Source organism: Lissotriton vulgaris, chromosome 10 (genome assembly GCF_964263255.1).
Source record: "Lissotriton vulgaris chromosome 10, aLisVul1.2, whole genome shotgun sequence".
NCBI classification, from domain to species: Eukaryota; Metazoa; Chordata; class Amphibia; order Caudata; family Salamandridae; genus Lissotriton; species Lissotriton vulgaris.
This window is the reverse complement of record NC_141698.1, coordinates 619,438,811-619,510,899: the sequence shown is the minus strand read 5'-3', so window position 1 is coordinate 619,510,899 and position 72,089 is coordinate 619,438,811.

Below are 72,089 nucleotides of genomic sequence, written 5' to 3'. Positions count from 1 at the left end.
CTCACATCTGGCAGGAAACATGCCCCCACTAAGCTCCTGAAACAGGCCATTATGAATCCATTTTCCATTGAAAGCTAAATGTACAGCTTTGAAAGACATAGGAAGCCATGATTGGATTTTGGGAGACAAACTTGAGGTTTGTTGGGATGAAAGAGTCCCCTGCATGTTGACCCATGCCGAGACTGCATGAATATCTGGACCCCTTGATATTGACTTTTGGCCATGGGCGAACATGGATCATGTGTAGGTGCCAGTGCCTAGGCTTGTTTCACTGTAATGTAGTCTAGTTAGACCAGGAGGAATGCTGCAAGATGTACCTTCTATGCCCCTACCAGGATTTAAGTGACATAAGCATGGCGGGGAGCACAATACCCCTTTAGGTTTCAGTAATAATCAGTAGCGTGGGCAGACATTTTTGCATGTGTCACTAAAGTAGTGCTGCTGGCCCACTCATCTAAAGTTCTGTGGCTGTGTCCATAACTCATCTTTGGCCTGCATGGATTGTGTGTATCACAAGGCAGCGAGTGATACATGTGTGTGCGTACTGAAATACATGCTTGTGCGTGGTACATAACATGGAGGCCTTTGGTTCCATTTTGGAAGTCTATGGCTTGAAGAGGCTTGTGGAGATAGAGACGGCAACCTCCAGAAAGGAGATGTGGATCATTATCTGTGCACATCAAAAGCCCTCTTTGATTCTAGGAAGAGTTACTGGTTAGTGGGACCTGGGCTCATTACAGGTAGCTGGTTAGACATGTAAGGTGGACAGGAGAAATTTTGATGGAGAAGAAGGCGTAGTTCTTTGAACCTTTATGTGGCAAATTTCAGTGGAGGCTGACAGCCAGGTGTGGTACTGTTTACTCCCTTTGCCTGTATAGTGGGTCAATTGTCTGTCGACTTTGCCAGAGACAATGCAGTGGAGAGAGCACTTCAAAGGACCTCAAACCCACAAGCCGAATTTCAATGAAGCTAAGACACTAAATCATATATGTCTCTGGATCTGGACTATGAAGGTTGGAGTCTAAATCCCTGATGTGGTTCAACAGCACTGCCCAGGAACAGAAAGAAGGCTGCCAAGGCTGTGAGCTGCTGCAGCCAGGACTGGGGACCAAGAACTGCTAGTATCCCAGTTGGGTGCTTAATCCAGGAAGCCAAGAATAATTGCCTTGAGTCTGGAGCCCCAGCCTTCTGCATGCCTGTCAAGATGTGTGTACCCTGTGTAAAGGAGTGCAGAGACTGAAGGGATTGACACCCTGTGGGGACCTGGCCAATGGATCCCAGTAATCAGAGTGTTCAGTGCCCAGTCTAGTTGGGACTGGTATTGCGGGAGTCATTCACTGTCTTGCAGAAGCCGGTAACCCCTCTCAGGGCTGGCAATAAGTTGCAGACTATTGCATGGTGTTATTGATCTCATTGAGGCCATTGACCATGTCTGTAAACCAGTATGAGAGAAGGGAGCCACTGAGACTGATGGGGCCATCGCCCCGTTTCAAGTGAGATTATTGGGGCCATCACCCATGTCTGTAACCCCTGTATGCCAGGAGGGGGTTGCTGAGACTGTTTGGGCCAATTCCTAGAAGATCCAACCTCATTTGACTATTGCTTGGCCCTGTGTCCCTAAGATGCTGGGGGCTACTAGGACTACTTGGGCCATCTCGCGTGTCAGAGCCGTCCCTGCGACCAGTGGTGAGACTCTGGAACAAGACCAGAAGCCGCACTGACGCTGCTTCACCACCTTACTGGCAAGAATCGTTAAGAAGGAGCTGCTACACCTGGAAGCCATCTTTGACCTCCTCAGCACACCAACCCCACCTAACCCGGGAGGACAAGATGCACGTTTCTCATTGTTGAAGCACAGCATAGATGCCCCCGATTTCGGCACAATTGTGAAGATCACGGTTGGGTAAGACTGAAGCAGAGCTGCAGGCCTTTTTGAGAGTTGTCTCAGGTTAGAGGTTCCTGCCTGAGAGGCTGAACTTTTAAGGCCAAAGCCAGACTTTGATATGCAGGCCACACCTCGGGTCATCTCCCAAAATAGTGTTTAATGTGGGGGTGGAAAGGATGAGGGGAGAGGAACCGCAGAGGGTGATACAGCTCTGTTCTGCACTAAGGCACTAGCCTTGGAGATGACTGTGTGGGTTATTTAGTTTATGGTGTTTAAGTGCATATGAAATACTGCTTTATTACAGAAAGTAAGAACTGGACCAGACTATCGACTTATTTGGGTCACTGTGGGGATTTTCAGTTATGAGCTTACACATGCCATATGCCTATGTTCCCCTCGAACTGACAACCTCTGATAGTTAAGTGCTGAACGGAAAGTACTTGGCCTAGTTACTCAAGGCCCACAGTAAAAATGGGCTTCAGGATGGCAGGAGTAAAAGACGAAAACAGCCACAGTTGGGCCCAGTAATACGTGTTTGCCCATTGCCCTCCAGAAAGAGTCTTTGACCAGGGCCATGCGCCCGAGCGAGCACTCCAGTCCTGAGCAGTGATGTAAAGCTTAAACTGCTGCTGACTTGCAAAAAGATATGGGGCCTCATTTATGAAAAGTGACGCATCGCTGCGTGAAAACAGCGATGCGTCACTTTTCACTGCGCACTCCTTGCGACACCAATGATGCGTCATATTTAATGTATGACGCATCATGTCGCAAGGACTTACAGATACGTCAGTATTTCTGACGCATCTGTAAGCGCAAAAGTGACGCATTGCTGGAGTGTGTCACAAAAGTGACGCATCTCCAGCAATGCGTCCTTTCACATGGGGAAAGCCCCATGTGAAAGGGCTTGCGTCAGTCTTACGCCTGCTGTTAGGCAGGCGCAAGATTTTGACGCAACAGCATCCTAAAAGTGGCGCAGTGAAATCTCATAGATTTCACTGCGTCACTATTACGAGGCTTTTTGCGGGGGAACGCCCCCTCTGCATACATTATACCTGACGCAGGTATAATGTGGCGCAGGGGTTTAAGAAGTGACGCATCTACCTAGATGCGTCACTTTTTAAATATGGCGCAACAAGGCGCATGTTTTACGCCGCAGATGCGTCACAATAAGTGACGCATCCGCAGCGCAAAACTGACGCAAGGCCTCATAAATGAGGCCCATGGAGTGGGTTAACCAATTCTCCAGGTGGGAGTGAAACGAAAATCTTTCTGTCATTTTTGAACGAATGTGCATGTACACCTTTGCATTTAGGGAGTTAATTTGTGTATCCTTGTGCACAATGGCAGTGCCATTAACAAGACACATTTTGCCACCGATATTTAATGTGTATCTGTAAATTTGCATAGTGATATTTGTATAGTAACAACTTTGCACACCGCCGTTTTCACTAATTCTAATAGTTTCATTCATTTACTTGCAGCTATACAAGTTTTATGTTCACATTTAGTGATGCGATACACAATATAAAATAACAATATCGCTCATATTTTTAAAATGTAATATGACTTAAGAAATGTTTAAAATGGGGTGCAGTATATTTGGTCACCTGGTAGGATAAATCTGTTCCTGAACTAGAGGCAAGCATTGTAAAACCAGTGGTCAGACTGTGTTCGATTGCTTGACTAAAAACGTACATTCTGGCAAAGAGTATTTTGTTTTGATAAAAGCAAAAACTAACCTAATCTGGATCTGTCCACGGGTTACTCGGTGCCAGGGTACAGTACACGAACTGTCGTGATTAAGAAATATCAAGTAGCAAGAATTAAATCAATGTTAGTTAATACCTCACCATTTATGCAGTTATTTCGACCTGCCCATGTGTGCAAATAAACATGTGGGCTCACAGTGCGCATAAGGTACGAGGAAAAAAAGACTGACAGCAAGGGCAGGACCCTGGAGCCTCATTCTGACAGATTCAATTTCAAAAGCATTTTAATTATTAAACGCCTGTGTTTAATTAAGTAGGGAGCATTGATCAGAGTTTGTTTCCAAGGCTGTGTGTTTGAATCTCTGCATCGGAAAACACAGATCGTGCTCTTTTATGCAGTGAGCTAGTGATCCGCGTCCCGCGCATTGGTAATGAGACCCCGCAGTGACAGCTGATCACGCGGGAGATGAAAACCATGTAGTGCGAGGAAAACGATGGCTTTTCTTTCTTTCCTGCGCAATTACGACACTTCAGGAAAAATGCAGCCTTTTGTGAACCGTGCACCTTGCGGTGCGTAGAGGAAATTGCATAAATATATGCATCGCCTAACATATGGTAAGGACGTTAATTGCTGTCACTAGACAGGCAGTAAACCTACAAACATACCCACAGAGGCTAATTTAAAAGAGGATGCTCTTCTTTTGCTCGCTCAGATAAATAGTTTATGCTGTTCTCAATGTAGAGTGCCTTGTTAGTGATATGCCAGCTCTACAGGGTGACCTGCTGTGCCTATTTCGTATGTATGTATGCATATAACATGCTGAGCGAAAGCAGACCTACCTATGAAGCAACAAAGCCCTACAGATCATTGGGGTATCCCATTTCTGTAAAAGGTGGAGCGGCCACAAAAAGGGGGCGGACTAGTTTAGGAGGCGGGCAGAATGGTCCAAGTGGAAGACATTATTGACTACTTCCACCAAAATGCTTTGGTTAGCGAAAGTGACACCCCACAACCTTTGCCTCTATGATGACTATGTGACTCTGGGACCTTTGACCCTTATGACATTTGATCCAGAAACCATGACAACAAATGACGTCACATGACCTTTGATTAAGTATTTAGGCCCTCACTTACAGAGGATTTGGCGCAGGGCAGCGCCGGAGGTCACTTTGCTACGCTGCCCTACACCTAACTGAAAGGGCAGGAATGCCCTTTATTGATATAATATGGTGCCTTCCTGTCTTTTCCCCCTGCACTGGCGCCGTTCCGGCAGCCTAGCACCATGGTGCAAGGGTGCCTGTGTTGTTGACAAGATTGTTTTTTTTTTTTTACAGGAATGGGCACTTTCCTGCATAAAATCCATCCTAAGAGGCGTTTTCCTCTTTCTATGTATGCTGCATTAACCCCTTCCATGCTCATGACGGAACGGTTCCGTCATGAGCGTCGGTTGAGCTGTGCTCATGACGGAACGGTTCCGTCATGAGCCGATAGGCTCATTAGAACCTTCAGCACAGCGCGAAAATTCGCGCCACGCTGAAGGGGTTAAAAAAAGAGGAAAAAGCAAAGGGAAATAAAGGTATTTTCTCCTCATTACGCCTCATCTAAGAGGCGTAAGGATTTGGCGCTTCCCCAGGTTTACATGATCTTGTAAATCTGGGACAGCGTCAAAATCCATGAATGCTGCATGGGAAAACACACCATAACACCCATGGAACACCTCCAGAGTGCAGAGTAAAGCAACGCAGGGATTTGCCCTCCCTACATATCTATGAGGCCATCCAAGGCAACTCATAGTGGCTTTGAGTGTCCTCATAGATAGGATTTTGAAATCTGGACTTCCAGAGCATCACAAAAGTGACGGTTCAGCGACTCAGGGTGCTCGTAAATAAGTCCCTCAGTGAGGGTATCTTTGATGCAGGTACCGTTCTTGCAGATAACTAACATTGAGGGATTTGGTGGGGATGGATTTCTATTGGGACCATGGCCCACTCTGCACGTGGCCTTGGTCAATACATCCCTCTGTCTCAGGTTAGACAGTGCTTAAGACATTTGAATAAAATACAGGGCAAAAGAAAATTGTCTTTGAAAAGGATACTTATACAGACCTAGCCATGAATTGTGGAATTTGGTGGGAAATGTGAATTTGGACATGATTATGTGTAGAAAAAAGGGCAATTCAGAGCTTTGGCAGGATTTGGAAAAATACCTTGAATTGCAAATCGTATACATAAAGCCATGGATATTACCCAGGCACTCTGCAGCTGAAAGGTCATTCAGCACAATAAAACTGCCATTTACCACACCCACATGAGAGAAACAAGCATTGGAAAAGTTATGCATTTGAAAGACGCTACTTATCATTTGGCTTTGCCAAAGCCTATTGATGTTGTTGAACACCATCAGCAAAAGTTTAAAAATATGATTGCTGCCAATGCTGAACATCATCAGGAATAGACTTAAAAACGTAAACAGGAATACATCATGACTATGCGTGGTCACTAAGGACTTTTTTTAGTTTGCCATTCCAAGATGGTGCATTTCTTCGGGCGGTGAATTAAGAAAAATAGGAGGTGCACAAAAATGCATTAGAGCAAAAGCAGTGTCAAGGTGGCAACCTGCAGCTGCCAGGCCCTCTAAATCAGCCATGGGAACAGTGAGAGCAGTGATGCAGTAGGGGAGCAAGACAACAAGTGTACTTTGCCAAGAGTTACTATAGTAAGCTGGGCAATGTGAAAGAGCAACAGAGCGATTCATGGGTTGGATAAAAATCCAGGAACATAAGCAGAGACAGGCGGGTTAAGCAACAGACAAGCTGAGTGGGCATAAACATGGAGAGCACAGGGGGCAGGATGTGCTAGGGGTTGAGCAGACTTTGCAGACAGCAAGAAGACATGTGCACTCCCAGGTGTGCTGAAGGGAAAACGTAGTTTGCTGATGTAAACTGTAGCAGGATACAAGTCAATCAATCAAAAGTATGATAAGGAAGCTTTTCTCCAAGGGCGAGACCAACACAAAAAGAGGAAGGAACATCATCAAGTAAGAAACAAGAAAACAAGCTTGGTTTAATCCAATATTTGTGCATTTCCATGATAATTTGTTTCTAAACTTAGTATGTCATATACATGATACTTTTCTTTCTATTTAAAACACGATATACACCACAGTTCTACATTTTAAGCATTGTAACCAACTGGTGCTACCTTTTCAGAATTCAAAGTAGGAATTTCTCTACCTCAGAACACTTGGGGCTCAATGGGACTTGAGCATGGTATGTGAAAATCACCCCAATAAGATATTTCAAGAGCGACAGCTCAACTCACTGAGCCATCTTTCGAGCTAGATATTCAATGCAGCAAATCATTCCATGAATAATTTTAAAACTTTTGTACCCATGAGATGTTATGTTGTGGCTGTGAGGCATAATTGCTCACTTCATCACCCAATTCACTTTAAGTCGCTGATTAGGAACAATCAAATCTGCAGCCTTCACAATAAGGGCATGTGGCAGAGTAGAAAGAGCTGTCCTCAGATTGAGTAATCATGCAGCCCAGCCTCCAGTGTATCTGTGATCTTGTGCAGAACTTCAGTATTACTTACTTGAGCATTCTACATAAATATAGACCTTGATCTTGTGAATGTAACATAATATTTAGAATTAGAGATGAGTAACAATGAATTATGGGGATGGTTTCACCAGGCAGTTCTGAGCGACATCAGATTGGTAACAGGAGTGAGGCTTGAGTTGTTTACGATGTCACTCAGTACCCCGAGGTGAGAAACAGTCCTGCAATTCACTTTTTATCCATCTTTAGTTGTATTTTATGTATGACCCCCCAAAATCCTCTGCCCCTGCTTTTAACTGCTACCAGGGTCAGAGGAGTAATGGGGAGCCATACATAAAGTTCCAGGGATTCTGCTCATGCACAGAACTATACGCAGGAAACCAGGACCTCTGTGTATTGCAGTGCACCAAAAACCCACCTCTGTGCCCAGAACCCCTATCTGACAAGCATCAGTGTCTCAATCGTTCTCCATACTACAGCGAAGCTACCAATGATTAGACAACCCAGAACAAGCAACTTTAGGACCTCTCAGGAAGAGTGGTAATCAAGAACATTCTTTTGTTTTTATTCTCATAAATGTCCACAACATGAGTAATCAGAGACACAGTATAGTTTAAAATGTTTATTTCAACTACGTGCTCTGAGATGCAGTATCTTTGATAACATAAGTAAAATGATGCATAAAATCAATACAATCAGCATTGTTTCAATTCCATAAAATACAAAGGGAGAAATCATATTATAATGATATTGGAACCAGGTCTATAGTGCCTTGTGTACCACGCTCCCCTTGCTAGGAGCTAGGTATCATAATAATAGAAGCTCTCTAGGTTAAAATGGGGAACCCCCTACCTCCAAAGTCAGGTGAAGTGAATCACATCCCAGATCAGCACAGCTCTTTGTCGATGGAAAGGTTTCTTTCAAGTGCTGATCTCATGCATGCAATGCAATATTAAAAGCACCCGAAATTCAGAAGTGAGCAGATGAGTTGGAGGTGTGTCTAGAGCGTGAGCTGATCTACCTGCATCAACAGCATAAATTGTTATTTTAACCTTGAACACTTTGTGCAGACTTGAGGTCTCAGTGTGAGTCTAGAGATGTGAAAAATAGACCATTCTCATGTGAAATAAAGAAAGCTGTTTGTCTTAATAAAAACTGAGACATGTAGTGCTGTGTGCAAAAGCAGTAAAATGGTGTTTGAGCAACTAACCCACTTTTGCTAACATAGCAATGTGTTCAGGCAGAACAGTATCCTCACTACAATAACATATGTTCTCCAGAGTGGCCCAAATGTCAAAAAAGAATACCTTACCTGTCATCTGTAACCAACCCCACCACCTTCCCTGCCTTCCTTCCTCCTCCTACAGGTGTGCTCCTCCTTTCATTCAAAGCAGACAAGCAGCACTGCGCTGACAGGCTCTCACAGAGTTCTGCCAGCCTGACCTGAAATGCCTTTATAACGTAGTGACAGTGGATAACAAGTTATAAACTGTTGCTTGCTCATAGTAGCGAATTACAAGATTTAAGAATATGGTGTAAACAATAAAGGCTTCTTATGGGAGCCATTTCATAATAATGTTGTTAAATACCATAGTTTTATTCTCTGTGCTGTATCAAGATCATGGCAAAAAAAAGAGATCAACGCTTAACCCACCAAGCAACCATGTTGCTTACAGTCATGGGAACAGATTTGCTAAATCGAACAGTATATGCATCAGGTTTTACATTTGTAGATTTGAAAGTTTCAACCTTCAATAGCAACCGTATCACTGCTGCAGAAATATTACCCCTCTTAGATATCTTACCCTCCTTTATTGGGGTTCAGTCCAAGTCCCACACAAACATTGCACACACATCTGTGCATGAGTGAGATACTAACCAGGCACGCATGTATGCATCAGTCACATTTGTCCACATGTTGGTAGAGGCTTTATAGGTGGACTATCCGAGAAGTCCCAGCATTTTGTTCTTCTCGGGCTGATAAAATAAGTGCCAGTAATATGTCAAAATAGGGAGATTTCTTGATAGGCTGCAGCTGTAGAAAAAGTAGTTTGGGTGTGAAATATTAAGTCATATATTAGTCATATTAAATTCCTTATTCTATTATTATTCTTCTTCTTATTATTATATTTATTATTATTATTATTATTATTATTATTATTATTATTATATTTAATTTTATACAGCGCACAGCTACCCGGAGGTTTCCCGGCGCTAAACACAAAGAGAGAGGACAGGGAAGTTGCAAAAGGAAGGTCTCTAGAGAATCTAGAGGGTCTATAGGTTAAATAACCAGGTCTTGAGGTCTCTGCGGAACCTTAGATAGCAGGATTCAGAGCGTAAGGAAAGAGGTAGGGCATTAAACAGGGAAGGAGACAAGTAAGCGAATGAGCAGCAGCCCATTCTGGCTCTCCTAATACGAGGTACCTGATATCTATGTTGGGTAAACGAACGAAGAGTGCGGGGGTACAATAGTGTTGAACCAGAGTGCTTAAATAAAGAGGGGCATTACCTGACCTAATGCGGTTCATGATACAGAGGGCCTTGAATTTAGAGCGGTTTTCAATTCGGAGCCAGTGTAGGCTACGCAGGGAAGCAGAAGTGTAAGAAGTTCTGGGGAGATTGCAGAGTAGTCGAACAGCCATGTTTTGAACCATCTGAAATTTGCGAGTCACCTCCTTACCTGCACCCAGAAAAAGAACATTCCCATAGTCCAGCCGAGAAGTGATTAACGCTTGGACTACGGTTTTCTGGGTGTCATGGGGAAGCATCCATATGATCTTTCTCAGCCACTTGATGATGGTAATACAGGTGGCCGAGACCTTGATCACATGTTGCCTCATCGACAGCTGATCAGCAAATATGATGCCTAGGTTGCGAGCTGTCTTGGAGGGAACAGGAAGGGGACCCATTTGCTGTGGCCAATAATGAGGACCCCAAAGTGTGGTATTGTGGCCAAACAAGAGAAGCTCGGTCTTATCCCCATTTAATTTTAATTTATTGTCATGCATCCAATTTGCTATGTTATTGAGACCAGAGAGAAGGGATGATGTAGTGGAGTTTTGACCTGTGGAAAGTGAATAAATGATCTGAGTATCATCGGCGTAAGAATGGATGGTAAGTCCGGCTTGCTCCGCAATGGTAGCAAGGGGTCTGACATATAAGTTGAATAAAAGTGGACTCAGGATAGAGCCCTGAGGGACGCCATGAGTGGAGTGATGGATTTTTGACGCTAAGGAAGGGGAGAAAACTTGGAACGTACGGTCAGAAAGATAGCTGGCCACCCAATCGAGAGCTGAGCCACTGATGATGATGTACTTAATGGCAGTAAGAAGGATGGAATGGGAAACAGTGTCGAAAGCGGCACTCAAATCCAGTAGGATGAGTGCCACCGTTTCCCCTCTGTCTACCTGACACCGAATGGTCTCAGAGACCCCAAGACGAGTAGACTCGGTAGAGAAGCCAGCCCTAAAACCAGACTGAGACTGATGGAGAAAGTTGCCTGCTTCAATATAAGTGGTAAGCTGTTTGTTAATGTACTTTTCCAGGATTTTGGAGCAGATCGGAAGGAGTGAGATGGGACGAAAATTAGCTGGGATATTGGGATCAGCATTGGCTTTCTTTAGAAGGGGCACAATCATCGCGTGCTTCCACGTACTCAGGACCTTGGCTTCTCTGAGTGAAGCATTCAGGAGTTCTAGAATTAAAGTGAGTGCATGAGAATCAAGAGTTAGAAGGATTTGTGGGGGCATGGGATCCAAGGGGGAACCAGATTTATTGCAACCCAGGATGTTCTGCAGAGAAGTGATGGTAAGAGGGTCCCATGCAGTCAGCTGAAGCGGGGAGGGCGGACACATTTGCGTATTTGTTTCTGATTCATACAAGGGTGCAGATATGAACGGCTCGGGAGAGGATGCAATGTGAGTAGGAACTCCAAAGTTAGTATAGATGGTCTCGATTTTGGCAGTAAAAAATTCTGTCAGGGAGTTACATTGCGTTTCATCCAGGCAGGGAGCTTTGGGCAGGCAGGACATGCCCGAAAGTTCCTGCACAGCTTTAAATAAAGCTTTAGGTCGGTTCTGAGCATTTAGAATAGTTCGATTAACATGTTTCGCCTTGGCTATGTTACAAAGGGAATGGTATTTGGTAAGAACATCTTTGTAAGTTTGTTTGGCCCCAGGATCGTAATAAGCGCGCCATTTCTGTTCCAACTTTTTACATATAGATTTCTCATTTTTTAATTGCTCAGTGAACCAAGGAGCGGGGGGATGATGTAAGTTGTGTTTATATTTGCGTAGGGGAAGACATGTATTGACCGCTGAGGTAAACCAATTATATAAAGCAGCCTCCTCCTCAATGGTGGCCATGTTAATAGAAGGTCTGGTATTCTCAAGACAGGAATTCACTTTTTTAGAATCTAGCTTCTTCCAATTTCTACCAGCTCTAGGAAGCTTGAAGTTTCCAGGAATATTCGGTGCACGGTCAATTTTTATAGAGAAACTAATTATGTAGTGGTCTGACCAAGGAATGGGCCTAGGGGTTTACAAGTTATGGTGTCTAAGTTAGAAAAAGTATATATATATTAAGTCATATATTAGTCATATTAAATTCCTTATTCTATCTTTCTGACGTCAAATAAGTGAATACATTGAACTAATACATATCAGTGATTTTCTGAATTGATTGACTGATTACATTTATTTTTGTTTGAATATGTTTATTGCATTTTTCGTCATTTTACAACATTACACATCTAAAAAAAATGAGTAGCTATGCCGTAGTACAGAATATTTGTCACAGGTCACTTCAGTTGTTCATACACATGAAGGAGTTTGACCGTAAGGATCAATTTAAAAGCAACGTAGTTAAAAGAGCATGTCAATGTCATTAGTTGCAGACATATCAAAGAGAGAATATTGATCAACAGTGGCGATGATAAATCAAGTGCTGTTTCCCAATATCACATCAGAGATTTGTTCAGTTCGGAGCATGGGTTATGCTATGGCAGCAGATCAAGGTAAATTGGGCACATCAGCAATGCAACGTATATCCAAAGCTTTATTTCAAAACTAACAAATGTAAAGAACAATCAGGAGATTATGGAAACGAGAGACTGGGCGGCATCTAACAGCGAGTGCGTGTGTACGTGTGATGCTCTTGGGGCAGGCGGGGAACAGGCATGCATGGTGCTATATCAACAGTGAGGATCAAACTACAAGACCTGCCAAGTGCGCAGCGGGGGGGGCGGCACAGGGGTGGCAGTAGGGAGGGGGAAAGGGGGAAGAGGGGGGAGAAAAGCTCAGCCGGAATTATGCGAAGAGAGGCACTAGCGTCTAAACAATTCCACACTGCAGGCACGCCTGGTGGTAAGCTGTCAAGGTGCTATCCCAGTCTAGCGCTATGGGATGCATGCGGAGCCCTGATTGACTGATTACATTTATATTGCATACACTACCCCGTAGGGTGTCATGGCGCTGACCACAATAATGAATCAGAGTCCATAATATTTCAGGTTCGTCTGACTCAGCTGCTTATCTTTCTGGGTTGATTGGTGTGGTTAATTTAGATGTAATAATTTGTCAGGAAATCTTTCAATTTCCGTAGGGTCCGCTTTGCTCTTGGTATCAGTGTAGAATGAGATGACATACACACTAAACAGATTTCTATCTAGTAATGTAGCACCAATGTTGCATGAAGTGGTTCCAGTCAAGCAATAGGCTACTTACACTACTTTGTACTTCCTTATGAATTAGTTTTGCAGTATAAAATGTCGGCTTATAGCACAACACATTCTAGAGTCATTGTTAGTGTAACTGAGACATTGCAAAATGGAACATTTATAACTGTATAACCATAGGAAAGAAGAACTTAAAGAGATTTCTTCAAGGGGATTCTTCATCTTGAGGTTCTTAGTAACATCTAATGTACAACAAGACTAACGCTTGAGTTGTCTGTGATCTCACTCACTGTTATCAGTCTACAATTTTATGCTATGTATGGCCTCACAAAACATAATCATCTGACCTTGATTTCAACAGCTGTTCATGGGTAGAGGAGTCACATGAGAGCATACACATCATGACCATGCCTACTTCATTCACCCTACTGTATTACACCTTGTACCCTACCACTACCCCCAACACTCTCTGACCATTCCTACCCTACCACACAACCAAATATAATAAAAAAGTATCTGTCAAGCTGCCACTCTCCTCCTCCCCCAGCGTAACCTTTCCCTTCACTCCCAAGTATTAAAAAAAAGTACCTGATGTCCTGCCGCCTACCCTCACCACCCTCCAGATTTACCTTCACCTCCCTATCACATTCAAACAATCCTGGTGTCCTACCACCCACCACATACCCCTTTCTTTAATCCATCTCTCTTTCCCCACCCAAATATTAAAAACAATCATAATTAGCCTCTTGCCACCCTCTTCCCTCTGCCGTTGCCCTCTTCCTTCAATCTTGACAGTGTGCACTCTAAACTCTGTAACCTGAGCCTGGATTTCCCTGAGACATGGCAACAGCGGAAACCCATTTTTTTCCATGACTGTGATTCAGTACTAATGAATAACTAGGCTTAGATTCCAGTATTCATACTGCAGGCTCTGAGTAAGACCATGCATAGCAACCGGCTATTTCTAAAGTACACGTTTAGTAACAGGAGCAGAATTGCCCTGTACTTAGATTAGAACAACAAAACATTTTCCCTAGATTGAATGGGAATTGACATAAGTGCAAACAGGTCTGCTCAACAAACAAATAAACACAAATATATTATTTATTAAATATAATCACATATAGTTTATTAATTATATACACCCAAAAGTACAAAACTGTTGTAAATAGATGAAGTCTTGAAGCCGAGTTGTAAGTTCTGTAGGATTGTTTATTTATCTTAGTTGCAGGTAAAAAATAAGCTCCAATAATGAGCTCTAAAGCAAGCCCCACCAGGGGCAGCCCCCCCTGCTACTCAGCCCATACTCCAACTGATCCTCCAGCACCTCACAGGCACCCTAAAATTCCAACGCAACACCATCCACCAACATTCCACACAGCACACTCATACTGGCTGAGTGGTTGAGAAGCAGGTGTAACAAAAACATACACAACAAACAAAAAGACTACATTGAATACACCAAGTTAAATATGATAAGAACGTTCTATTACACATCATCAGATATTGAATCCATACACATTTTATAAAATTTAAAAATCGAATGTGGCAAGAAATTATCCTATGCACTCGTTAACATGTTTTGGTGGCTACACTTTTTCAAAACCACCTTCTTCTTGACAATTAAAATACTTATTAGAATTCTTGGTTAAAAGTCGAATACAACACATGATAACAGAAAGTATCACAGGAGCAGACAAATAAAAAACAACAGCCACATGTCATTTAGTTTTAAAAAAAAAGAGCCTTTGGTGCTTTTAAAATGAGACATGGTGCTTGTGAATATATGTTGAATTTGTATTAAAGACAATGTATGCATGCATTTGTACCACAAACTAGAGCAACAGTTATGACAGTTGCTAATTTTTCCTTAATGACTGGTAATCTAAATTATATTCACATTAAATAAAAGGGCATAGCTCAAAAACAAGCACTGTGTTTGAGATCTTTTCGAGGAATCATGCTGGGGTTAACTCGAGCATTGTTTTTGTCTATCAGTGGCCCATTTTCCCTCTTTTCTCCATGTTTTGGTGCAGCCACCATAAATGTTTCCCAGGACCCTATCTACACTTTGTTCTCCTTGAGTGTGGGTGCTTTCCCTGCTGTGATTCTTGCTGGAGTCTGGTGATTGTAAAGCTAGCATTTCAGGCTTACACTTTGTAATTAGTTGCATCAATGTAGGGGGACTTTGTTGTGACAAAGACGCAGTAGAAAGTCAGTGGGAGAAGATGAAAGAAACACTGATGTTAATCTGCAAGAGGTTCTGGCTCCCAAGAAACACCAGCATAAAGAATGGATCTCCACTGAGACTCTTTGCAAAATCCAAGAGACAAAGTTAAAGAAAGCTGCAGTCGCCACCAGTCGAACAAATGCATAAAAAGCAAAAGATCAATGTGAGTATACTAAAACCATCACAGAATCAAAGAGAAGATTAAGAATAGACAAGCGAAGATCCATTTATGGTCTTGGCACAAAAGACCAGGAAGCAGGAAGCCATGGACACTTGAAAAAACTCTACAACTTAACAAGAAAGCTCTCTAGCAGATACAGCAAGTTGGAAAGGCATGTTATAGACACAACTCGGAAGACAATCATGGGTGACAAAGGCCAATAATGAAGATGGGTGGGGCACTTTGAAGAACTGCTGAACCAGTCTGTGCTGTAGTTTCCACCTGATATGCAGCCAGCTAACACGGACTTGCCAATCAATGGCAGCACACCAACCAAGAAAGAAATACAGCAGCCCTTCAAACATTTGAGAAATGGGAAGGCAGCAGGATCCGTCAACATTCCTGCATAGGCACTGAAGGCAGACATTAAAAAATCAGTATACATGCTCTACCACATGTTTGGAAGGATCTGGAAAGGGGAAAAGCTGCCATCAGACTGGAAAGAAGGCTATCTCATCAAGATCCCAAAGAAAGGTGACCTGAGTAACTGCTCATACTACAGAGGAAACTCTTTTATTAACCCCAGGCAAAGTGTTCAATAGAGTCATCCTGAACAGAATGAAGGAACAAGTCGATGCTCAGTTACGAGATCAGCACATGGGCTTCTGCAAAGATAGATCCTGTACAAACCAGATTGCAACACTGTGCATCATCGTTGAGCAGTTGATGTTATTGAACTCCCCCTCTATGTCAACTTCATCGGACTATGACGATAAGGCATTCAAAAGCATGGGCAGAGAAACCCTTTATAAACTCTTCCACCACCAAGGTGTGGGAGAATCTTCAGAAACTCTTATGAGGTAATGACCTGCTAGATAATCCATGGAGGACAACTCATGGAAGCCTTCCAAGTGAGGACCAGAGTCCATCTCGCTTGTTTGCTCTTGCCTTTTCTCTTCCTTTTGGCCACAGACTAGATCATGAAGCTGTCCACAGCAAGGAGAAAATATGGAAGCCAGTGGACGCCTCGGACACTGCTCATTGAACTGGATTTTATAGACAACCTGCCCAACTCTCCAGTTCTTCATTTGTAAAAAAGGTAAGTGGCAGGGCCCTCATCAGGAGGAAATCACAGCTTGCACCACCCACTGCCCCGTGCTAGGATTACTGCCACAGCTTACCTCTCTTGACTATCACAATATACTGGCTTGACCCATATCACTCCTCCCAACATATATGAATTAGCAAACGTCTTGTACACTGACGTTTGACCATATTACATTCTGTTGGTAATATCTTGCCGCAGCTGGTGTTTCCCGGTTTGTTTGAAAAGGCTTAAAAGCTTTTACAAATGTTTTACTATGCAATGTCAGATTTCAAGCACCATGGAAACATCCAGAAAATCCACCAGAATAAGCATCAAGTAAAAGGCATAGATGACCTCATGTGAATCTTCCGGAAGACAGCCCTCATCAAATTAATCCCTGCACCTGTTCTTGCTATAAACAATTAGAATGAGACCTTTGTGAACATTCTATAACACCTTCTAGAAGACAGCCTCATCAAATGAATCATCTCTGTCTGTTCCTTGCTATAAACAATTAGAGCACAACTTTTGTGAGCATTCTAAAACACCTTCTAGAAGACAGCCTCATGAAATTATCATCTGACCTTGTTTCTTGCTATAAGCAATTAGAACTCAACCTCTGTGAACATCCTAAAGCACCTTCTAGAAGGCATCCTCATCAAGTTGATTCTCTGCACCTGCTCCTTGTTACAAACGATTAGAATGTGACCTTTATGAACGTTCTAAAGCAGTCTTATTTAAAGACTGCTGCACTCCTTCTTGTCACTTAGCCTCTTCGCCTGTCACTTACCTGTTCCCCGGCTTCCAGGGATCTGTCTTGCCAGCTTCCTTGGTCCTCCCACTTTGACCTCACCGCAAAGAACGGCATTTGTCTTGCACCTGGATGAAAAAGAAAAGGAGAAATGCATTAACCGACTTAATTGTACAAAGCGCTGAGCTCAGTCGCAACATCGTGCTGCAAACAAATGTAGCCAGTGTTTTTGTACAACTTGTACATACTGTTGGTAGGTGTTATATGCTGAAATCATACTCACTACAGTTTTAACATTTTTTATAAAGGAACCTCTACAGACAATCTAAATGAAAACAACACAACAAAAAAACTATAGTTTGGTTGAGATGTGAAAAGCTTTTGTGATTTGATACCTTCAGAGGTAGAGTTAATACTACACTAAATCCTTATTATTTGTTAGTTTATAGGTACCACATCTGCCAGTACCATTCATCAGACTGTTGTGAATGTCTGATGCTGTGTTGCTGTTGAGTAAACAAGCCACAGCATCTTTGACTCTTCACGCTCACTCCATCCCAACCCCCTTCCCCCTGGGGGTAGCCACTGGAGCAGTGTCTTCTCTTGTACACCTAGGGCAAGTCTCAGGAGAATTCGGCAACTAGTGTTGCCATTGATTTGGGATCCGGGTAGGTGGCTTATGACACCCTGCTGAGCGCTGTCAATGACAGGACCTACACAACTTCTAACCATCACACTAGCTACTACAAGTATGACAATTCAAACTTTTCAAGATTTCCAAAGCTATAAGGATGGCTTAGGCTCCAGGTATTAGTTTTGTATTGAAATTAATAAATGATTGTTGTTCTGCTTATGTCTAAACTACACAAACAATGCCACAATTTAACAGCCGTCATAAGTGCCGGTGTTGACAACTAAGCACTTTCGCTGTGCACAGGAACCCACCGGCTCAAATTAAGCACTGCTACTTTCCCATACCCATCTGCAGATGCAGATGCAAAAGAAGGTCAACCCTAACAGGGGAAAAACAAAGATGTTGAAGGCTAACAGGGTCATTGCAACGGCAATCACTCTTGCAGTTGATGCACTGTAATAGGTTGATGCCTTTACCCACCTTGGTATTGGTGTAGACAAGCAGGGCGGCACAGCCAGCAATGTTAAGGGAAAAACTGGAAAAGTGAGGGCTGCCTTTATTCAGCTAAAGAAGATATGGAGCTATGAGGACCTAACCTGCAAACCAAAATCAAGATTTTTTTACAGCAGCATAAAATCAGTTCTTCTGTATGGAGCAGAAACTTAGACGCCAACAGTGACCACCGACAACAAAGTACAGACCTTCATCAAAACCTGCCTGAGGAAAACTACTCTCCATATCTGCTGGCCAAATACCATCAGCAACAGACATTACATCTACCTGCTAATGAAGAAATAATGAAAAGACTCTGGGGTTGAATAGGCCACACCCTCAGCAAGCTTGGAGCCAACATCACCAGGAAAGCCCGGATGTGGAATCCTGGAAAAAGGAAAACACGAAGGCCAAGAGGCCTCGAGGCTGACTGCAAGGAGATGGATTACACCTGGAGTCAGATTGAAAAAAAAGCCCAGGAGAGAGGGGCAGCTAGAGAGTCTGGTTGATGTCCGAAACCCCAGGTGAGGAAGTAGGCATAAGTACATAAATCCATCAATGTGGCCTTTTCACATATGACTGCTGCCCAGCAGTTCTATGGGTGTCTGCACACCATGGGGGTCCATTTTGAGTGCTGGTGCATCTTGAGCAGTGTCTGGGCTGTCTCTTACATGCTGGCAATGGTTTGTGCTGCTCTGCAAGATGGCATCTTGTTAAGCCTGGCCACTTTCAATTGAAGGGGGTGATGAGAAGCCATTCACACTCTCAAGGGTTTGGTCATTCCTGAAGTTGCATTTTTGACTTCATGATATTTTAACTGCTTTTTCTATTGATGATTCAGGATTCTATCCTTAATTCCTTGATCTGAACGTTCAGGGTTCTGTGGTTCTCAGCCAGTGTCCTGGTTATCTATTCAAGGTCCTCTCAGGATTTCTTTGTTTCTGAGACTTAGAAGGCAAGGCTTTTTTGTCTGATTATCCAGGTCCTGTCCTGTGTTGGGCCACCTGGGGGAGATTCACTTCTACAGTTGCCTTCAGGGGGAATGCTATGATGGCCGTTTCCAATGCTGTCAGATAGACCTCACTTCTCACATTCATATCTCATTGCGTGCTACAGTGGGCTGGACATCTCCACCACTGTGGCAGAGATCCCGAACAGAAGAAGTCGGAGAGGTGGTGGTCTTCGGCCACAGTCTGGTGAATTACATTTTGCAGTGTGTGAGTAATACTACTGTAGAACTACTTTACGTACTACAAAATGCAGTTTATGAATATGCCCTCTGGTATCTCTCAGGTAGCATCACAGGTCATTACAGAACTGTATTTGAATAACAGTTTTTCTTTTGTTAGCCTTATACGTGCCGGAGAATTCGTGAATGTGTATTTTCTTTATTCATTTCTTACTTTTTTCAGTTTTGTGTGTGCATGCCTTACCTACTATCTTTCTCACTGTGTATTTTTCAAAGTATATTTGAAAAATCAATAAATGCGACAAGCAACTCACTGTGTAAATTACGAAAACAACCAAGAAGGAAAGTGAGCACTGATTTGTGCAATATTATTGATCTAAAAGTCAATTTACCCTGTGACATAAATGGAACCTGAAGTACTTTTTGTGTTTCTCAGACAAAACATGTAGTGTACCGTTCATAAGTGATATAAAGACAGTAATGTACTAATCCATATAATGATGTGAATATACCTCACATTTCTTTTTGTTAAGGGTTGCAAAATAAAGTGTGTATAAAGTTTGATTAGTAATACGTCTAGTTAACAACCGTTCCGGTTCGCAGAGCAATTGGGACTGTTTTAGAGATTATACACCCCACGCTGAGCTAGACATTTCAGTACTTCGCCCCACACCAGGTAAAGATCATTCGGTCCCCCGGGGCTTGACTTACTGTAAAAAAAAATGTTAGCTACTTAAGCTTGTGACTGTTTGATATGGAAAGGGGCCTGGCATATTTTTTTCTGAAATCGGCTATAACAATGGCGTTCTTTAGAATGTTTACCAGCATTGCAATTTCTCCAAAAATCTAGTGGGTTATAGGAGAGTTTCACAGTTTCGTCTGCTAGAGCTGGTCCAAGAACCTGAAATAGCTCCAAGATGTATCGCAGATCCGCATCTTATAGTGGTGAAGTGTCATCTGAATGTCATAGCACAAGGTCATTGCAAAGACTTGGAATTCGGGGTGTCAGTGGTTCCAAAATGTTTCCATGCATAATATGTGAATTGCGCTCGGGTGTTTGAATGAAAAATAGTCATGAAGACTTTAAAGCCACACGAAGTACCTACCTGCTAAATGTCCAATTTCACAGTTATAGCAAGACATTTTCTGCTCAGTCCAGTATAAAAATGGCAAAAATAAGAAAAAAAAATCGTAAGGGGGCAAACATAAAAATTTTGCACATTTATGCAAATCAAGAAATGACATTTCTGAGAAATTACGCTTGTGTAAAAAATTGTTTTTAGCCTAGCATACATTGAATCCTACAAGGCTGACTCAGCTGTCCAGCCTTCCATGGCTGGTATACTGAGGGACTTATTTACAAGCCCCTTGTGCCGCCCGTACGTCACTTTTTCCCATGTTAAAGGTATGTTAAATTGAGTAACAGTAACTAAAACCTGTTATTTACAACTCTTATAAACACTAAAAATACTGTATGAAGGGATACATAAAAAGGAGCTTTTATTATTGCAAAAACACTGATTTGAAGGTGTGCGCTATAAAAAATGGCATACGGGCAGGGGGCGCCACTCACGCCCATGAACGGCTCTTCGTTCTGTTCAGCTCTGAAGAAGCATTAAACAAGAGACATGGAATGTTCTTATAGGCAAATACATGATCTGATGTACTACTGTGGAGGGAGAATACTCTGGGCACTGTTCCAGACATTATATGAGATAATCAACAGAAGTAGATGGTAATACTAATACTTTTTAAACAATGAATTTGAAAATCCAATCAATGATCTAACATCATCCTTCAAACTCTAGAAAACCCTTTGGTGGTGTGTCACCTGGTTGCCCTGCCACCCTGAGTCTTGGCTTATACTAGTTTCCCCTGGGAGGAAAGATCTGTTTAGCTCAGAATACCGAATCTATGCAGATCATCAGATGTGTGGGGGGAGAGTAAGGGAACTAGGCAGGGATTCCCACCTACATGCTTCTCATCGAAACTCAACTCCTGACTCCCCAGAGCTATTGTCAATCTGTTCCTCTACAGTCTCATTATCACTTACTGAGTCTGTTTCATGTCTTGTCTCTCAGGCTCTCAATACATCTGTCCATAGGGGTCGCCAGCGAATCCCCCTTGCATCTTCCATCTGAAGTGCTTTCTGCTCCGCCCTGACCCAAATAGCTACATTGTTTTCCCATGCTGTTATCACAGGACCTGCAGGTGCCTCCAATGTTGGGCTATCTGTCTCCTCTCTAAGACCAATGCTAAATCCACAAATCTGTTACCTACTTTCTTAGCTTCCGGTCTGGGTAACAGTCCCAACAAGCAAACCTCCATTATGTTAGGGAGGGTGTGGGCCAGTGTCTTCTTGTTCATGTTCAGAACTGCCTCTAAGAACTCCCTCAAATATGCGCATTCCCAGGTCATGTGGGCAAACCCGACATCTCTCAGTCCACATCTAGGGCAAACCCAGACCTCCCCTCCATGCAGAACACTCAGTCGAATGGTGCACCAGGTATACCATATGAACATAGTTAAACTGAATCACTTTTAAATGGATGTACGTTGTTACGACGCGTAGTATTACCACGCGTACCGTTACAACGCATATTTTTACAACGCAAGTCGTTACCACGACTTGCGCTGTAGGGGTGCGGACTTAGGAATAGTTTAATTTACTATTCCAACACCAGCCTATGTACAGTAGGGAAGGTGTTGGAATAGTAAATCTACTATTCCTTGTCCTTTAGCGCCCTCCAGCGCAAGTCGTGGTTACGACTTGCATTCTAAAATACGCGTTGTAACGGTACTGCGGGGTAACATCCGCGTCGTAAAAGATGTTCCCGCTTTAAAATGGGATTTTCTGGACACCCGTTTCAGACCCTCTAGGACCCGGTTCCATTCCTTGTTTAGTAATTCTCTTCCTATAATTCCCCCCATTTATCTCGAGTTCGAACTAGCGTTTTTTTCATCATGTCCAGCAACACTCTGTATTGCCACTTATGTGTCTGGCCACCCCTAAAGTTATCAATGCATGGAGGACTCCCGGAGTCTGTGGTTCCTGCTGGCCATTTCGCCACTGATCTCGAAACGTCTTTGTCATTGAGTGGCATGTCAGAAATTGCCAGTGTGGTAAATCACATTGGGATAGAAATTCATCTCGGGGAATTAATGTCGCCAGATGAAAACAGTCTCCTACTGTTGTGATCCCAGCCACAGTCCATTTTGATGGTAAAGACTTTGTATATGGGGCCAGTGGGTCACCATGTGGTATCTCAATCAGGGGCAGATCTGCTGTATGGGGGTGAGTTACATGTGTACATCGGAGGCACCTCTTCCAGCTGTATAGTGCAGCTTGTAATAATACACCTAGTTTTGGTTTGGTCACCGTTGGGTGTAAGAGCCTAGCCCGCAGCCATCCCTGACTTTTACGCCATTCTTTACTTCCCATTCATTTCAAGATTCTTGCCGTTCAACCATTGGGCCATCCATTGAAGTTGAACAACAGGGGGTGGTGATGGACAGAGTTTCTGAATTAAGCAGAATACTCTCACCCAGTCAAGAGATCAGGGCTTAATCCAACACCGTTTTTTAGCTCACTGCACCATCCCAGCTCAGAACCTGGCTATATGCAAATTAGTATGTCCCTGGCCCAATGCATCATGGGAACAGGGCAAACCAAACTACCAAGCCAATTCTTTCACTGGGAAGGAAACAAGCTTCCGGGGACCGGTTTCTGGCATTTCAGCCGTCTTGGGCCCGGCTTGCTTGAATCCTGATGGTGCAATGAGCAAGGGACTCACGTCTGAGTATACCCTTCCACGCTTATGGTGGACAAAATAATTCAACAACAGGGGGTGGTGATGGACAGAGTTTCTGAATGAAGGCTGATAGCCAGACCCCGGTCCTTGGATGCTTGATTCTGGTCTGGGAAAGACATGGCTTGGTAGTTCGGACTGGACTGTTCCCATGAGGCACAGGGTCAGAGCTGATTTGCATATAGCCAGTGTCTAACCCAGGGTGGTGTGGCGTGCAAAAAAACGATGGATTTAGACCCAGATCCTTGTACTGGGGTGAATGTATGACATTGTTCTACATTCTGTCCATCAACTGTGTTTTTTGCAATCCATTGAAGTTGAGCAGCTTGGTAGTACAGTGCAAATTCGTGGGTGCCCAATCCCCCCTCCTCCAGTGCCCTTTGTAACAGCTCCAAAGATACTCTGTTCCGCCACCTGTCCCATATTAGTTCCTGGATTAATTGGTTTAAGCCTGCAAACCATGGGGCTGTGACTACCACTGGTAAATTTACAAAGAAGAATAGGAGTCTGGGAAGCATAATCATTTTTGACAGCCCTATGTGGGCCATTAATGGCAGCCTTAGTGAGCTCCACAATTGGACACATGATTTTAATGACATATAACTGGGTTCAGATTGCAGTATCTAAGGTCCTGTAGCCTATTTAAAGGAGCGGGAGGACCATGTCAATCCCTCAGGAAGATCCTCGGGGTAGGGACACTCACTCACTAATGGGAAGACATGTGTCTTAACCTTATTGAGTCTAAGCCCTGCCAGTATGGCATAACTGTTTCACAGGGTCAACTCCTGTTCCACCCTTCGGCCACCCACTCTCAAATATAACAGCAGATCATCAGCATAGAGAGAAGTTACATGTGTCTTCCCTCCCAGGTGTATGCCAAGGAGGTGCCCACGCTGTCTGAAGGTCGCCGCTACTGGCTAAATTGCCAGAGCAAACAGCAGTGGGGACAGTCGGCAACACTGTCAGGTGCCTCTATGTATATATACTAATGCAAAATCACCCCATTTGTCCTAACGCGTGCTGCTGGGTCCGTGTATAGTAATTTTACGCCCTTAATCCAACTCTCCCCTAGTCCCATGCGTTCCATTGTAGCGTACAAGAAGTCCCATCTCACTTAGTCAAACGCCTTTTATAGGTCTATTGATCGGATGAGGGTCTCTGGGTATTGGTTCTGTTCAGGATGGTGCATAATCTAAAAGAGCCATTGGAGGGTCCCAGGGGTGGACCTAGTCAGCATAAATATGCTCTGATCTCTGTGTGTCAGCCGGCTCAAAAAGGTAAAAGCCACAAGGCCAGGACCTTGCTCAAGACTTTGAAGTCAACGTTCAGCATAGAGAGGGGATGGAAGTCTGACTTTCACGTCACCAATTCTTTTATCTTCGGGAGGGGTGAAACCAGGGCATTTCTAGTGAAGGGAAGTATTTCACAATTATCCCAAGCCTCCGCGTACATTGCTTCCAGTTTCGGAGCTAACGTCTGTGCATATATGGAGTAAAAATACACTGGCAGACCACCTGGTCCTGGAGTCTTCCCCTTGGCCATCTCTTTGAGCGCCGCACAAATTTCCATTGTTGTCACCGGTCCTCCTAGGCTCTCCCATATGGTAGTTCCAATGTCTGTAGAGGTAGAGGTGTTAGAATGTGAAGTGGCTCTCCCACATCTGTGAACTCAGTTTACTGTATAGTCCTTCATAATAGTCCCTAAATGTCTCCTTCAGCACCCTGGGGCGCTATAGCAATGTTCCCCCCACTGATTCTAATCTGAGAAATGGAGGAACCCCTTTATTCGGGGCACACAAGCCATGCAAGCAATCTACCTGCTCTGCCCATACCAGCATGCACCCGAGTCTGGTACTCACATTAGGTCCAGGCATCGCAATGACTCCAGTACCTTATCGTATTCCCACTTTGTGTTGCTTAGTTGTTCCTGTGTAAGCATCAGTTGAACCACCCTGTCGTATAGCTTAGCCTCTAGTCAGGTAAGTTCCTCTAGCATTCCCTTTCTCATCCCTACCTTTCAGCTCATGCAGTGTCCTCTCACCCCCATATTAAAAGCCTCCAATTCCATAGTCCTAGGGCCGGCCATGCCCTGATTGAACTGGAAATTTTCAGTAACCGCTGCCTGTAACAAGGTACGGAAGTATGCATCTTCTATGAAAGTTAGGTCAAGCCGCCAAGTGGGAGTCAAGTTATAATGGATTATGATTAGATTATGTGCGCCCTAGGTATTTGGAGTGGGTGATGGCGGGTCCCAGGCGGGCCGAACAGGTGTACTTGTTCAGTCTAGTATGTAGACTATAAAGATATGATTAATATGAGTAATCCAGTGTACTCCCATGTTGCATTCTCCAGATGTCCGCCATGTCTCCCCGCTCCAGCCATTCCCTAAACCCTTGTGTAAGCCTTAGACACTTGTGTACCATTTACAAGGGGGGTTGTTCTATCCAGAGCAATGACTGCCGCACAATTAAAGTCTCCCCCTATTATGATACCTAATGTGTTGAGCAGAGAGAGGGGTGCTGACAGTTGCCTCACTTGATCCTGATTCGGATTGTAGATGCTTTTGAGTGTAATCATTTTGCCCAGTAGTCTGCCCTGTACTAATACATATCAGCCCTCTGGGTCTATGATGGAGCAATCTACCTCAAAGGGGGTACCAGATTGGATCCACCCTAGTGTCCCCCTCGAGAATGCCAAATAAGTGGTGGTGTATAGCTGACCCCGCCATTTATGGCTTCCACCAGACCTCTGGACTTCACCTGTCAACCGATCAACCGATGGTAAACCCAATACCAGACTAAAGCTGCAGAGGACTCTGCCAGTGGGACTGTTGACAGGAAAAAGAATCACAAAAGTTTCTAAATATGAAGGTAAAAATTTGATGGGGACCAACCTAGCCCCTGCACTCAACCCACGCTCCAACGTGGATGGCCTGAAACTTTGACTTTGGCCCAGACCCTTGTGTTCAAAGCTCATCGACATACTCTATGAGTAAAAAGAAGTGACCTACAAAACATTTTGAGTGAATTGCAGTGATTTTTGTAAGCATTTGGAAAACCAGAATTCTGGTTCCCTTTGTCTAATTTTGGCAATTTAGTGAATATTTAAAAATAAAAAATATGCTTTTTGTATAAGTCAGAGTGGGATTTTTATTGTATAGAGTCTCTTACTTATTTACTCTTTTTGAACTGATAAATGCTTTACACTTTCATTTAAGTGTGACTACCCTGTGCCACAGCCACCCAGGTTTAACATGAAGCAACCTAACTGGACCTGGAAAAGAATAGTGACATTATGACTTGGTGAGGTCTCACAACCACCCCAACTAAAAAGCCACGTTCTCACACCTACATATTTAACCAAGGAAAAATGCAGTATATTGCAATTCAAGGGTGAGGTCCTTTCTTTGATAATAAGGTGTCAAATGCCTAAAAGCAGATTTATCTTTCTATAAAACTCATACGGCAGTTCTTGGATTAGATGACATTGTATTGCACACCCATCTCTGTCCTACCTGAAGGTTACTACACAAAATCTGCGGTGGCTGACACTTATGGGGATATATTTTTGCTTTATAGCCTTTTTCTTTCATGATGGTTGATACAGCTGGATCTTACATTGGCAATGTGGATAAATGTTCATGGTATCCAATATATACCCTGCCACAAACACAAGGCTGTTTGAAAACTGGCTACAACTCTCAGCAGTATAGCAATCTGACTACTAGGGAGTGCTCTCACCAACCCCTTCTCCAGGACACATCTGGTTTTGGATGACTCAATCCTGCACATAGATGAGACAGATAAGTTACCTCTGAGTTATGTACATCCACTCAAACTTAGGCCCTGGTGACATTTGCATACTTCCAGTGGGGGCTCAGACATCAAACAGAAATTTGATGCCATCAGGCAGATGGTTGGGAAAAACCAACTCACAGAACCCAAATATGTCACTGACAGCAACAGCTCCCTTCTATGGAATATAGCTCTAATGAGTCAGGCACAAGGTTGACAACTTTCTCCACAGCAAAGAAAACCCCTACACCCCATGCACCTCTAATTCCTCAAATATGGATCAAAGAGTACTGTAAAAAAGTATTTTTTTTGGATGGTCACCCCCTACTGTTTACTGGAATTTAAGGTTTATGACTATGTATGAACTCTGAACACTGAGGTGCCTTTGCTCAACATCCAGTGTATGTGTTCTGATCGCAAGAAAAGCATATCGAATTGGCTAATTCCTGATTGGCAAAATTAAATTACCGTTAAGTCCCTAGTATGTGGTACTCTGTGTACCCAGAGCCTGTAAGTTAAATGCGACTAATGGACTGCTTGATTCAGAAAAGGGGGTGGTGATGAACAGAGTGTCTGAATTAAGCAGACCACTCTTACCCAGTCCAAAGATCAAGGCTTGATCCATCACCGTTTTTTAGCTCACTGCACCATCCGAGCTCAGAACCTGGCTACATGCAAATTAGTCTGTTCCTGTCCCAGTGCAAGATGGGAACAGGGCAAACCAAACTACCAAGCCAATTCTTATACTGGGAAGGAAAGAAGCTACCGGGGACCGGTTTCTGGCATTTCAGCCGTCGTCGGCCCGGCTTGCTTGAATCTTGATGGTGCAATGAGCAAGGGACTCACATCTGAGTATACCCTTCCACGCTTATGGTGGACAAAATGATTCAGAAAAGGGGGTGGTGATGAACAGAGTGTCTGAATTAAGCAGACCACTCTTACCCAGTCCAAAGATCAGGGTTTGATCCATCACCGTTTTTTAGCTCACTGCACCATCCCAGCTCAGAACCAGGCTACATGCAAATTAATCTGTTCCTGTCCCAGTGCATGATGGGAACAGGGCAAACCAAACTACCAAGCCAATTCTTATACTGGGAAGGAAACAAGCTACCGGGGACCTGTTTCTGGCATTTCAGCCGTCATCGGCCGGCTTGCTTGAATCCTGATGGTGCAATGAGCAAGGGACTCATATCTGAGTATACCCTTCCACGCTTATGGTGGACAAAATGATTCAGAAAAGGGGGTGGTGATGAACAGAGTGTCTGAATTAAGCAGACCACTCTTACCCAACCCAAAGATCAGGGCTTGATCCATCACCATTTTTTAGCTCACTGCACCATCCCAGCTCAGAACCTGGCTACATGCAAAATAGTCTGTTCCTGTCCCAGTGCATGATGGGAACAGGGCAAACCAAACTACCAAGCCAATTCTTATACTGGGAAGGAAACTAGCTACCGGGGACCGGTTTCTGTCATTTCAGCCGTCGTAGGCCCGGCTTGCTTGAATCCTGATGGTGCAATGAGCAAGGGACTCACATCTGAGTATACCCTTCCACGCTTATGGTGGACAAAATGATTCAGAAAAGGGGGTGGTGATGAACAGAGTGTCTGAATTAAGCAGACCACTCTTACCCAGTCCAAAGATCAGGGCTTGATCCATCACCGTTTTTTAGCTCACTGCACCATCCCAGCTCAGAACCTGGCTACATGCAAATTAGTCTGTTCCTGTCCCAGTGCATGATGGGAACAGGGCAAACAAAACTACCAAGCCAATTCTTATACTGGGAAGGAAACAAGCTACCGGGGACCTGTTTCTGGCATTTCAGCCGTCATCGGCCGGCTTGCTTGAATCCTGATGGTGCAATGAGCAAGGGACTCATATCTGAGTATACCCTTCCACGCTTATGGTGGACAAAATGATTCAGAAAAGGGGGTGGTGATGAACAGAGTGTCTGAATTAAGCAGACCACTCTTACCCAACCCAAAGATCAGGGCTTGATCCATCACCATTTTTTAGCTCACTGCACCATCCCAGCTCAGAACCTGGCTACATGCAAAATAGTCTGTTCCTGTCCCAGTGCATGATGGGAACAGGGCAAACCAAACTACCAAGCCAATTCTTATACTGGGAAGGAAACTAGCTACCGGGGACCGGTTTCTGTCATTTCAGCCGTCGTCGGCCCGGCTTGCTTGAATCCTGATGGTGCAATGAGCAAGGGGCTCACATCTGAGTATACCCTTCCACGCTTATGGTGGACAAAATGATTCGGAAAAGGGGGTGGTGACGAACAGAGTGTCTGAATTAAGCAGACCACTCTAACCCAGTCCAAAGATCAGGGCTTGATCCATCACCGTTTTTTAGCTCACTGCACCATCCCAGCTCAGAACCTGGCTACATGCAAATTAGTCTGTTCCTGTCCCAGTGCATGATGGGAACAGGGCAAACCAAACTACCAAGCCAATTCTTATACTGGGAAGGAAACAAGCTACCGGGGACCGGTTTCTGTCATTTCAGCCGTCGTCGGCCCGGCTTGCTTGAATCCTGATGGTGCAATGAGCAAGGGACTCACATCTGAGTATACCCTTCCATGCTTATGGTGGACAAAATGATTCAGAAAAGGGGGTGGTGATGAACAGAGTGTCTGAATTAAGCAGACCACTCTTACCCAGTCCAAAGATCAGGGCTTGATCCATCACCGTTTTTTAGCTCACTGCACCATCCCAGCTCAGAACCTGGCTACATGCAAATTAGTCTGTTCCTGTCCCAGTGCATGATGGGAACAGGGCAAACAAAACTACCAAGCCAATTCTTATACTGGGAAGGAAACAAGCTACCGGGGACCGGTTTCTGGCATTTCAGCCGTCGTCGGCCCGGCTTGCTTGAATCCTGATGGTGCAATGGGCAAGGGACTCACATCTGAGTATACCCTTCCACGCTTATGGTGGACAAAATGATTCAGAAAAGGGGGTGGTGATGAACAGAGTGTCTGAATTAAGCAGACCTCTCTTACCCAGTTCAAAGATCAGGGCTTGATCCATCACCGTTCTTTAGCTCACTGCAACATCCCAGCTCAGAACCTGGCTACATGCAAATTAGTCTGTTCCTGTCCCAGTGCATGATGGGAACAGGGCAAACCAAACTACCAAGCCAATTCTTATACTGGGAAAGAACTGCAGCATCAATTGTGACACCACATTGACAATGTAAAACATGGCTCTATGCCTACCACAGCAGACTGGGTGTGCAGTTTTAAGACTCCAAATTAAACCTGTTAATGTAAATCTTTTGTCAAGCCTGAGCCTTCCTGTGCAATACTTATAAGTCACACTTAAGGTAGGTGCTTTTTCACTGTGGCTAGTCTGGCTCTTCCATATAAAAGAACGGGGTTACATTACAACACGTTAAAATGTATAATTGTAGTTTGAGAGGAGATAGAAAAAGTATTCAAGTACTCAAACTAATAGTAAGTTCAAATCCAGTGTAAATGCCGTTTGATTTTAAATTACTATTTGAAAATACCACTTTTAAAAAGTTATCATTTTCCTTCCCAGGCCAAATGTGCCTTTCTGACAGTGTTCAGTGTCATCTCACTGTTAATGGCTCTCCTCAGTGAGTGTGTATAGCTCACAGACAGTGGACAAAGGCGATGGGTGTGGAGCAATATTTTTCCTCCTGACAAGATACCTACGTGGGCTGTGCCCAAGAATTTAATTACACTTCAAAATGTGCATACCCTGTAACAAGCAGATATAACTCACACCCAGGCCTGCCACTCACATTTACCTGCTAGCCAGTCAGGCACCAATCCCAGTGGGAGAGGTGCTGCCTACAGAACTCGTTTTGAGTGACCAAAAGGGAGGGTTTCCTATTATTATATTCACACCTCTGGATGGGCTCAGAGAGCTCTGCACAAGGAAGAAAGGTTCCAACAGTAAGTGCCATAAAAGTGACTAGGAACTCACCAGGAGTGTTTCCCCCATTGATTAGTGAGTGGTAAGGTAGTGCCATTAAAATGGCAGCCCTGAGTACCTTCTTCAGAACACCTCAGGACATGTGAAAATGACTGAACTTGCTCTTTATCTTGTGAAGGAAAACATCAAGGGCTGGACCTGCTCCCCACTTGTACCCAGCACAGAAGAGTGAACTACAAATGCTAGTTTGTGAGCCCTCTTTTCAGCTCCTTGAACTTGAAAGTGGCAAAATGTCCAAATGTCTGCCAAACCCAGCTGCTCATTTTCAACTGGATTTGCTCTGAACCCAGCTGGCGGCTTGTGGGAAATTGAGTCCTAACCCCCAAGTGGTGTTTAAAAGATCCTGGACCCTTGGCTGATGTTAAAGTTTACTCGTGTCCCTTCCAAAACTGCAAGACTGGACACCTCAAAACATTTCTGAACTTTTAGCAAAAGAACCAGGGGCTATCATGGCATAACTGTCGAGCTATAGCCACCTCCGCCGAATTACTGGTCAGACTCATCTTGTTGGTTTTTCCCATTGAAATGAGGCTGACTTCCCAAAAAGTTTCGAAATACACACATAAAGGATTTTACCGGCACCAACACTGAGCCACAACCGAAAATAATAATGCCTTCCTGGGCACCAACTTCAGACTTCAACTGTTCGGAGTTTTCCTGCTGAAGACTTCGAGAGCCCAATCTTCCGGGCCTTCTTTGGATCCAGCCTGCATCCTGGCCAGTTGACGACCTCATCAATGGGAAATTTTCTCCAGAAAAATGACTAAGTTAGAAGTTAAACCTTTCACTGGGATGAACATGGTCACTGAGTTCTCCCCGGAACTCTATTGCTATCTGCCTTAACTTTTGACTTTGACCTGCTTTAGCGCGACCAGAGCACAGCAATTGGCTCTTTGCAGTCTTTGGCCCTACAAACATCTAAATCTTTGAAAATAATATCTCCGGTTCTGTACATCTAACTTTTGGAATTTTGGTGTCTATTACTTATTACACAACCACTTCACAGCATTCATCCTACCAAGTCTGCCTTTCTGGTTGCAGTGTAGACTATCTTTTTACAACTTCTGCCAGCTTCTGTATTAGCAAAGACTTATCACCAGTGATGTGGAAAAGCCAGTGTTTGTAAGTTATTCCTTTACATTTCATGTTCCATTTAAGAAAAGAAAAATATCACATTTGCTATGCATTGTTGTCCTTGTTTGAGAGTCTGCTCCTTCAGATAGGTCTTTGCACTTGTAGTTTGACTTTTCCAGTAGGATTTTGAATTTAAGGTTCATAATGCAAATTGATGCAATCTAAAAAGCTACGGTTACTAGCGGCTGAAGATGTCAAATATGATGCATTAGGAACAAATGACAGATGGAATGCTGAAAATGTGTAAATCAGTCTTGACCTGTCCCTCATGGGAACAGTTTAGCCTGAACTGCCAAACCAAGTCCTCCCTGGACCGGAAACAAGCATCCTGGGACTGGTTTCAGGGCATCACCCCTCATCAGCCAGGCTAGCTTGAATCCAGTGACACAGTGGCCACTTCTGGACATACCCTTGCCACTAAGGGCGACAAATGGAAAAGGAACAAATGATGGACGGAATGCTGACCAATGCAAACATTCACCCCCAGTCACAAAGATCTGAGTTCAATCCATCGTTCTTTTGCTCACCAGTCACCACGCCAGCCCAGTTTGGACCCAGCCATATGCAAATCAGTCTTGACCCTGTCCCTCATGGGAACAGTCCAGCCCGAACTGCCAAACTAAATATGATGCATTTGCTACTACCATGATAAAAGTCACTCAGTTGATATGAGAGAGGAAAGCTTCGGCACCATGGTCTTCCCCGGTGTCGACAATTGTTGTACTGTACAGCTGTCCCTGTGACATCATCTGAATTTGCCATATTAGTTCTTTTACAATGTGCTCCACATTTAGAGAGCAATGGGACTGGTCATATCTAGGTATACAGGTTGGCAGGAAATTTCTTTCCCTCAGCCCACACTACACAGGGGCATCTGTTGGAGGCTGGAGTAATCACCTAGCACTGATAAAAGTGCGCTTTCTTTCCCACAGCGCAGGACGCTCCACGACGTATGCCTGAGCCAAGACAGGGCCAAATGTGGTCCCATTCACACCTGACAAGGACTGGACCAGGCCACCCTTCTTGGCCTAGTGACTTCCTTGCTGGATTATGGGTAAGCACAATTCTAATACTGCCCTTCAAGACAAGGGACCCTGCACTAGTTCTTCCATTATTACATCTTACTTCCACTGTTGATGCAATTGTGGAATAAAATCACTTCAGTAGAGGAACGATTAGGATAAAGGCTGAGAGGCTGTACCAGCACTGAGAGCCATGGTGACATTGTAACTAAGGGAGATTCTGAAAGTGTGGGCAGCTCCAGTAATGAGATACTCCCATCAGTGCATACACAAAAAATTCGGGCCTTTAGTATATCAGCCTCCCAAGAATGATACTCCTGTAAGCCAGTCATTGGACAAGCGGAAAGGTTCAATCAGTTCCACTTGTGCTCTGGACATGAATATAAAGACGCAAGATAAGGAAGCTAAAGAGCGGAGGCCCACCAAACACTTCAACCTAGTGCTGTGACTAAGGAGCACTTTCGAGACTGGAACATCTTGTACAGGACCTTTGATTCTTGCAGACAGCACCTAATCAACATAGAACCTACAATCTCAAATGTAGTGCCGTCTATTAAAGCTTTGGCTAATTTTAGCAGTGTGTCAACAGATGGTTTAACTGTCCCGTCGCCAAACATACCTGATATATCATCTGGTAGGTCACATATTTCTGCTGAGGTGTTGCATTCTGCTTACAGTGGGGATGGGGCAGATGGGCTACTACATGAGGGCGTGACTCTTGAGATACCACTATCATCAACACATTTTGTGATGGTTCTAGCCAATATGCTGCCTCTTAGAAGCATTAGTGATGTAGGTTTTCACAGCTGAAAAACAAGGATATTCACTGAATAGGCGCCAGATCGAGGTTAGGTTTTATTTTGACAGATCAATATGGCTAAAATAGTCTCATGGGTAGGCAAGGAGGTCAACATATTTTAGTGAAATTGTGTGGTGGTATATTTTACTAATGCTATGGCTGCTTGAAATCAGATAATGCAGTCCACCTTTTTGGCCTTACCACTGCGTTACTTTTGCAGGCCACAGACTTTAACCACTTCTGGCAGTCTTACAGGAAGAAGTCAATGTGGGGGTACCAGGGTGTCGCATTCATAATGTCCCTACTGGCAATAGATTTGACCCATTGAGCAATTTGGATTCTTGAGATTGCCCATTATCACTCCTGTTATTCCTGGAAAGTTCCCTATTGTCTCTCTTATTGATTTAGGTTAATGTAGTGTGGCTGTCGAGTTAATACACTCCGTTTGGAGGTGCACATGTTGTAATAATTTTGAAGGTCAGGTGGAAATGATACATTTAAGGTATAGTTTAGAATTTCTAATATTTGTGTAATTTAAGTTTGTTTTGTATACAAAGAATAAAATTTTTTATACTAACTTAAAGGTGGGCGTGAGTAAGAAATTAAAGGTATACATATACATTTAGAATTTCTATTGTTTGTGTAGATAAGTTTGGTATCTCTTTAAAGAATAAATAAAGTTTCCATAATTTCATTGAATATATATGTTTATGTATATATATATATACACATATAGAGCTCGATTAAGATGTCAGTCAGAGTTGCTTCCGACCGACCCCGGCGCAGTCTCTGGACCAACCGACCTCCAGTTGACTGTGCCAACTCTGCAATCACAATGTGACTGCACATGGTGCAGTTACATACTTCTTTTTCTCAATGGGAGCTTGCACTGCAGACGTAAAATGGCCATGGCACAAGCTCCCATTGGGAAATGAGAGATTCGGTTAATCCCTGCACCACGAGGCAGGCACCTCAACCTGCCTGCCACGTGGTGCAGGGATTAACAGGGGGGAACAATAGGTGTCCTGTGGAACTCCAACTGGATGCCACAAGGAGAAGGGGGCCCTGCTTGGGCCCCCAAACTCGCTTTCTGGCAGGCTTTCCATGTTGGAAGAACCATCATGTAAAAATGTCGAAATCAGAGCATTGTAATCCTAACAGCGGAAACGCCATCCATTGGAATTTTGCGCCGGTCTACGACTGGCCTACAGGCTTCATGAGCCCATCGGAAGCCAGCCGAAAATCCATCCTGTTTCAGTTTCGACCGTATGCATTGTAATGTGGCCGTCGGAAATGAAACTGCAAAGAGGCTCGGAAAGCCTCCAACCACAGGTCAGAGGCTTTCCGAGCCTCATCTTAATTTAATTACTTTGATATTATCATTATTTCTTATGAGGTGTTATACTAAGTTCCTACATCCATTAATTTTCTAATGTAGTGTGTTGCAGTACCTATGAGTCGTCTTTTGAAGTGCTTTACTTATTGCAAGTTTTAAGCAGAGTACATTTACTCCTTTTTTTCACCTTTAGGGCAGTACTAACTTTAGAACTGTTGGGGCCTATTCAGAAAGGTAAATTTACACAAGTGTAAACCTACTACAAAGTGTAGACTTACATGACTCCACCCCCTAAAACAGGAGTGTAGCTGAATCTATGAGTGTAAAGTTACTACTAGTAACTTTTCACATGTAGGCAGCATTCTTCACCCTTGAGGCAGAGATTGTCCTATAGTAAAGAGAAAATGTAAAGTGTATTAAACTTAAAAAAAAAGTATTTTTATGTTAAACATTAATGTAAATTAATTGTATATAATTTGAAGATGGAACAAAAAAATGCTACAGTGTTAGTAATTTGATTGTGAATGTATTATTTAATTTATTTAAATGGAATAATAAAATAAATGTACATTATTTTTCACAGTTGTATTGAAAACCCATCTAAATTAAAATGTTTATTTATACTTTATATATATTAGAAATTGCATTCATGTATAGAATTATTGTAAATACTGTAACTATTTTTTAATTATAAAACGTTATTAAAATATATTATCATAAAATAATATTAATGTTTTATTTAATGTTATTTGTTTAACATTAAATACAATTGATATATATATATATATATATATATATATATATATATATATATATATATATATATATATATATATATATATATATATATAATGGGCCAAAGTACATAAATACATTTTACCTTTACTTCCTATAGGGTTTTATTTTAAGCCCCTGCTGCCATGATTTTGTATAGCGGGTGTTGCAATACCAGTAGTGGACCATGTGTGGTATTAGACTTATCAAGGTCTGATCTGGAGTACATTTACTCCTGTTTGGGTCACTGTTGTCTGTAATGGATTTAGAAGTGCAATTTGTGAATAGCAATGGGTTTACTCTTTGGTGAATGAGTGCCTGTCCCTCCCTAAACCCCTCCTTAATCGTCCCTAAAACTTTCCCAAACCCTTCCTAAACCTCTCACAGTAGTAGTAGTAAAACATCCCCCATTTTCCAGCCACTCTCCTTAGTCACTTACAAATCTACTACTAAGTAACACATTTACGCGTGTGAGGGTCTCCCCATTGAAAAGAAAGGAGAGGTGGAGATTTCTACCAGTTGGTCTTTGGTTTGCATTTTGTAGCACGTAGCACTACTGTACTACTACTTTACTTAGTACAAAATGGAATTTGTGAATCAGACACGTAGTTTGTGAAAAGCAATGGTCTTACCCTTCTGTGGGTGTGTGTTTTTAATAGCATGCCTCTTCCTAAACTTCTCATTACTCCTATCTATCCCCCTTCTTATCCCTTCCAAAATCCCTCTGATTTAGTAGTCGATATTATCCATTTTCCAAAAACTCCCCAGTCCCTCTCACATGTACAATCAAGTAGTAAAAGACATCTACCCATAGAAAATATAGTGGTGGTGGTAATTTCTGCCTGAAGGTTTGTGAACTGCATTTTTTAAATAAGTAAGAAGTTCTACTGTAGTACTACTTTGCATACAATGAAATACAGTTTGTAAATCAGGCCCTAGTAGAGATGGCAGAGGAGATTTCCGGCAGTAGTTTGTGATTTGCATTTAGTAAGAAATTGTACTACTGTAGTACTGCTTTACATACTTCAAAATGCAGGTTGTAAATCGGTCACTAAGTGTTAGAACTTTACTGTTCGTCATTTAAGTTGTACTTCTCCATAGCTCAACGCATAATATAGATTGTAATTTCAAATTAGTTTATAGATTAGTTTATAGATTTCTTGTCTACTTGTAAAAAAGAAATGTGTTTCAAAATATGCTCAAAGCTATTGCTCCGATTGTAAAACTGTTAGGGGCTTATTTACAAAAGGCCTGCAGTGCTGGAGCTTGACTTTTCTTTGACGCTCTGGTGGTTTAAGTCTCTCAATCATATCTATGAGGCGAAGCAAAGCCATCCTGTGTGGCTTTGAATGGCCTCATAGATATGGAGTAAGGCAATGTAGCGCAAAGTGCTGCGTTGCCTTACTCTGCGTTAAGGAGGCATTCCATGTGCATTGCGGTGGGTGTTTTCACACAACACCCATGCATTTTGATGCTGCCTCCAGTTTACAAATTCATGCAACCCTGGAACTGTGCCAAAACCTTAGGCCTCCAAAGAGCAGGCGTAATGAGGAGAAATATTTTCATTTCTCCTAGTTTTTTCCTCTTTCCACGTGTGCTGCATTCAGCAGCATACATAAAATCAGGAAAATGCCTCCATGGATTGTTTTTGTGCAGGAAGGTGCCCCTTCCTGCACAAAAACAATCCTGCCATCAATGCAGACACTCCTGCACCATTTTTCAAGGTTGGCAGTCACCAAATTGTGCACCAGCAATGGCTGAAAGGACTGGAATGCCCTGTATCTTTTAAATACAATTCATTCCTGCATTTTCAAATTGGCATTTGGCAGTGCAGCAAAAAGACTTGTGGCGCTGCCCCACAGTAATCTTTTGTAAATGAGGGCCTTGTTTTCTTTGTATTTGAAAATGTATATAAGTGTGTGCTTGTGTATGTGGTAAGTCCTGCATCAGAGTTGCTAATTAAGGGCCTCATTACGATGTCGGGCAGACCACAACTGACAGGCCATCAGTGGTGGTCCGCCGGCCATCCAGGACATCGGTCCGGCCGCCAGATTGCAGAACTGGCTGTCAGAGTGCAGAGGTTGAGGGAAAGACTGCCACCTTCGACAGTATCCAAGATTCCATTGGGGGAGTGGTCAGTCTCCACAATTGAGGGGGTGCCTGCGCAAAAGGATTAGGATGTCCCTTTCCGACTGCCTTTTATGGTTTTCAGACCACCATGAAAAGACAGATGAAAACAGGTTTTGGAAGCCCCAAACAGGGCCCCTGTCCCCTGTGGGCCACTGCTAAGGGGCCTGGGTGCCCCCTCCCACAGATCCATGCACCATGTGCCAGGCACCACATGGTGCCTGGCACAAGGTGCAGGGTTGTGCACAAAGTATTTTTGTCTATTACAACTTGTGCTGCGGCCCTTTTCCTGGGCAGCATCACAAGCAGCAATGAAAAAAAGGACTTTCCTACTGCCATGCTGGCGGTCTCATCATAAATGAGCGGGTGGGACCTCCCGCTCATTATCGGAAGGTCTACTGCTCGATAATATGCTAGTCAGCAGTTTGCCAGAACGCAATTGTACTAAGGTCTAAGTTTGTAGGAGGCAAGCAATGTGTTAATTAAACTGATATTATTAATCAGACCTAGCCTGGCTAAAGTACTCACTAATATAACAGTGTGATCCAAGGGTGTGGCCATCATTGCGGTGACTGCACGTATGTGGGTGAGTGCAGATGGTTCTACCCAATTTATGGAAATTAAAAAGTGCAAAAGTGGCTCGAGGGGACATAAATTGGTTCCACTTCACAAAAGAGACAGAATGCTTGTAGTGAGGAGGCTGTGAGGTATCCGTAAACATTGGAGAGGACAAATGTTTGGACCTCATAGACTCCACAAGTTGCTACCACTAATCCATCTTTTAGATATTTTGAAATTTCAGGCATTGTGTTCTTCCTAAGATGAACCTTGCTTTTGACAAAAATTTCACGCAGTTACTAAGACGTAACATTCTAAAATGTAAGATGTTATCCCAAACGTCATGCACATAAAATTAAACAAATATTGCCAGAATACCATAACCATGAACATATATTGTCTTGATTTTCACAGTGGAATATTTGGCTAAATCATTATTAGTTCTTTAAGGAAAATACAGTGTTTAAAAAAATTTCCAGGTTTCTCCAAAATATTTTTTCACTAAGCATAGAAATTGTTTCAAAAGTTCTTTTATTCATGATGCTTAGAGTGTATAATGTGCTACCATGCATTGCATGGACGTTTGCTCCTTGAGTTATCAATTTTAGGCCCTCATCATAAATTCATGCCTGCAGTCCTGCTAATTTTTTTTAGAGGAATGTAATAAATAACTCACTCAAGAAATGGCGGCTGGTGACATTTGAAAGTGGTGAGCGTAAATGTTGGGCATGACTTTTATAAAGCGAGCGACGCAAGCAAGTTTAATGAACAAACCTGGGGTCCAGGGTGGGTGCCTCTCCTGAGAAAGATATGAAAACAGGAATCGACAAATGGTGCATTTTAAAGCAAATGAATGCCGCAATAAAGCAAGGCTTATAAAGCAGTGGGAACGTATAGTCTTGAAATATTAAACACATTAATAACTGCCCCATATCTTACTGTATTAATATTTTCAACTGTTTTTGTAATGTGTAAATTGTACAGCGTGACAACTTTACCCCTTTAAAATATATGCTTGCCCAGTGTCTTGCACAGCATTGACTTTGGAAAAAAAACTGATCTAACCAGGCTACGCGAAGCACCCACAGATGTTGGCTGCCACCAGTTATATAGAAATATGTGCAAACAGGTATTTAACCCTTTCGATGCTCATGACGGATAGGTTCCGTCATGAGCATTGGTTGAGCTGTGCTCATGATGGAATCGTTCCGTCATGACCACGCCCGTTTTCGTTAGGGCTCAGCACCCGGCGGTAAATCTTACCCGCACGGATGTGGTTAAATGGGATGAAAAAAAACAGGGGCTCTCTATAAAAGAACATGTCAAATACATTCCTGTGATTCCCATAGTGTGCTACTGGTATTTTGGTTACTCTCTGAGATGTCATTGCATCCAGATACAACTGACATACACCTCTAAAACTCGTCAGTATGGGTGTTAACTGTTTTAGATAAATGAGTAATAACAATTATTTGGTATCAATAATTAACATTGGAAATGTTTCAATTCTGAAATTGTGAGTCTGTGAGTTACATAGCATTGAGGTCTGTGGAAGGGGTTTTGGCTTTCAGTTATGCGTGCTTTATGCTAGATATGTATCCTCTTTTTCTATGCATATCTTGTCCATCTGCACATCTTCAACTGCCTCTCTTTGCTCTTCAGCATCCTCTTTTCACTCTTCCCCAAATACACTTCCTTGCATCTCCCTCACTTCATTGCTCCCAAACATACAATGCACTCGCTCGAATATAAGCGCTTTATTTTCTCTTACTTTTGCCCTGCAAATATTTTGACTCCTGTGTACCTCTTCAAACACATATCCACAGAACTTCAGTTGCAAATGGAATACATAAACATTGTTCTGTGTGATCTGCAGAGAGGCCAACCCACTGACAGACACTTTGGGGCCCATTAGGATGTCGGGCGGATTGCCCCCGCCAGGCTGGCGGTAGCCTCCGCCGGCCTGGCAGGGGCAATACGCCCAACATCCTCTCCTGAATTCCCCCCACCATATTAGAATGGCGTGGGGGACCGCAGCGGACAGAAAGACCGTCTGCCGCTTTTCCACCCTGGTCGCCTTGCGGCCGGGGCGGAAAAGGATTAATATGGTGGCGGTGTCTTTCAGACACCACCAGCCATATTACAATGGGCTTCTGGTGATGCCTTTCCGCGGCGGCGATGCCGCCACTTAAAGGCATGCGGTCTTCACTCTGGGGGCCCCCTGCGGGCTCCCAGACTGAAGGAGAGGTAGGGGGTGCACACGGGGGATACCTGTGGTACCCCCGTTCATTTGCATAAACAAAACGGCAGGCACCGCACTGTGCCTGCCGCTTTGTTTATACAAATGCTTTAATGCATTTTTAGCATTGCGGCGGGCGGTGCTGAGAGCACCGCCCACCACAATGCTAAAAATGCAGGATGTGCACGCCACTGTGGCGGGCAAATCCTAATACCCCCACGGGACCCCTGCCTTTATGGCGGGCGGTCCCAATCCCCACTAGAAAGAATAGGCCCCTTAGTTTGGCTTTAGTCTTAGCACCGGCGCGCTCAATCAAAGCCTCTCATAAACACCTGGCACAACTCAAAGTATGCACTATGCATGAGTAATAAGATGCAAAAAAATACAGAAACACAGGATCAATGGCTAACACTCCTGGGGCCTGGCAGGGGCAATCCGCCCGACATCCTCTCCTGAATTCCCCCCGCAATATTAGAATGGCGGGGGTACCAGCGGACAGAAAGACCGTCCGCCGCTTTTCCACCCCGGTCGCCTTGCGGCCGGGGCGAAAAAGGATTAATATGTTTCTGGTGATGCCTTTCAGCTGAGGCGATGCCGCCACGGAGAGGCATGCGGTCTTCACTCTGGGGGCCCCCTGTGGGCCCCCAGACTGAAGGAGAGGTGGGGGGTACACACGGGGGGTACCTGTGGTACCCCCCTTCATTTGCATAAACAAAGCGGCAGGCACCGCACGTTGCCTGCCGCTTTGTTTTTGCAAATGCTTTAATGCATTTTTAGCATTGCGGCGGGCGGTGCTGAGAGCACCGCCCGCCACAATGCTAAAAATGCAGGATGTGCCCGCCACTGTGGTGGGCACATCCTAATACCCCCACGGGACCCCTGCCCTTATGGCGGGCGGTCCCAATCCCCGCTAGGATGAATAGGCCCCTTAGTTTGGCTTTAGTCTTAACACCTACGCGCTCAATCAAAGCCTCTCATAAACACCTGACACAACTCAAAGTATGCACTATGCATGAGTAATAAGATGCAAAAGAAACATACAGAAACACAGGATGCAATGGCTAACACTCTTGGGGAATGCGAGATTAAGTAAAGCCTGTGAAATAAGAAGGAGCTAAATAGCTGTAATTCAGTGCCTTAATGTTTTTAACATTCATTGTTTGCAAATCAATCCATGTTTTTGGCATCACTGTTAACTTAGGGGCATAAAGACAGGGCTAGTTTTAATGTCGTACATCAGAGAATTATCCACTGTGAGCACATATTCCTCACTTTGCACTTGACTTGGATATTTGGATAAACTTAGCAAGGTAACAAGAACCCTGCTTGTTATTTGGATCCAATATGTTGGGTAACAAATACAACAGATGAACTTCTATCAGGCCCAGCGACATGCTGCCAGGGACTGGGGTGTCACAGTGGGGGGTGTTAGCGTGAAGATGGGTCTCAGCACAAAATACATAACACCAGATTAGCATGCTAACATTTACCATTACAGAGAACAATGCACCAAATCAGACGTTCTTGCATCCATTCCCATGTACAACGAAAGGGTGGGCTCAATGCCTGTGAATGACAGACATCTGAAATCATGCAGGGATGAAGTCTCCGATGCCCTAAACCATGACGCTGATTGTGTTACTGGCATACAGTGCATACCACCATTGACCACATGACAATGAAGGGCTTTAGAACAGTAAGCCCTGTCTGGCTTCCGTCTCCTGCTTCAGAGCGAGGCAGTCAGGCAGCCTCGGACAGACAGACCAGACTAAAATACATTGATTTGTTTAGAGACACGATCATATCTCTAAATAAATTGATCTATTTAATACGTTTTTATGTAAATATGTAGGAATTTCAGATGGGTGCAGACCCCGAGCTGTAAAGCAGAATCCACCCATGCGTGACCCCAGGGAAATGCCACACAGTTGTATGTCAGATTGTCAACCCCCAAAATAACATGCTATCAAAATTTCATAGCAATAATATCAACACTAAAATATGTAAATAAATGAGTAGTGGTTTAGTATTCTTAACTTCACCAGTAACCGAGATTTCAATAGTTTCATGGAATGTGGCAGGAGTAATGAGCAAACTGCATCTCCCACACTGGAACCATTTTATTGAAGGCTTCAATATTTGCTTGCTACAGGAAACCTGGAGTGTAGCACCTGTACACCAGCTTAGGTATGCCAGCTATTGTCACCCAGCAACCCCAAGCAAAATAGGGTGTCCCGTAGGGGGTCAAACTAGCACTCTGCCCTATCATATCGTTACTCCCCTCAGACAGCCCAGATATTCTGGGATTTCACCTTAAGGAGAGCTGAGGCAATACTATTGAAATTTATAATATATATGTAAGAGAAACCAGAGGAGGCAGATCTTCAATACAAATATTAAAACTAGAGGAACTTGTGGATGGGGGAAACCCAACCCCCTTTCTGTTAGTAGCGGGTGACTTTAATGTCACCTTCAAACCATTAGATATGGATTTGATTTGATTTTGCGTTTTGTAAAGCGCAGCGTATGCCCGAGGGCGTCTTGGCGCTAGCCTAGTCTGGGAGACTCAAGTACCAACTGAACCCCTTTGGGATGACTGATTAGTTTTTAAATAGCCAGGTCTTGAGTTGACTTCTAAACCACAACAAGGACTTGCTATTTTTAATCTGTAGGGGGAGTGAGTTCCATACCTTGACCGTCTCCACAACAAATCTCCTCCCCCCAGCGCAACTGCCTGTACCACTACCAGTAGGTGTGACTGAGCTGGTCTTAAATTTCTTGCAGGTACATATTTCCTAAGTTGGGTTCTAAGGAAGAGGGGTCCTTTCCCCTGAAACACCTTAAAAGCCAGGCACTGTGACTTAAAGATGATTCTCTTATGCACCGGCAGCCAGTGGAGATCCTTTAGACGCTCAGTAATTGGCTCATATTTAGGAATGTCCAGTTTCAGCCTAGCCGCTGCATTCTGCATCCTCTGGAGTCTAAGCAGAAGCTGCTTCTGCAGACCAGTGTACAGCGCATTTTCATAGTCTAACCTTGACATGGCTAACGCTGTTACCACCGTTTTGAGTGCATCCATAGGTATAAATGTGCGGATCTTTCTGATGACCTTGAGAATCCCCCAAAATGTGGAGGTGAGTTTGTTGATTTGGCCTTCAAAGGTCAGTCTTTGGTCAAATATGACCCCCAAATTTCTCACCTCTGACACTGGTAGTGGACAATCACCTAGATCCTCCGGCCACCATTTTGGGGACCAAAAGGGAGTATGGTTACCCAGTAACAAAACCTCCATCTTCTCACTGTTCAATTTGAGGCAGTTCCTCTGCATCCAGCTGTTGATCTGCAGCATACAGGAGTTGAAACGTTCTGCCGTCTCCTCGACATTATCTGATACCGAGATCACAACTTGTGTGTCATCGACATATGATATGACCGAGAATCCACATTGTCTAATGATTTCTGCCAGCGGGGCCACATAAACATTAAAGAGAGTAGGGCTCATAGATGAGCGCTGAGGCACCCCGCAAGGCAGCTCGAAGGATTTGGAGGTATTGCCATCCATCTCCACCGTAAATGTTCTATTCTTTAGAATGAAGTCAGGAACATAATGGCACTCCAATGGAATCCTAGTTCAACCAATCTATTGATCACAATTTGGTGATTGACCGTATCGAAGGCCGCCAATAGATCCAATAAGATTAAGGCGGCCTTCTTACCCTTATCCAAAGTTATTGTTAGCTCTTCAACAGCCATGATCAATGCCGTCTCTGAGCATACAAGGAGGAGAACTTATGGTCAATTCCCCCCAGACCTTCCACCTGTCAAGAGATGGTCCCAAGACATGTGCCAAGAAAAAGCCTTGACCATGGAGTTTAGGCTAGGGGCGGCAAATGGCAGGGCCAAATCCAATAGATTGCTTGCTAAAACATATAACAGATCAAACGGCCTGAGCCAAATTGACTATATTTTGTTGGACTTTAGGATCTGGCGCAATGAGATTGATATGGCTTTAGGTGACACAGTTGACAGTTGTCATAATCTCCTCTGTTTAAGGTGTCTGTCTGGGGAGCCTCTGGTGCAATGACATTGATATGGCTTTAGGTGAAACAGTTGACAGTGGCCTTAATCTCCTTGTTTAAGGTGTCTGTCTGGGGAGTCTCGCACATTTGGCTCATAGTCCAGCAGCCATGAAGGAGGCTCATCCAACAAATGATTCTTGCCACCTAAAGTGGCTCAAACTAATCCCTCATGCACAAAAGTTACAAAATCTGCACCAGGACTTGTTAGCTAGCATGGAGGAGCTCTTGGCTCTACTGGAGAAGCCACCTGGGAGGTTGGATGTCACAGATGCCCACTGTCGCTTTTTTGAGCATATGTGTTCTTACTTCACTCTGCCTGTACACAAGAACAATATAAGTAATAAAAATAAGGGACCAAAATCCTGGTTCAATCAGGAATGTGAGCACTCTAGGATCCAACTTGCATAAGGCATTAAATCCAAAGACCTCAGGAGTATTAAAATCTGTAGAAAAACCTGTAAACTAGCTGACCTAAAAGCGGGACAGGTTTAGCTGGCAGCTTATTAAGGAAGCTTGTGATGCAAGGGATACTAAAACGTTTTGGTCTCTGGTGGTGTGGGGAAACCAATCTGGACAGCCCACCTGAGAATCACATTCTGGTCTCTGACTGGTATGAGCACTTTAAAGCCCTTTGCGCAGACCCTGTTTTGTTTGCTCTTTCGACAAGCCACCTAAACCATCCCCAGTTAGCTAATAGTGGCTTTTTCATCATGGGTGACATTGTGGCCTCTATTGGTACAATAGTTCAAGCAAAAGCCCCAGGCCCTGATGATGTGCCTGGAGACCTTTATCTTTATAACAGCTCTAGTTGGTCTTGCTATATCTTACTCCTATCTAACGCTATAGTGGGCAGTGCCCTGATTCCAGGGCCATGGAGGGGGGCTGAGGCGATTCCCCTATTTAAGAAAGGTGATTGGGACCAACCCTGTAACTAAAGGCAATGAACCTCATTCACTCTATTCAGAAAGTGTTTAGTCTTGCTCTCTTGCACACAATACAGGTACGGACCAAAGATAATTAAATTTTAACTCCCTACCAAGTGGGTTTTAGAGAAAACACTGGGACAATTGACCAGGTGTTTTCTTTTCTTCTATTGTACTGGAAAATCATGATCATTGTCCAGGGCAGTTTATATGTTGCATTTACTGATCTAAAGACAGCCTTTGATCTCTTCCCCAGAAAGAAATTGTGACAAGCTCTCAAAGATTTGGGACTGCCAAACTAAATGTTGCCAGGGTACGGTTGTGTACCCAGGGGTAACTCACTAACCCAATCCCTATCAGTAGGGAGTACGCCAAGAGTGCGTACTGACACCCAGCTTTCCTTTCTTTTTATGAATAACATTGTCCAATTTTATCTCTGGACCCAGTGGATGCTCCCTCTCTAGGAGGGGAGAAAGTAGTGATCCTCCTATTTGCAGACAACACCCTATTGGTGTCCAAAACTCTGGGGGCGCTCCAGTTCCTCCTTAATTGATTCAAGGATTTCTGCCACATGAGGGGCCTAGTGAGTAAGTAAACTTTATTGTTTAGTTAATTAAAACCATAACAAATATCCTTTACAGTAAGTATTCAATATTAAAAGAGAAAGTAAAATTCATCAAAATACAGTTTAAAATAGAAAAGTTTGAGATAAAATGATGGTCTTATTGAATATGGAGATGACCAATTGCTTTCAAGCGTTGTTCTAAGGCCATCAAAAACTTTATCAGCTAGCAGTATAAAAGAGAAAAGTTAATAATAATAAGAGGCCTCATTAAATCTAAGCATGACCAGTTGCTTTCAAGCGTTTATCAAAGGCTATTGAGAACTTTATCAGTTTGCAGTTAATTATAGGTGCTGTTGAGTCCAAACCACCAATAACAGCAGTCCTGCAGGTGCGTAGTCTCTTGACCCGAAAAATGTTCTTTAAAAAGAGCGTGCGCTACCGGCTCAGATTCTTGCAATGACATATAATATGAATTGTATCTTCTTTTGTGGTGCAACTGTATTGTATTGTTTCCAGGCAGGTTCGTCAGACAAGGTTGGGTATTTACCGAATCTCAGAGCCATCAGCTTTTTTTTTATAAAGATGGAATAGGTTGTGTCTAAGTAGGCAGCTGGGGTAAATTGTTTGTAGCCGTTGATCACAGTCCAAGAATGGGAGCGGTATGAAAAAATGGCTTTGTCAGTAATCAACGAATGAAATTTGTCCGCCTTATTTAATGCCTGTTTAAAGGAGATGAATGGCAAGTTTTTGTCCCACAGATTAGCAGTGCACGTTTGCTCCAGAGCGAAAGTTAAGTATTTGTTAGCTTCTGAGTTTTTTTGTAATTCCAGTTCCTGCCATAAAAATCTATTAAGATTATTATCAGTAGCATTCATCTTAATTCGGTACCATACCCTGATGCTTGTGTAGAGTCTTCCCAGTGTTTCATTCATGAGGCCAAATTCTAGGCGCATCTGAGCTGGTGAGACTGAGCTAGGAAGTTGGAGAACCTTTTTATACATTTTTGTAATCAGGTTGTTTAGAATAAATGCGTCTTTACCCTGCATTGCTACACTAGCATATGCTAAGGTTGGAAGTACTTTGTTGGCAATCACTGTCAGTAGTGGTTTGAACGAGGGGCCTTCCAGTTTTTTTGACAGAGTGCTAAGTGCAAATATTAAAGCTCCAGCTCTTTGCGTCATATAGTTTTTCTGAGCTTTTAGGGTACATCTGTCGTCAATATAAAATCCTAGATATTTATAACTTGATACCCTTTCCAGGTGTTTTCCTTCCAGCATGATATTAAGATGTGCTGATCGTCGATTGGTGATTAACATTGTTTTTGTTTTGGACAGGTTGAGAGCAAGGTTATTCACAGACAGAAATTCTGATAGTTCCGTTAGTAATCTGGACAAACCAACTTTAGTTAGCCTCATAAGCACAATGTCGTCGGCGTATGCCAGATGTGTAAGTTGTAAGTTGCCAAGTTTTGGCAAGTGAGAATTGCAGTTGTTTAGTTTACCTGAGAGGTCTGAAATAAATAAATTGAATAAATGTGGAGCCAGGACGCATCCCTGTTTTAAGCCAGTTGTTGTATAGACTTTTCTTGATAATAGTGAACCATCCTCCAGTTTGATTTGTGTCCAGGTGTCAGAGTAGAATAACAGCAGGCCCCTTAATATGCTCTCTGGTATGTTCCATGCTCTCAGCTTTGCCCATAGAAGATTCCGATTGACACTATCAAATGCCGCCTGCAAGTCGATAAAACACAGGTTCAGCTCCTGCTTAGTGCGCTGGCATTTTTCTGCAATCATAGTTATAGATAAAATGTTCAAGGTTGTTCCGATTCCTGCTCTGAATCCAGTTTGGTTAATTGGGATCATTGCTTTCTCTTCTGACCAGTTTGCCAGATCTTTTAGAAGGAGTGAGGCGAAATATTTGGCTTCAACGTCCTGTAATGTTATTAGTCGAAAATTAAGGGGGTTAGATCTATCTCCTCCTTTATATATGGGCGTGATGATAGAGCCTTGCCAGCTTTCAGGGATAAGATTGCAAGTTTGCACATCTGCGAAGAGTTTTTCAAGAGGTGGTCCCCAAAATTCTGGTGCGTATTTAAAGGTGGCTTGCGTGATACCGTTCGGTCCTGGTGCCCCATTACATTTGCCCTTTCTGATTATATTAATAATCTCCTCTGCAGAGTAGGTGCCACATGGTACAGAAAGGTGTGAAGTATTCCTTAGGTCAGTTGTTGGTAACTGACTACAGCATTCTTCTTCGCTGCTGGTTTTAATAAGATTAACTGAAATGATTTGCTTGCTAAGTGCCTTTACTGGATTTTCTTTGAATTTTGACGACAGGAAAGTTACCCATTCAGATTCCTGAATGTTAGATGTCAGTACATTTAGTGGCCTTGTTAGTTGGTTTATGATCTTCCAGAATTTACTTGAGTCGCGGAGTTTAGAGCTGGCCAGCAGATTGATCCAGAAGTCTTCGTTCATCCCTTTTTTATGCTCCCAAACCCTTTTTTAATATAAATTTCTTTGTGCAAGAAAATTATCCAAGTGACGCCGATCTTTGTCGTTCAGCTGCCCCTTTTTTTTTTACTTCTGCGTAAATCCCTTCTTAAGTCTTGCAGCTCCATCAGCAATTAGTGATAAATACACCTAAGAGAGAATTCATGACATGGAGCCCCAACAAGACCTATAGGGGTAGGCCCACCTTGGAGGTACACCACTGGAGAGGGTCAGCACCTTTAAATATGTGAGTCTTGAACTATCTGAGAATATGTCATGGAAACATCACATGTCTAAGATGACTTTGAAGCACAAACAATTAGTTGGGGCCCTGGGAAAAGAACATCAATTATCATTTCGAAAACTGGTTGCTGCTGCTTTGCAGGTTTACAATCTTAAAGTGGTGAGGTCTGCCCTATATGGTTCTGAATTGTGGGGATTTGATAGAATGGAAGAACTCACTAGATCTGAGCACACATTTCTAAAGAGTCTAATGATGTTGCTTCAGAGTACCCCACTTCATCCCCTAATGCTAGCCATGGGAAGTTATTATATTGCTGTTAAAGCTAAGCTCCACTTCTCATTGTTCTGGTTCAGGATTAGGTCCACACCTGAATTATTGCCATATGCTAGTGCTCTGGCAGAAGTAAGCCACTTGGACAGATTTAACAAAGTAAGCTGGTTAGGCAATGTGAAGAGGCTTTTATTCAATATTGGGTTAGGAGATATCTGGAAAGAAAATGATCTATCTCTGTTCCCCCAAAAAAGCCAAGTCAAAGCAAAATGCTGGTACTAAGGAGTACAAGCCGAGTTAAGCAGTGGACCTTAGGGGAAGTTAAAATTGGAATTCATGGCCCATAAACTTGAAAGGTCCTTGGAGGGCTACCTAGATTTTATATAAATACCAAAGGACAGAAGATTATATATCAAGTTTAGGTTCGGCACTCTTCGCCTGAATGATTTTATAGGTGGATGGAACAGCAACTCATTGCTATCACTGTGCAGTCCTGGCTGTAAAGCCCCCAAGGAATCAGTTTCCCATTTAATGTTTGCTTTTCCAATATATGCAATTCCAAGAACTAACTAGTTAAGCCCCATTTGTAAACAACTGGGAACTGGCAACCACACAGAAGCTCTATGAATACTAAGATCGGATGCTAGACCACTGTTCGCATATGCAGTTGTTAAATTCTTGTTTCACATGTGGGGCATTAGGAAAAGAGCACAGAGCTGATTTTACCTTATTGTGTTAATTATATTTATGTGCCCCCTGGGTATTTGAACAAGGCTGAGTCACATGTGCCTAGTTTTTTATTCACTAAATTTTATATTTTTCTAGTAATTGTATTTGCATGCTCTCCAAATTTTCAGATAGCTAACTCCTCTTTTAACTTTTGTACCTGTTTACACTTTTTTTCTGAACTTACATTTTTTGTATATTTTTATTGTGGGTTGTAACTATGAAATAAGCTATTATATTTTAATAATTGAGTGGTATAATATTGGATGGCCACTTTTGATGTGAAACTTTTATGAAATGTATATTGAAATAAAGTATTAACTCAAGAAAGCACTTTTAAGTATATATTGTATATCTACATCTTCACTGCCTCCTTGCCCCTATACCGTACTGTTAGTAACCCAGAAAACACAGACACCACACTGACAAGCATGTCAAGTGGGGTTGTGTGAGGCTACAACAACCTTGACTTTCATGGTCAAGCGTTGGTACGCTGAACTAAGTTCAGACAGCCATGAGTGGGAAAGCCAAACCTTGTAGTACAAGGCCAGAGCGCTGGTTTATGCAACACAGTGGTTCCTGAGTTGCACTTTAGAGGTCTATCTGATGTAGAGAAGGGAGATTACGATTTCCACTGAAGGCATAAGGTGGTGCATTAAAGTTTGGTGAGTCAAGTAGAGAGTTATTGTAAAAGGTAGTTCTTGTGAGTTCAATGTAGTTTCGTCAAAAGAAGCTTAAGTTTTAATTGTACAAGATATCCTTTTATAGAAAGTGTTGGGGTGTTTGTTGGGTAGTCTGGGGAAGAGATGTATTATAAAAGTTAGAATGAGAAGGGGGCATGGCTTGACACCAATGTAGACGGGTGCGGTCCACGGAGCTCCGGCCTGTTCATCCCCCATCCGCCATAATCCTGAACCCCAGACCCTGTAATTACGAATGGGCTGGGTGACAGAAACAACCTGGAGTGTGGACATCCACCGAGAAGGAAGCCACAAACCGCAGATTGAGTCAAGAAAGGGTCTGATCGGAGAGGAGCCCAGTGAGGCAGTGAACAAGATGGCGGCCATAGTACTGTGAGCTGATGGGATCTGGGAGGTCGCAACCAGGGGGCGCAGCAAATAGACCCTCGAGCAGAATAATAATAAGGATGAACAACCCAAAGTGGCTGCCCCAGGTCCCGGAAGGCATCTAGAGTAGGCGGGGCAAGAACTAAACCGGTGCCAGGAGACAACATGTTGGCGGCCATTGGGAGGAGCTCAGGTAGCGAAAGTGCGGCATCGGAGGTGGCAGCGGAGAAGAGCTGCCTGCTTGGCTGGAGGGGTGACAATAGGGAAACTGCTCATCTATACAGCTGGATACAGGAGGAAAGAAGGGAAGCCAGCAGAGGAAGGCAACATCCGAAGCATGCGACTGACCCGAAGACAGAGGGAGGCCCCTTGTTGCGTGGGCCAACTGGTGGTGAATCAGGCAGTCCAACAGGGACCTGCGGGGGCACAGACAGCAGATCTGAGAAAAGGAACGAAATATTGAGAGATTCCTTTACCCCCAGTGCAGAACAAGAGCGGTTAAGCTGGGTACCTGTGGCAGACTGGTGAGTTGGAAGTTGAAGCTGGGAGGGAAATAGCGACGCCAAGGCCAGGAGGAGTGCGACTAGCATGCAGGAGATTGTGAGGCCGAGTAGAAGCATGGAAGCGCAGAGAAGGCTGCGGTGTAGCGTGAATCACAGAGAAGAGCAGAAGGGCACTGGGAGCACTAAAGCACTGAGAGTGAAGGGAGTGTGGGACAGCGTGCAACCAGGGGGCCTAACAATTGTAGTAACTGAGACATAAAGATGTGGCTCCTTGAAGAAGGAAGTGGACAACCAAATGGAGTAAGACCAGCCCTTAACTGATTGACAGCTGGAGGAAGAAGGCCATAGCATGTGAGGGCCTAAGAGGCGCAAAGAGAACATAAATAGCTTTGATAATTGCTGAGGGAAATCAGGCCCGGCCAGGGGACATCCACTTTTGGGAGGCGTAGGCTCAACTGGAGAGATGGGAAAAGTCCCGAAGCGTAGAGGATTCAGTGCCCTCAGCGTAGAGTGGGGCAGCAATCAAACAGATGGCGATGATGAAAGTCGGGAATCGAGCAAAGGAGCAACGTCGACAAGGCCCACTCTGACGGATAAAATGCAAGCTATCACAGCCTCCGTAGAAGCCCTAGAAACTAAAATAGATGCAATAGGAACAGACTTGAACCTATCGATGGACGACCACCGGAAACTAAAAGAAAGAGTAGCGCTCACTGAAACGACACTTACGGACCTACCCAAAACAGTGGCAGACTTACAAAAATCTCTCATGACTATTCAAACCAAGGTGCGGACCCTGGAAGTCAGTGTGGAAGATAGCGAAGGGAGATCTCTCAGCAATAACCTACGTATAGTAGGGGTGCCTGAAAGGGCAGAGGGAAGCGATATAGTGCACTTCCTGGAGGCTTGGATCAAAAAGGAGATAGCACCTGAGGGGCTCTCACCCTTTTACACAATGAAGAGGGTGCACATGGTCCCAGCCAGGGCCCCCAAACCCGGGCCCCCCCACAACCTATAGTGGTGTGGCTCCTTCACTTTAGAGACCGGGACCATATACTGCACTAAGCCCACCAGAAGAGAGACCTACAAGTAGGCAACAGCAGAGTGATGATATACCCTGACTTCACTAGAGAAGTACAAAGACAAAGAGCTTCTTTCCTAGCAGTCAAGGGAAAACTGTGGCAACTACAGGTCCGATATGCTTTGATAGTCCCAGCTCTATTGAGAGTAACTAATCAAGAAATGACGCTATTTTTCCACACCCCGCAGGAAGCATGGGAGTGGATGGAGTCTAGGCCAACACGAGAAAGGCAAGGATCTTTAACGGGACTGGCACTGAAGCAGACGGATAAAGACCAGAACACAGCAGGAGCACATTCCTCTGCAGAAGCCAGAGCTGAAAGACATAAAGCACTCCGAGCGGTGGCAGAACTCTGTCTATGGGGATCAAACCCGGATCGAGCAAAAGTGGTTAAGAGGCGGACTGGTCGGATGGCTCACTCGCAACGAGTGCAAACGAGAACTCTGAGACGGAGTTACCAAAGATAAACCCCAAGTCAGTGGATAACATTGCTTAGAGTGTGAAGTGACCCCAGATGACTGCTGGTGATTCCCAGATCAGGACTTGGAGGAGATAAAGACGGAAGGGATGGCGAGCACATCGATGATGGAGAAGACACAAAGTGATAAATATTGGGTAACTGGGGCTAAAATCATGAACACAATACTGTTGGATGTGTGGATAGTGGGGTTCCCGGAACCAATGGGTAAGCTCTACAATCCCTAAGTTATGAGGATTTTTTCTTGTATGTTCCTTGTTTGGATGGGATCTGGACTACCTATACCTGTCCTGGGGAGGGGGAGTTGGGGTGTTTGTTTGAAATAGGTGTTCTTTCTAGGGCCCAGGCATGTCAGGAGTAGGGGAGAAGATATAGTTAAGACAGGATCAACGCAATGGAATCCCACACAGACCTTAGGTGCATCTCGTTGAATGTGCGAGAAATGCATTCCATGATGAAGAGACATGAGATACTTGCATATTTGATAAGGAGAGGGGCCCAAATTGCTATGTTACAGGAGACACATAAAATGGCGAAAGAGGGGCCTGCACTACAGCAAAGGTGGAGAGGACAAGGGTTCTATACAAATTATTTGGCATTTGCCAGGGAAGTTCTGGTGTGGGTGAGAGTGGAAGTTCTGTTCCAATGCAATAAGCAAATACTAGATCCTGATGGGAAATATGTAATACTGATGGGCAAGCTGGACAGGAGGGATGTGATGATCGGTAGCATGTATGGGTCAAACAGCGATCAGATTACGTTCCTGATCCATCTCTCCAGAACACTGGCACCGGCTCTGACGGCATCGGTGATATTATTGGGGACTACATCTGCATTATGGATGTGGCCCTGGATCACTCTCACCCGCTCCTCCTGGACTCACCCATTCACAGAATAACAGAAGCACGTAGGCATTGGAAACAGCAGTGGGGGCTGATAGACACCTGGAGGGCACAGCACCTGGAAGGAAAAGACTACTTCTTTTCGCCCCTACATGAACTACATGTTATTTTAGATTCCATCTTGTGCTCCCCGGATTTACATGCATGCGTGCAGACAAGTGAGTACTTGGCGAGGATTATCTCAGACCATAACCCGTTGTTGGTGAGTTTGATCTTGACCAGGGATAGGCCAAAAATCTTGACTTGGTGCCTTAAGCATGAGACGTTAGAGGACCAGGTCTTCCAGGCCACCATATGCACAGCAATAGGACTGTATTTTGAAGAAAACATTGGGACAACCACAAGTAGATTGTTAGAATGGGAGGCTTTTAAGTCTGTAATAAGTGGCAGCTGCATCTCTGAGGTGGTGGGAGTAAGGAAAGTACTCTTGAGGGACACCATAGAGGCCGAGCAGCAGCTCTGGAACTTATAGAGGGAGAGGACAGAAAGAAGAGATAAGCAGGAGGTATTATTAGCGGCTAAGGAGGCAGTAGCTGAGCACATGGAATGATTGTGCTGCTTTGACTATAAAACCTACATAACAAGGGCTCATGCTGAGAGGGACAAGAATGTGCCATTGTTGGCCTGGCTGGCTAATCGAGCCAGAAGAGGATAGGACATATTGGAAATGTGGGGGAACGTGTGGAGACTCGCCACAGGCCATCAATGATATCTTTCTGAGATACTACACAGAACTGTATAGAAGCAGAGTATTCCCTACAGACGAGGAAGTTGATGAGTTCATGGGACACGAAGAAATACCAACAGTTGTGGAGGAAGACGCAGAGGCTCTAGGGAAAGAAATAGACATAGAAGAAGTGAAGTGCACCATCACAAGCATGGCTATTAATAAAACACTAGGGACAGGTGGACTCCCACTGGAGTTTCATTTCATGTTCGTTGACCTGCTGGCCCCTCGGCTGGTGGAAATATACAACCAGGCAAAGCAAGAGGGGAGGCTCCCTGGCTCAACGAGGGAGGCAGTGATTATCCTGCTATTAGAACCTGGGAAACCCCCATCTGATAAGGTGGCGTATAGGCCACTTTCTATGCTTAACTTGGACTATAAAAGTTTGAGTAAAATCTTAGCCACGCCTCCTTCGACATATGGTGGACCTTATACATCACGATCAAGCAGGTTTTATACCATCTAGGAACACAGCGCTGAATATCAAGAGACTGTTACAGATACTTGAGGCCGACTCCTACTGTAAAGAGGAAGCAGCGATTTTAGCGGTGGAAATAGAGAAGGCCTCTGACAGCCTTGACTGGCCGTATTTGTTTCCAGTGATGAGAAGGTTTGGGCTGGTATCTGAATATGTGGGTTGGACGGCCTTATTACATATGAACTCCACGGCCAATGTCAAAACGGGTAAGCCTATATCAGATAGTTATCGGGTGGAAAGGGGAACACGCAGGGGTACCCTCTGTCACCCCTACTGTTTGCTCTGGCCATGGAACTGCTGGCAGCCTGAGCAAGGAAAGGGTGCTATTATCGGGGACTGGAGGTCGCTGGTTGCACACACCACATCGCTCTTTATGCCGCCAATTTGATATTATTCCTGAGCAATGTGAGGGAGGAACTGCAGGTAGCTAAAGAACTCCTTGCAGTGTTGGAGAGAGTGGCAGGCCTTAACGTGAATTGGACGAAGTCATGCCTTTTCCCTGCTACGAAGGACAGAGAGGGACCACAGGAGGTAGAGGAAGTACACTGGAAAAACAGATGTTTACCATACTTGGGAACCCAGATATTCCATGACCAAGGGGACCTCTTGGAGGGCAATGTGGGGAGAGCGCTGAAAGGGGTGAGTGCCAGCTTTGAATTCTGGGGGACCCTTCCTCTATCTGTGGCAGCCAGAGTAGCTTTATTGAAAATGGTCACTCTGCCGAGGCTCCTATAATTTTTCTGAGTGCTTCTGGTGTGGATCCCACCGAGGATGTTTAAGCAACTACAAGTGCAGATGATGGAGTTCTTGTGGGGAGCGGGAAAGCTCAGAGTAGCTCTCTCAACGCTGATGAGACCTATTGCAGCAGGAGGAATGGCTGTACCGGACTTTGAGTATTATTATTTAGTGGCCCAGTTACAATGGCTCAAAAAGTGGATGGCGAGTCAGGTGCAAGGAACGATACAGCAGGGGGGCATGACACCAAGCAGGGAACTACTCTCATGAGTAATATTAAGAATCCCTATTCGAGAGCAAGAATTGTCCACTGAGCTAAAGGTAGCGTGCTGATGTTGGAATAGAAACCTGCAATGGGTTAATACCAAACGTCTGTATGCTCCAGAGCTCCAACTATCCATATGTGAAGTGCTTCAGCATGGAGGGGACTGGCAAAGATTAGAAGACTGGAGAGATGCAGGAGTGTCCAGAGTGAGGGAGCTATACAAACAGGGAAGTTTGATTCCCTTCCAGGACTTTAAAGAAAGATAAGACATACCCAGGAGAGACTTCCTGTTACATACCACCCTCACAGCAGGGATACGTAAACACTGAGGAGGGGGACTTGAAGACCCAACTACGTTGAAAAGTTGTCAGAATGTAGAAACCGCAGCTGGAACATACAAAGCAGTTACCTGCTTATACAGGAGACTTAGCCATGAGAAACGTCCTGCCCTGAGTAAAATACACCAGAAGTGGGAGGAGGATTTAGGCGCGCAGATTGCTGAGAAAGCATAGGGGAGTTGGTGGAGAGAGCGAGCAAGAGTACAAGAAATGCTAGATTTCAATCAGTACACTTTTATGTTTTACATATAGAGTACCTCATGCCAGGCTGCATTAATAGATATTTCCACATACAAGCGGCGGTGTGCCCACACTGCAACACAGAGGGAGCAGAGTTCCTCCATATGTTCTGGAATTGCTCAGGATTGGGTGATTTCTGGAGGGAGGTAGCTACACTACTAGCGGAGGTGGCAGAAACGGATGTAGCAATAATGCTGGGATATTACTTGTTGCATTGGTACCCCCACACCTCCAGAAATAAAGCTACGTGTAAATTCAAAGACCTGGGCCTAGTGTTAGCAAAGAGGGATATCACAAGCCACTGGAAATTGCAGAGGGGCCCTAATATACGTAGCTGGAAGAAGGAATTTATCAAATGGGCAGAATGTGAGGGAGCAGTCATACTACGAACAGTGAAGAAGAATGGCATCAAAAAAGCACTAGAGGCAGCAAAAGCATGGGCAGCGCTGGTGGACCTATTAAAGAACCCAGAGATTGACACAGAAGAAGTCCCACAGAGGGGGGCCTAGGAGGGGAAGCAGAAGCTCATAATCCTTGAAGCTGCAGGGATGAGCCAGAGGGAAGAAGGGAGGATGGCAATGGCCCCTCTCCCTTAGTGGTCACGGGAGCGAGGGGATAACAGATCGGGGGAACCTGGGCACCCTTCACTGTTAGAGTGAACAGGAAGACTACTGCGCACAACACGCCTTGGGGGATGGGAACGTAATGGGGGTGGGAATGGAGTTGATTAGTTAATATGAGACGTTTGTCTGAGTTGTATTATAGCCCTTGACAAGGCGCGAGTGAAAATAATTTTGTGTTCTAAGAAGGGTTATTGAGGTAAAATGGCGGAGTAGGGAGTTTGGGGCATTCAATACAGCAGGGTGTCGCACAAGCAATAATGACAAGAAATAAATGTTGTAATAATAATGTTTATGGAAAAGTGCGAATTGCAAGACAGTTTGAATCTAACCGAAATGATAATTGTAAGACAGTGCATATTGTAATGACTAAATGCTCCGTAAAAATCATTTAAAAAAAAGAAAAAGTTAGAATGAGAATTCAACGGAGGGTAAATATCTTTTCCAGTTTTATCTGCATATTTTGCTAAGGTGTGTGTATGTGCTTTTCTGTGGTTTCTTATCAGTCAGTATTGTGAATGGAATGGCTTAGTAGTTGTCCCACAGTTGATGAGCAGCTGGTGCTACTGCAATGAGAGTATGAGCTGATAACTGCAACCAGAATGTTAGAAGGAGGACCTTTTAATCAGCTATTACGGGAGTGAAAAATAAATGTGGTGCCAAGGCACTCAACCTGGAGAGGGTGCATCATTAGACTGGTTTCAGACACATGTTGATTGTCTATATGTAAGATCATTCAGAAAAGATTGTCAACTAGCAAACACTGGTACAGGTTCCAAGTGCACAAATGCAGATAGAGAATGTGGTTGTCCCTGTGTGGACCAATGTTAATATCAGATGTGCATTCTGTCTTTTTGAAGTAGACTGAGATGATGCTACCTAATGTCCATCTTCAGTGCCAAGAGGAGCAGGACAATAAGGATGGCCATGGTACTGTTTGTAGAGTTCAGTGATTTGTTGTTGTTTTTTTGGGAAAGAGTTTATCTGTTGACTAGCATGGAGAATGAGTGTTACTTGTCGTTGGTACACGTTAGTTTAACACATGTTTCTGAAACCAAAGTAACCAATTAACATTCTTTAACTGGTATGACATCATTTTAAAGGCAGACTGCAATTTAGAAATATGTTAGTAATGTGGCATGATTTGTCATTCAATAGCATCATGCCTTGTAAAATACATATGACTCTTCATATTAGGTTGACAGACTATTTGTTGCACATCACCAAAGGTTGTGTATTGACGCTTACTAATAAGTATTATAATTGCACAAAGTAATTGTTATCATTTAATCAAGCTCAAAAGTATGGAAAATTTAGGCCTGATTTAGATCTTTGCGGATGGGATACTCCATCACAATTGTGACAGTATTGCAAGTGTATTATATCTTAGAGCACTTTTAATATGGCTGACGGGATATCTGTCACGTTTGTGATGGAGTATCCCATCTGCCAAAATCTGTGCAGCCCTTTCCTGGACTGAAATCTACAAACTGCATGTTATATATTGAACATTTCAATACTCTTTCAAACAACTGAGCTACTGTCTATGAAAGCGAGAATTGCCTGAATTCTATGAAATCCAGACTTGCCTGAATAACCAAAAAATAGCCAAATAGGCTTTGGCTTACCTATAAGGTAAGCATTATCATGTAGATCTTTATTGAGTAGTAATCTACATGACGGCACCATAAGGTATCCAAGTGTGTTACATTGTCAGGGTAGTACATGATCAAATCTGGTTTCCCCTTTAACCATCATGTAAGCACAAGAAGACCAACTTACCTTATTGATGGGAAGAAAAGACAAGTTATGACCCACACAACTCTCCCAAACTTACCTGGGAGATTTTGTGTTTGGCACATAACAAACCTGTCCGGGACTGTCAGGTGTTTGATTTATTTGTTCTTTGTCCCTGACAGCTCTTCCCCCAAGGCAAGACCATACAAGAAATCCACACTATTAGTTGCAAAAGGCTTTATTTAATGACAGTTTTACTGCAGTTTATGTAAAATATTATTTCCAATATGAAATGAAAAGTATGATTGTATTTAAACATAATGTTAAAAGTACAAAAGCAGGTTACATGTCACATTGTGGAGATTGCCTTTATATGTAGTCATCCAAGATAATTAACATATTAGCACCAAAAGTCTGCAATTCTATGAGGGTTCAGTTTTGAGATGCATGTTACTGCATAGAAATTCATTGATATTTTGCAGTTGAAGAGTCTGTCTCTAGGACAAGGCTAGATCGTGTATATGTATAAGTATCTCATAAAAGCCTTATTGCTGTTACATCTGTTCCTCTGGAATTTTAAGCTTCTCTCTTTCTGAAAGAGCTGTGAGCAATCATTTTATACCATTCCTTAAAATTATTTCGAGAAAAATACTAAGCATGGGCGGATTTCGCGGATCCACTATCCGCAAATTTGCGGATTTGCGTATTCGCGAATCCGCAAAATCCGTGAATTTGCGGATTTGCAGATTTTGTAGATTTTTTAAATGGGGGGGTCTTCTGTGCGAGTTCAAGTGCCTCTTGTGTGTATAAATGGTCAGAGACCGATCAGAGCAGCAGATGAAGAGAAAGAAGCTCCTGGTCACAGGAACAGCATGAGGATTGCGCTCGTGAAAGTCAAGGATACAAAGGCCTCTATCCAGCATCACAGCTGATTTTCGGCGGTAGATTTGGGAAGAAGGCACACCTGCCCAGCCTCGACGACGCTCACGATTGTTTTTGGGCTGATGAATGAGTCACTGAATTTGAGCTTCAACAAGTTCCAGCGACCATGTGTGTGTTACTATGCAATCGCCCCGAAGGGCGCAGTGGTCCCTTCAATGAGCAGTCCATCAAAGTGATTAAATGGCGGGAAGACGGTGCACACCGCGAGTGTGTGAGCGGGGCCAAACGGGCGGGGCTTCCGTGCGAGTTCACATGCCTCTTGCGTGTATAAAAGGTCAGAGACCGAACAGAGCAGCAGATCAAGAGAAAGAAGCTCCTGGTCACGGAACAGCATGAGGATTGCGCTTGTGAAAGTCAAGGATGCAAAGGCCTCTATCCAGTTCACAGCTGATTTTCGACAGTAGATTTGGGAAGAAGGCACACCTGCCCAGCCTCGACGACGCTCACGATTGTTTTTGGGCTGATAAATGAGTCACTGAATTTGAGCTTCAACTAGTTCCAGCGACCATGTGTGTGTTACTATGCAATCGCACCGATGTGCGCAGGGGTCCCTTGAGTGAGCTGTCCATCATCCTGTAACTATTTTAGGATGGCGCCGGCAAGCTGCCAGCTCCATCCTAAAATAGTTACTAAATTAGCTTCATCAGGAAGCACTAATAGATAAAATAAAGCAGGTGCTCGAGCACCTGCTTTATTTTATGTATTAGTGCTTCCTGTTGAAGCTAACTTAGTAACTATTTTAGGAGGGCGCTGGCAGCTTGCCGGCGCCATCCTAAAATAGTTACAACAACTTCAAGCTTGAAGGCTTGAACTTTTGCCCCCCCCCCGGATCCGCCGCTCGCGGATTTACGGATTTTCGGTAAAGTCGCAGGAGTTCGCGGATTGCGGATTTACTGAAAATCCGCAAACTCCGCGAGCGGAACGGATTTTGCGCTCACACCTAAAAAATACCCAATGATGCACTGAGTGAAGTGGTAATAAAAGTATTTGAATTCACTAAAATATCCACTCTAAATCTATTTTGTCTGAAGATACAAAAAAATGAACAAGAAGCAAGCTACCAACATGCACAATGCTTGTAGCAAATACTATTATAAAGCATATGAGCAAAGATGCATCTGAACTGGTCACTAATGAATAACAACATTGCCGGCCTTAGGCCACAGGGAACATTTACACAATATAAAAGGTTTTGTAGACATATAAACCAAAATACATAACAGGTTTTTGACAGAATTGTGGAATGGTAAGCTGCAACTTCTATTAAAGCTGTTATAATTAATCTTTTTCATATAGGTGAATCTTTAATTTGTTGATAAAAAGGAATTTTACTTCTTTTTGAAGTACAAAAGGAATATAGGGTGTCTGGAAATATGTTATGTTGCATGTACTATTAGTTCCTGAAGGATTAGCATATCACTATTTTATTCTTTGCTACAAACAGCTTTATATGTCTAAGAGACCTCATGGCATGAATACCTAACATTTACAATAAGAGGAAATATGTAAACAGAGAGAGAGAGACTCCTCTGAGTATAGACTTTGGGTCACTCCCAAATTCCCTTTCTTTCTTAAGATTTCTTTATGGTTCAGGATTGCCTGTATATACTAGCCATCACGATCAAGGGATGTTGGGGGAGGTTGCAACATCCCATTACTGTTGAGGAGCTTCAAGAAATTAGACTGAGCCAGCTGCATAGGATGCCTGTGAGATGAATGTATAACAATACAACATAAACATTTTCCAATCTCAAACACCCATATATATATTCTCACAAGAAGACCTTCTTCTTGCCAAATTGAGACTTGACTACCAGAAATTACACCAACTAGCTGTCCAGATAAGAGGAACTTTTACAAAGAAATACTTATGTTTCCACTGCCTAGCTATATGGCACATCTATTAATTTTTATTTTCCTAAACTTACAGATTTCAACCGTAAATTTATTAAAAGTTGGCTTAACAAAAACATTCTTGGCTTGTATATTAGAAATTATTTTACACACAATAATATTTCAACTTGATAAAATATTGTTTTTCTAACTCCACTAAATACTAAACTCAGGTCAGGTGCTGGACATTTACTAAGGGGCAAAATTACTATTCTAACTCCACCAGATAATTTCCTCAGGGCAGGTGCTGGACACTAACTAGGGAAACGATCAATATTCTTTTTTTTTTTTCTTTTTTTTTTCTTTTTCTTTTTTTTTTTTTTTTTTTTAAATTGTATTTCCATAATTTGCACAGTTTACACATCATACATTTATACATTTCGTATACTGCATTTCATATTATTTGCCTGTAAGGTAAAACATAGGAACACGACAGCGAAAAGCCAAAAAACACAAAGGAATAGCCCTTAGACCTACTGAGGCCCAATATTCTCTTTCCATCTAGTTATGGGTTCCCATATTTTTAATCCTCTCATTTTACCTCTTATCCCTTTTCTGGAATAAATAGGCTTCTCCAAATTATAGGCTGCCAACAAGTTAGCCAACCAGGTTTGCATGATAGGTGGATTTTTATCTAACCATGCTCTAGCTATAGTCAGTCTATAAACTGCAGCAGCTACAAAGATAAATTCTTTATGTACTATATCTCCATCCTGATCCATCCCCAACAATAATATTGATGGTGTGAGGGTTATACGTAACTTCAATGACCTAATTAAAAATCGTTCAATATTTTCAATCAGTGTGTACAGCTGTGGACAAGTAGCAAAGACATGTATTATATCCGCCTCTGGATGATTGCACCTTGAACAAGTAATGCCCGTAGTTCCTCCCCATTTAGCTATTCTAGCTGGGTTAAAGTATAAGAAGTACAAAGTTTTATAATGCTGTGATTGTAAAGGTGCCGAACATAGAACCGTACGCGCAAGCTCAAGTGACTCTTGAAATAATTCTTTTGGAATACTCAGTTTAGATGCCCATTTGTTACTAAATTTCTCCATATCATCTACTTTTCCTTTCACCAGGCATGCATACAGGCTCCTAATTGTACAATCTGCAGAGATTTGTATTTTCTCTAAAATTTCATTACTCTGAAATCCTGCAGGTCCTCCCTGTTTATTACCCAAAAAGCTCCTAACCTGGAGATATTTAAAAAAAGATCTCCTATCAATGGCGAATTTCGTCACTAAATCTGTGAACTGTAACATCGCTTCACTCCCTCTGAGGTCCCCAATCTGACCAATTCCCCTTTCAGCCCAGCCAGCCATTGTACTATCAGCAAAAATTGCTGCGGGTAATGACCTATTCTTGTACAATCTGACATATCTGTTAAACCTACCAAGGCCTGATTTCTTTAAAAAAACATTCCAGATTCTAAGAGCAGCATTTAGTGTTTTAAACCTGGTCCTTTTGTAGTACCCATACTCCGTACAATTTAAAAAACAATTTTCAGCTTCTTCACCCAGAACAGCCTTATAAATTTCTGTCGACATACTTGTAACTTTTTGTGTCTTGCCACCTCCCCCAATTAACCCCTGCATATACTGCAGGGCAGCAGCAAGATAATACATCCTGAAGTCAGGCACTCCCCACCCCCCTTTTTCTCTCGGCAAAGCCATAAATCTATAAGCCCTTCTCGTCTTACCTTGCGCCCATATGAATTTATTTAAAATAATCTCTAATGAGTTAAACCACTTATTCTCAAAAAAAAGGGGGATGGCTCTGAAAAAATAAAGGAACTTAGGAAGGATTAGCATTTTGATAACATTTGTAGTTCCTACAAGAGACAAATGTAAATTGTTGAGCCTTTCCAGGTCATTTTTGACTTTTGCCAATAGGGGGGCGATATTAATTCCCACAACATTATCAATGTCTGCCGAAATAGCCACCCCTAAATAAACTGCCGAAGTAACCACACGCGGATCATTACAATTAGAATATCCATTTTCTACAATCTGAGTCTTTGCTTTATTAAGACTATACCCAGAGATTTGCCCAAATAACTCCGCTTCCCGTTCAACTTGACCAATTGACATATGAGGGTCAGAGGTGAGAATTGCCACATCGTCTGCGTAGGCTAGGGATTTGACAACGCACCCATTCAATCTAACTGGCGTGATCAAAGGATTGCCTTCTAATCTGTGGAGCAATGGTTCTAAATACAGGGCAAATAACAGTGGGGATGATGGGCACCCCTGTCTTGTCCCCCTTCCTATAATGACATCTGCTGAATATCCTCGATTAACTCTGATTCTGACTATAGGATCAATATATAACCCCTGTATAGCCCTAATAAAACACTCGCCTATCCCCGACCACCTCATAGTTTGCCATAAATACTTCCAAGAGACCCTATCGAATGCCTTCTCGGCGTCTAAGAAGAGTGCTGCCATAGGGTCTCCCAGGCCACCTGCAGCGTCGAACATAGTTAGAACCGTCCTGGTATGCTGCGTTGTCCCTTTGCCAGGTATAAATCCGTGTTGGACGGGGCTTACCAAACTCTCAATAACCCCTGACAGCCTTGCAGCTAATATTTTAGAGTAGACCTTGACGTCAGCATTCATCAATGTGATCGGTCTATAAGATCCAGTATTTTTTGGGTCTTTCCCTTTTTTAAGGATTACAATAATATCTGCCCCTCCCCAGGATGGGGGAGACCCATCACCTTTTTGTGCTGAAATCATAATATTAAACATATCATTAAGCAATACATCCTTAAATACTTTATAAAACTCCACCGGAATCAAGTCCGGCCCTGCAGCTTTGCCTGATGGTAGGCTATTCAATGCTGTATTAAACTCATCTAATTGTATTGCCGTCTCAAGTTCTTCTCTTCCATTTTCAGACAATTTACAGGTCTCAACTCCCCTTAAGTACCTCTCAATATCAGTAAAGCTCTCTTCCTTCTCTGGGGTATAGAGGGATGCGTAGTACTCCCTAAAAACCTCTCTCACTTGTTCTGTCTCGCTTACCAAGTTACCCTGTCTATCCTTAATTTCTTTAATATCCGAAGTAGCGAGTCTCTGTCTCGTGCGGACCACCAAGATATGTCCTACCTTCTCGCTTAATTCATATGCGCTCTCCTTTTTGGACAGATAATTAATTGCCTCTTTCTCTGCAATACATTCTACTGCTTCTGCTTTCACAGCTATAATCCTATACAAATGTGATTCCACTGGAACATTCTGTATTAAGACCATAGCAAGATCTTCTTCCTCTTTTATCAATCTCAATCTTACCTCCTCCAATCTCGCTCTCTCCTTCTTCTGTCTTGTTAGGACAAAACTAACTGTCTCCCCCCTTACTCCCGCCTTGAAAGCGTCCCAGACGATACCTGAACTGGCAGATCCTCTATTAATTTCCCAATAGAATTTTATCCATTTTTCCATATGACCTCTATATGCGTCATCTGTTAGTAATGATCTTTCGAATGTCCATTGTGATCTGATTTTCTGACCCTGTCCTAGTTTAAAAGTTAAAATCAACGGACTGTGATCTGATATTATCCGAGGTTGTTTCTCAATTTGGACATCCTGGAGTATTATCCTAGAAATTAAAAAGTAATCCAACCTAACCAAAGTCCTATGCGGGGCCGAGAAGAATGTGCTACCATCTACCTGTTGTTGTGAATTAATCCAAGGATCTACCAGGGAATTATGTGTAACCAGATCTACTAGAGCCTTATATACTTTCTTCTTCCTACCCCCATAATGTCCACCCGCCTGCAAGCAAGAGCCATCTGGAACATGTATGTTTAAATCTCCGCAACATACTATTGGCTCTGGCCATTGAGCTAATTCAATATCCAAATATTGTAAAACATCAGGATCATGCTCAGTAGAACCATAGATTGACGTCAGCGTAAAAGTCTTTCCTTTAAAACAGATTTCAAGTATGACCCATCTTCCCCACTGATCTTCTTTCTTTCTTTTAACTGTTATCTCCCTAGTCTTTCCCAAAACTGCTACTCCTCTTGTTTTTGTCCCTTGTTTAGTGTTGGCCAATAACCTATAGCCAAGCTGTTCCATTAGATAGCCTCTTGTACCTTCAATATGTGTCTCTTGTAAACACACCAAGTCCAATCTCAAACATTTTAGCAGCGCTGCCACCCTCAACCTCTTGTTAACACAGTTAAGACCACAAACATTAATTGAGGCGATTCTACACGTCATCATACTTCCACAATTTCCTTATATGAAAGACTGAATTTTTTATGTACCACATACTCTGGAATATGTAGGATGTGTAATCGTGCAGAGTCAAACATTGTGTATCGTGCAACTGTACTTCTTTTTCCCCCCCTCCCCCTCCCGCCCCCCCTCTCCACAGTTCCCACCCCAGTCTCCCCCCCCCCCCTCCACAGGCAAATAGGTCAACAGACCTATGTGTGGCCGCTTTTGAATTGCGTCAGTCGCTTCCCCTCTCAGCCTAATCTCATCACTAGCTGAGTCCATGGTTCCCCTTATCATTTACCCAATCTGTACTTATAGTGAAACCCCAACTATCATATCCTAGTCATCAGCTTAAGCCCCCTTCCTATTCTTCAGCTCTTCAATGAACTGCTGTGCTTTAATTTCGGAAATGAACACTCTTATTTTCCCCTTTGTTACAACTTTCAATTTAGCAGGAAAAAGGAGGTATGCCTCTGACCCTAATGCCTGAAATGGTGCGATCAGCTGTCTGAGCCTCCACCTCCTCTCCACCGTGACATGACAAAAATCGGGCCTAGCAAAAAATGCGGTACCCTCAAATACCCTCTTGCTATCTGGTCTAGCTTTGGCAATAATCTCTTCCCTCAACAGGAAGTTACCTACATTTACCAAGATCGCTCTGGGATAAGAGCCCTGTCCATCTTTCCTGGCCCCCTGTTTCAATGTAAAGGGATATCTATGCGCACGCTGTACCTCTTTATCCCACTGCCAATCTGACTCTGGGAAAGCCCCTTTTAACATGTTCACAACAAACCGCCTTGTATCCTGCCCCTCAATCCCTTCTGCCACACCCAAAAGTCTAATGTTATTTCTTCTTTGGCAATTTTCAAAATCTTCCAACTTCCATTGGAAGTCCTCCGAAAGTTTTTCTTGATCTGACTTAAAAGATTTGAAATCGCCCATCTCATCTTCCAGCTTGCCTGTCCGCTCTTCAGCCTCTGTTACTCTTTCGGCTAGTTCATCATAGAGCTTGTTCATTTTCCTCATTGTATTTTGAATTTTTTTAGCGTCCTGTCTTGCTCTACGGCTTTCTGCCCTAGCCTCCGCTTGCATCTGCTTGAGGGTATTAAACAGAAGTTCGACTGGGAACTGATGCGCTGTGTTTGAGCCTGCTGGGGTAGGACCTGGGTTATTATCATCCACCTCCTGGTACGAATGCGATGTCGCTGAGTAATCCCATAATAACTTCTTCTGGGCCTCCTCAAACCCCCCTGCCAGCTGTCTAGATAGCTGCAAGGACTTCCTTCTAAGGGTGGTATCTTTGTCAATACTTAAGTCTGAGTCTGAATCTGATTGTTCACCCTCCTCTGAGCTACCAGTGCTTGTTTGTTCAGGATCTGTCTCCTCATTCACTGAGAAAAAACAATCTCCCTCTGCCGAGCCACCTTCGAGCTTACCATCTCCATCACCAGCACCATTTTTGCTTGCCAGGCTGAGGGAGCTTCCCCATGTTTTCAAGGGCTCCAAGCTCGCTGATTTCATTTCATTTTCCACCACCAGCAGAGCACCTAACATATCTGCATTACCAAATTCAGCCGTGGGCATGCCTTGGCTTTCTTGGTTTCCCATAGATTCTCCAGTCTCAGTCTCAGTAACAGTAACAACGTTATTACCTTCTGGCTGCATCTTTCCTTCGAGTTGCTGCAGCTTCTCTGGTCGTGTTTGCCCCTCTGCCACTATCACCGCTGTGTCAGTAGCGCTGGTCTCCTCACAGAGCTCTGTCTTGCCGCCGAGACCGTGATTCAGGCGTTGCCTAGCAACCCCTGCAGTAGCGTCGACAGCGTCCTCGAGGACGCTCTCCTGAGCGTCCGGTTTTCCACTGTTTTCCTCGGGTCCCGTGAGTCCGCTGATTCCGCTGCTGCTAACACTTCCCCGTCTTCCTCTTGGGTCCTGCACACCGTCCATGCGCTGGAAAGATCTCGGGGAGAAAGCTACAGTCACGGTAGGCTGCCGCAACAATGTATCTTTACCTTTCCATTTGTCTTGTTGTCTGCCGGTTTTAATAACATTGCTTGCGCGAAGAGTGTGCTCATCTGAGCTGCTGCATTTCTGATCGGGTTTCTTTTTTCCTCCGACCACGACCCCTGTTTTAGGGATAGCACCCAGATTGGCGCCTGGATTGCGCAAGGCTTTACTCATCCCAGTTGTATTCCCTGTTAAATCACTCGGTCCACTCGGCGTCTTCTTGTCCTTCTTATCTTTTTCTCTCTGCATTTCTTGTTTCTCTTGCCTTTCACTTTTCGTCATTTTTGTGGGCATTGTAGACATCGAAGACTCCTGTACCTGAGCTTCAGTCTGCTGTAACAGGGTTTTCCTTTTAATCCTTAGCGCGATTGTACTCATCAGGATTTTGGCACCTTTCTTCAGACAGTTGAAGACACGATAGCAGTAATAAACTTGCTTAGCTATTAACCCTGAGTAACTTGAATTTAAAAGCTCTGGCTCATCATGTACCAGCCATATCAGTGCCATTCAGAAGAGACTAGGAAGACCATGGATTCCAGCTGTACATTCTGCTACTCTTCCTTAGGCTGGAGAGGGGAAAAATGCGACTGCTCACAGCAATCCAGCGTCGGCCATCTTGCCCCAGACTCGGTCAAAGCCCTTTCCAGGAGCGGAAACGATCAATATTCTAACGCCACCTGTACTTTCCTATGGGCAGGTGCTGCACAGTGACTGAAGTCCAAAACTACTATTCTAACTCCACCAGGAAATTACCTCAGGGCACGTGCTGGACAGTGACTAAGGGCCAAAATTACTTTTCTAACTCCACCAGGTAATTACCCCAGGGCAGGAGCTGGAGCTGACTAGGGAAAAAATACTATTCTAATTACACAAAGTACTTACCTCAGGGCAGGTGCTGGACAGTGACTAAGTGCCAAATTGAATATTCTAACTCAACCGGGTAATTACCTCAGGGCACATGCTTCACACTTACTAGGGAACAATTACTATTCTAACTTACAAAATACTTACATTCACAGCAGGTGCTGGACAGTAACTAAGGCAAAAATTACTATTGTAACTCCACCAAGTACTTACCTCCGGGCAGGTGCTGAGCAGTGGAAAGAGGGAAACTACTAATAAAACTTCATCAAGTACTTATCTCAGGACTGCTGCCAGACAGCGAATAAAGTAAAAATGTAGTAGTTTAAAAGCACCAAATATTTAACTGCAAAAAAATTGCTCAAATTCATAAAATACATGTTTTTAAAATAAATGATCGACATGTATTTTGTTCCATATTAAAACAGATACACCTATCTACAAAAAACCTGCAAATAAACCCAACTACAGAACATATCCTTCACAACAAAAACATAAATATTCACACAAGTATTGTAAATATCAAAAGTAAATAATAAAAAAAAAGCATAAACACTAAAGGTAATGAAAAACCAGTGAATTAAATTTTTCTTTTTGCAACAGATACTAACAAAATTGATGAATGAAAAATTTACCTAAAGAATACTTCCAAAAAGATACACAAACTACCATTAGCATCCCTCAAAAACTAACCAATTTCAAGGTAAACAAATAACAACTTTTCAACAATAATAATTATAGTGTTCACATGTGAAAAATAGTAACTAACATTAAATATGTTCTTTTCAACTGCTAATATAACCTTTATTTTTCACTCCACAGAAAAACTCACAAAATTAACAAAAATGTTTTCGATTTAATAACAGGCAAACAAACAAAAATATAATAAAATAGAAAAAATACAAACTTACACTATTTTTCTATTTCTCTTTTTTAACAGAACAAGTGTCAATGGCATGCCCAGCTAATCAAGCTAACTACATGAAATCCCGGAGAGGCAGCAGACTGCTAAAGTATGCTGGCTACCTTTATTGTATACCTACAATTCCCAATATGAGGAGAATTGTACAAAGATAAAAACAGGTAAGTTATCCCCAAAGAATAACACCACAGACTTAGCGACTGATTAAGAGATTATGGTAAGGGAACTGCCATAGAAACAATGTCGAAAACTAAACTGCACAGTTAGCGGTCTGTCCGCTGCATTACGATTTTGACAGTTTGCTGAACAAATGACCGCAGGAGCACTGCCACCACCACCAGCCATTGGCTGACCATCTCGACAGTGTTAGGGAAAAGCAGCTGCCAGAGGATAATACAGACAAATTCACTGCTGTCGGAATTACGAGTTGGCTTTCCGACAAGCTGACTGTGGTGGGAAGACCACCTGCTTTGAGTCAGCAGAGTTGAACGAATTGGGGTACATACTCACCCATTTCCTTTTGTTTTCCTCCAGTCTCTCACGTGGATCCATTCATCCTGGGCCCCATTCACAACAGTATCTTGACTCAGAAGAAAACAATCCTGTTGGCGCTGGAATCCAGGTAGGTCTGTTTAGCCATATTTACCCATTGACTAGACTGGGTGCATATGGTCCTGACTCCAGCTATGGGCAGGTACTGGTAGGAGATATGTTTTTACATGTGTCATGTATATGTGCAAATTTAACATTTGTGCAGTCGAAATATACAGACCTGCATCGACACATATGAAAAAATAATCCCTGCCATCAGACGCCCTGGCACTGGCCCAGCTGTGACATCGTAATACGGCAGGGGGGAGACCGCCACACTTGGAGGTATGGCAGTAAGACCACCAAAGTTTTAATAAGGCCCTTATTCTGTTACTGACATCCCACTGAATTAACAATCACTTTCTTTGAAGAACCTTATCTACTACATGACAAAAAAAGCACTAGAAAAAGACTACTAATTTTTAGCACAAACTATAACCTTTTAACACAAAAATAGTGAAATTTGAATCATGGGTGGTACTTTTAAATCCACATTACATCCATCCACCCAAATTTATACTATTCACACAAACACAAATAGCAGAACTGTCCCATTCGTATATAGATTACTCTCTGAGAAGCAATCCTCACATACACTGAATTAACAGTTATAAAATCCAGAACAATGAATAAAATTCCTAGAAATGTAAGAGTTGACTTTGAATTATTAATGATTAATACAAAAATATACCTTACTGCCCTAATACAGGGATATTGTTTTCACTTTTCTCATGTATATTTGTGTGAGGATTACTTAACAAACAGTAAACTATTGTGAATTAAGAAATATACCTGCCTTATGATTTGAACCTCGTGACAGTGAAGATGAGTACTACAAAGCAATTTCTGAATCACAATATTTTAACCAAAAGATAAATTGTCACCACTACTAAATTATTTTGAAGATACATAGATTGGCCATCTAAGAATGTGGGGTCACAGGAGGAGACCAAGATTTCCGTTTGAATGGTGGAACTGTTACACAGCCTGCTTAGTAGGAGGTGCAAAGGCTAAGCAAGCAATTGAAGGAGTACACAATTCCTTCAGCAAATCAATTGGCAAATTCACCGAAACCTATATAATTTTTTGGGAAATTTGAAGAAGGAGCAAGGTTTCTAAGAAATTAGACATGCACAATCACTGTCAGCTAGCCTGAACCCACGCTTATTTCTAAAAAGCAAACACATATCTGAGAGACTATTGGGTCAAATTTAAATGTCTTCATTGATTGTGG